This window comes from Dermacentor silvarum, chromosome 3 (assembly GCF_013339745.2).
Source record: "Dermacentor silvarum isolate Dsil-2018 chromosome 3, BIME_Dsil_1.4, whole genome shotgun sequence".
NCBI lineage: Eukaryota > Metazoa > Arthropoda > Arachnida > Ixodida > Ixodidae > Dermacentor > Dermacentor silvarum.
The window spans coordinates 34,290,756-34,362,844 of NC_051156.1; the positions used below are offsets into that span (position 1 = coordinate 34,290,756).

Consider the following 72,089-nt stretch of genomic DNA (forward strand, 5'->3'; position numbering starts at 1 on the left):
TTAGAATGTTTGCAGGCGCAAGCTGGAATACGCTAGCGCAAGACAGGCGTACTTGGAGCTGGCAGGGAGAGGCCTTCGTACTGCAGTGGACATAAAATATAGGCTGATTGTGATGATGATGACGTGGCGGCAGGTGCTTGCGGCGGCGGGCGCTCCCGTTTCATCAGTGCCACTTTGATTGCAAAGGAAATGGTTATGCACAAAAACAAAAAAACACGGACACAGAAGTAGACGGGGACGAGCGCCATTTCCTTTGCAAGTATGAACCAACTCGCCCAGCAGAAAGTTTTACTGAGCCACTTTGATTGTAAGCGGAGTCCGCCTGCACGTCACACCGAAGTTGGGAGAGTGAATGAGATAAGGAGCGTAGAAAGTGAAAGGCGAAAGCTGTCAGTGCCTCAACAAGGTATATTACCTTAGTCTGAGGGGTAGTTTTTTTGAGGACGCCTCCAGTGCACGAAGCATGTTTCTTCCTCCGCTGTGATGGCTGAAGCCGCAAAGTATAGCCTGAAACGCGTGGTTTGTGCTGAAATATCTGGACATCACGTTTCATCTGAGTCTGAGGAGACATCTAGGTTGCAAGAAGTGTTCATTCCAAAACAAGCGGCCGTTGAAGAGCTCGATGCAGTGCGATGCGATGATGTGCGGTGCGCAGAAGTTTGACCACTAAAACTTCCACATTTGAATAAAAGAAAACATGGAATCTCATATGCCAAGCGAAAGAAAGGGGAAATTGAGCATGGTCTCAAGAAGACACTTAGGTCCAGTTTATCAGCAGCATATGACACAGAAAGACAGCGTGTGACATTCGACAGAAAGCTGCAGCACCTGTTCAGACTTGCTGAACAACTTAAAGCAAGCCTTCGAAGCTTCCCATTCGTTCAGTGAGCGTTGTCGTCGTTTAACTTTGCTGCCAAAGTAGCGTGACACCGAAGAGATATAGCATGTTATTTCAGCAGCAACACGCTACATGATCCGTAAATCCAGAAAGTACAACAAAATTACGGTGTGTGGTCCGGCCCTGCATGACCTTTACACCAGAGAGATCTCGAAGTAGGATTGCACTATTGTACAGAAGATGAGTTTAATTGTAGCCAACCAAGCCCAAATAAGAAGGATGTGGTTCACGGATGCCAAGAAATATTTATCGCGAAACGTGTAATGGCACGCTCTATACGTGAAACTTGCCGCATGTTTATAGGGACACTAAAGAGAAATCGGAAGTTGAGCTTAAATACTAGATTATTCTTTCACGATCACAGTGATAACATTCTTACTACAAACAGATGTTTAATAAGCGAGAAAATTGCGAAAAACTGAAGGGTAGGTGCTGACGCCCCTTCGAATTTCCCGCACTACACGTTCATGACGTCGGAGATTACAAACGCAGGCCGGTGGCGACTGGTCGAGAGCGATTTATCGCTGCTAATAAAACGTACAATGAAATACACCTTAAACGTACATAAACAGCATTTGCCAACTTTTTAAACCGTTTCAAGCGAGGAAGTACAAGTTTAGCGCAAAATTAAATAAGAAAAAATAGCATGCCGCTACATCCGGTCGTGATAGTTTCGTAGTTTTGTTTTCGCTCCATGCATGATGCATCATTGCGCGTGCCTGTTCCGCTCTAGTGTTTGGTTGCGTGTTGTGTGGCTCGAAAAACGTTGACTTCGCGGGAAACAGCCAGAAAATGAATGCCTCGTATGTGTAGTACTGAGGTCTGTATAAATGGCCCAAGGCGCTTGCTCAGGGGCAGCGGCAGTATTGACCCTATTGTGTCCTTTCATGTGGTGCCTGCCGCGCGATGAGCCCCGGCTCCCCGGCGTTCGCAATGGCTCAGTGCTCTGCCGATGATAAAACCGCAAAAGAGCCAGAGAAACCGATGCAACTTGCATTTCTCGCCCTCGGATTATGTATATAATCCTGCCCTCGGAAAGTATCTTGGCGTGCCGCAGAGGTGTCCTTTCTCGCAGTTCCCTGTCCTTTCGTGCAGTTCCCTCAAAGCGGCCTTCATCAAACCACCTACCGGTGCCCCTGCAGCAGCAAACTGGCGGCTCGGTGAGTGCTGAATGTCATTAAATAAAGCCACGAAATAACCATACCGAGTACGTACGCAACTTTATACACTTGTTTTGTCGGGAACATTGTCGCCTGGCTCACCAGACGCCTGGTATTCCGTCGACGACAACGAAACTCTGCTTTCCGCCAGCGCGGCCGGCGGCTCACCGCCATTGCACGCCGAAACACCTACCGCTCGAGCACAGAGGATCATTTCGCGCTCCGTTTCACTGAATATCGCTGAAATGAAGTCCTGCTTCCCTGGCGAGCTCTTCGTTGCAAGGTTCAGCGGAAGCAACGGTATCCATCGCGGCGAACGCAAACTCAGCTGCCATGCAGCATTGATGCAGCCAGCGCCTCGGCCGTTTACGCAAGCGGTGACGTATCATGGCGCATTCTTATTCGCTGAGAGCAATGAAGGATGCTGGCGTCTTAACAAACTATAGTCGGATACAACTTTAGAAGACAGCGGCATTTGCCCCTCCAAGGCGGATGTACACGAGCCGGCACCAATAGGCGCGCACTTCAGGTGACGTCATGAGCCGGACGGCCGGTGTCCCCGCCGACGGAGAACATGCCTAACATGGCCGCCCTCGCTTCGAACTGGGCCGAGTCGCGTCAGCTCTGTGCGTCTCCCTTCGTCAGAGTGAATTCGAATTGTTTGTGGTGGTCTGTCATGCCGGAAATATTATTGTGAGCTTACGATGCACAATTTGTGCCGCGTGCGTTTGTTCTGAGCCGTGAGCCGGCGAAGAAAGATTGCAGCGAACATCGGTGGCGCTGTGCTGCGCTTCGTGTGGAAACAGGATCCCGCGGCGACATACCGCTGCAAAGAAACATCATACGTGTTTGTTCCGTGGTGTTTTCTTTTGCTCCTAAGTGAAGTTACGACGAGGAGAGTTCGCCAAAGTCTGGTGCCTACTGTGAGCGGCGGGTGTGTTTGTGTACTGTGCCCCTGCGTTTCTCGTCGGTGGTGAAGTGATTGAAAAACCATTATCAGGGTAAATGAGAAAAGCATGCGCGGATGAAACCAACCTGCGAGTTTCTCAACAGAAAAGATTTGTGAAAGCAACCTTCAACGCAAAGATTCGTTGCTGCCAGCTCAGCGTGCAAACGACCTATCGTTGGCAGCAGTGTGATAAGATAGCCGAGCGTCTAGCAGCGTCGTTCGAGTGTTGTGTAGCACCGTCGATTGATTGCTTTCCACCAATGCTAACAATCAGTGACTAACACGCGCAGCTTGAGCGAATGTCATTGGATCGTTAACGGTCAGGCGTTTGGAAGCAGTGTTTGTTTCCTTAATGTCAGCCTGAATGCTAATATAAAATTATGACTGATACACTGGTGCCGTTGCAAGGGAGCTTGGCATGAATTCGCGTCGCTGTGTGGCTTAGAATTGTTCGCTCACTGCACGCGCCAGCTGTAGAAAGCCTGCTGTGACACAATCGCGCATAAGCTGTGCTGTCAGCGCTCGACTTGCTTTCGCACAACACAGCTTTGCGCTTTGTCGTGATATGTCGCTACTACAAAATTCCTATGACAGTGAAGGCAGCAATATGTACCTTAAATATGTACCAATATGTACCAAAAAAGCCAATATGTACATTAAAAAAAAGTACGACAAAATAGGCGCAGGTGCTTGTGAACTGACTCCTAATCGTTCTACTCGCGTCTGCGTTAAATGTGTGTGCGTGTTTTCTTGTGCCTTTATGTATATTTGTTATTTTGCCCTTTTTTGTGTTTTAGATCTTAGTTTTCGTGCTCGCGTTTGTGTTCATGTGTGTGAATATATGAGTTCTTCCGTGCGTGAATGTATTTCTTCCTATTTCTATCCTTTTATCTTTGCTTTTGTTCTTGTAAGCATGGTGCAGCCACGACTTTCTTTACAATTCCATTAACTCGTCTCATTCAAAGCACCAAGTCCAGTGAATAGCAGGGCTGGCCTCTTCGATGTCATTAAAGCCATTCTCTCTTGTCTACCTTGCCTCCTCAGTCTGTCACCTTGCTTTGTTTTCTCCTACTATTCTGACCTTGCTTCTTGTGCTGTTGCCGCAACGTGATTAACCAACTTGCACCAAAGAAAGTTCTATCAGCTGTGACAACAGAAACATTGACAGATACAAAATGTTAAAAGCATCACGTGGCTAGCACAGTTATTTCGTCTCTTACCCCTGTTAATGTGTTTATGCATCAGTGCATACGGTAGCTTGCCAGAAGTGCACATGAAAAGGTGCCATATTGTGAAACAGCACCTTGCTATGTTGTTGCATTCAGTCTTAATAAACAGATGGTTTTGCTGCCCGTCACATGTGGTGGTACACATATACAGGGTGTTTCAGCGAAGACTTTCAAAAATTCTTAATGTTTACCTGTGGCAGATAGCCGAATTCTAGTTAATGAGCCGGTCTACTCGAAGCGGCAGACATTACTTGCACAAGAAATTGAAATGCATAATCGAATAATTAACAGAAATTCACTAATTAAGTTTTTAAGTAATTACCTGATTTACCATATTGTAATTTACAAATTGTAGCCGTGGAGTTCGCAAGACGGATCCACTTGGAACGAATTCTCGGGATGACACCAGTTTCGGGATATTAATTCCCGAACTTTGCAGAGAAATGCATTGGCGTTGCAGTTAATTTTGTGCTTCACTGCATAAAGCGACGTTTTGTTAAGAAACTAACTGGAACGCCAATGCATTTCTTCGCAAAGTTCCAGAATTAATATCTCGAAAGCGGTGTCATCCCGGGAATTCGTTCCAAGTGGATCCGCCTTGCGAACTCCACGGCTACAATTTGTAGATTGCAATATGGGGCATCAGGTAATTCGTTAAAAACTTAATTAGTGAATTTTTATTAATTAGTCAATTATATAACATTGTGCAGTGGGGTATCATTTCCTGTCTTGACGCTTTCATCATTACAAATGCAGTTTTCTAGTGAATGGAGTCCAGCAAAGCAGTGCTGTGAGAGCTTTTGCAACTTTCACCATTTATTACTTCCCCAATATCACTGTCTGAATCTGTCCGTCACTTTGCCTACGGCTTGTAATGAACAAAGTGACTCAATAAAACACGTTCAACTTTACTGAGCATTTTTCCGGTAGGTAAAGATGACAAAGAATGCTAGCAAAGTTAATGACGTTAATAATTGTGCTTGCATTCGCATTACTTGCTCGAGTCAGATTAATAAATTGAAAATTGGCTATGACAACACATCACTTTTCAGTGCAGACTGCTAACGGAGCCATAAAGCGTGCTCCGACTCTTGCTATTTCACTAGGGGACGCGTCAAACTCGACGGTGGCTGCCTGAATGAGCATTTTGGGCCTCACTAAGCTAATGATGTCTTATATTTGTTCTCTTATTCGCATTACTTGTGTGAGCCAGATAACAAAATAAACATTGCAACCACATCAATGTGCTTTGGCATTCAAGCTGCTGACAGTGGCTGTCAGTTTCGTGTTGTCTGCTGCTATTTCACCACCACTCACTATGACATGACTGATTTCCAGTGCAGACTGCTAAAAGAACCATAAAGCGTGCTCGTGACTTCTGCTATTTCACTATGGGCCCGTCAAACTCGAGGGTGGCTGCCTGAATGAGCATTTTGGGCCTCACTAAGCTAATGATGTCTTATATTTGTTCTCTTATTCGTATTACTTGTGTGAGCCAGATAAGAAAATAAACATTGCAACCACATGAATGTGCTTTGGCATTGAAGCTGCTGACAGTGGCTGTCAGTTTCGTGTTGTCTGCTGCTATTTCACCACCACTTACTATGACATGACTGATTTCCAGTGCAGACTGCTAACAGAACCATAAAGCGTGGTCTGACTACTGCTATTTCACTATGGGGCGCGTCAAACTCGACGGTGGCTGCCTGAATGAGCATTTTGGGCCTCACTTAGCTAATGATGTCTTATATTTGTTCTTTTATTCGCATTACTTGTGCGAGCCAGATAACAAAATAAACATTGCAACCACATGAATGTGCTTTGGCATTCAAGCTGCTGACAGTGGCTGCTGCCAGTTTCGTGTTGTCTGCTGCTATTTCACCACCACTCACTATGACATGACTGATTTCCAGTGCAGACTGCTAACAGAACCATAAAGCGTGATCTGACTACTGCTATTTCACTTTGGGGCGCGTCAAACTCGACGGTGGCTGCCCGAATGAGCATTTTGAGCCCGCCAACGATAATCAGGGTTAACAATAATGTTTCAAGTCAGATATGCCAGCATTTAAATGTGTTTCTATGCCACTTCTTAATTCGAGCACAATGTGTGCAGGACGTTGCTTATCAGAATGGAGCTTCTATTATGAGGAAAATGCCATAAATGGAACTGCTTATTTATTTGAGAGGTCACGGAGTGGATTGTTGGCTGTTGCGAACCCACCGGCAAAATTTTGATAGCCCTGCTGCTCTTTTGTTAATAAGAAGTCTTTATGCTTCGTCGAGTGGCTCAATGCCAGACAGCTCGCAATCGGAGTCGCTTTCTTCAGTGTCATCTTCACCCAGCTTGATGATGATGGGTTGAATGTGCTCACTCCCAGACGTGTAAAGTCTGAACTTTGCCTCCAAGTCCATCACATGCTGAATGCTCTTCCTCCAGTCTTCCGCCGTTACCTGCTTGATTTTCTCCCTCAAGATGATGTCAACCGTGGACAGCTTGAAGTCTCTGTTGTCTGCAGCGATGCCATTTTTGACCTTGGCCCACACAAGCTCAATGGGATTAAATTCGCAGTGGTACAGCGGGATCCTCAGCTCAATGCAACCGGCCCTTATAGCTGTGTTGTCTACGATGTAGCTCCGAAAGCGTGACTTTACAGATGCCACCAGCTTAAGCAGCTGCTTCTTTATAATCCTTTCACCGTAGGTGATGTTCTTGCTTGTGAGCCACTCCTGTATCTTTTCCTTCTTCCAGGTCGTCGTCGGCAATTTCTCTTCTCGCCGGCTATGGTAAGGTGCATTGTCTGAAACAATGATGCTACCAGCTGGCAACTTCTGCAGAACGTCATTGAACCAGCCCTCAAAGCGATTGCCATCCATTTCTTCGTGGTAGTCGCCTGTCTTTGGGCCTCTGAATACATCCAAGCAGCCGTCGACGAAACCATCCTCGCTGCCGATAGTGCGTCACGATCAGGCGCTGACCTTTCCCAGAAGGTTGTTTTAGACCCGTCGTCAGGCCATTTGCTCGAGCGAACAGGCGTCCGCGCTTCTGCACCACGGTGTCTCTCCACACGGCCGACCGAGTGTGTCCCGCCGTCACCCATGTCTCGTCCATGTAGAAGATCTTTCGGCCTTCCGCCCGGTAGCGCTCCACGTCACGGAGGTAGCGATTCCGCCAATTGGTGATGTCATCCCGGTCGATAAGCAGCGAGCTGCGGCTTCTCTTTTCGTGCTTGAAGCCGATCTCGGCAAGCAGGCGACGCACAGTACACCGCCTTAGTGATGGGGAAACTCGGTAGTTATCTTCTCGACCGTTGGTATCTCGTTGCGGCGAAAGAAATCGTGCACACATGACCTCAGCGCGCACAACGTGAAGCTGTCAAACTTCGCGCTGCGTCTTCTCTTCTCCGCATTGCGTGGGCGCTTTCGCGAGGGCGTCGTCAGTTTGCCGCCCGAAAAATGCGAACCTTTAACTTCCTCCCTCACCCTGAACACAGTCCTTTCGCTGACACCGAGCATATCGGCGACAAACTTGCTCGTGTCCTCCACGCCAAAACGTGTAGCAGTGGCAGATCATGTTGCGTGAATCGCTGTTCAGGATGTGGCCGCTCCTGTTCTTGCCGACGCTCCTTGGTGGTGTGGTCATCAAGGCGGCACAAGGCTCGTTCGGCAACAAAGGATCGCGTTCCGATCTCACCTCGCTGGGCTCCATGGCTGAAAACCATAGAATAAAGAACCAACTTTGCTGAAAACTGGCATGGAATGCTGCGCGCGATCGTGCGCGAACTCACGAGAACGCAGGTTCGCAACCTCGAAAAAAAAAGAAAAAAATATTAATTAAAAAATAAGCCCAACAGATTAAAAAATAAGGTTGCGCAAACACACAAAAATTATATATGAATCTTATGCTATTAAGCCAGCGACTACTACGCCCGGTGCCGTCGATCTTGCTCCGTAGCAGACGACGCACAGCGTTGTAGAAGGCACGGAGTTATTCTTCTCTCGCAATCCGGCAAGCGCGGTAGCATTTCCATCATGATAGTTTTACCAAACCACTCGTCAAGATACACAAATCTTATTTATGCCGACAAATACGCGTTTTAGAAGCAGTCACAATTTTTTGAGCGCGACTATTGCTTGAGTCATGGAGGAATTGGCTGCTGCGCTTCGGTCAACTGGGCGGGGCCTCCTCCTGTCTTCTAAAGTTGTACCCGACTATAGAGTGTACTAGATTGGGGGAGTGGGTCCAACGCAGGCTCCCCGCCGAGGCTTTTTTTATTGAAAAGTTGGTGGCGCCACCGTCGCTTTCTCCCGAATGAGCGGCCCGGCGTGCCGGCCGGACGCTTGTCGCGTTCGGAGACCCTACCGCAGCTGCGTGGAGCTTTTACAGGCGGATACTCGGTGGTGGCAACACTGAGATTATTCCCCACCGATCTATTGTAAATAAAATGAAAAAAGAACGGCGGAAAGAATGCAAACGACGCAACAACGACGATGGGTCGAGCAGACGACAGCTACTCAGCACGTGAGCTTGCGTCAGCCAATGAGCGCTGCAGAAACAGCCGCAACCAACGTTTATTGGCCGGAGCTTCAGAATAAGGCGATCGCAGCGCGCCGCAATTTCATCGTTTTTTTGCTTCACCCTCGGCGCTTGCCAAGAAGTCCGCTGGACCCACTCCCCATTTCTAGTACACTCTACAACGAACTCTCGTCCCATCGGCAAAACAACGAACGCTTGTTTTTTCCTAGCAAAACATCGGACGTTGGAGTAGTCACGTGGTTTCGTATCTGCCAGTTCCTTCTCCGAGTGTGAGTCACACGTTCGGCTTACGCGCTTGTCCTCTACGTCTGAGTTCGGGGAAGGCCGGATCTGCCCGACTCTGCTTCGGGGGATCGAGGCGACCAGTCGAGGCTACCATTAAAGTTTGCATCCTTTGGGGCTCCTCTCACAACGATAATCGTCATCTTTTTTGCCCGTATTTCCTTTCTTTAACTCTGGGAGCCCGCTACTTGCAGGTCAGGAACGGCGTGCGCGTTATCAGCGTGACATGGCATTCTCGACAGGAAAGTAGCAAGCGCAGAGCTTTCAAGAAAGCAAACGCCAGGAAAGCAGATGACGATTATTAAGGCGAAAGCTTTATATGGCTCTACGGTCGGGAATTTGACCGGAAAATTTAATGGCACCGAAATATAATGGCACAAAAATTGGGAGTCCAACCATTAACCTTTGGTGTTACTTAAGGCGAAGTTGATTAAAATGCCATTATGCGACATCTGCCACCAAGGAAGGTCATGGGTTCGATTGCCTTAATTGACTCTACGTTAATTACAATAGGGTTAATTAAGGCACTGGAACCCACGACCTTTGGTGATAATAAAAGCGAAGTTAAGGCACGTTTATTTAGGATATAGTTAATTAAGGGTCTCGAACACACCACCAAACATTACAACAAATTGTTAATTAAGAGCGTTCATTCAGGCTCTGCAAACCACGGCGTTCGGTGGGAGCTATAATTAATAGCGAAGGTCGTGGGTTCGAGTGCCTTAATTAATTCTATCTTAAGGTAGAGTGAATTATGGCACTTGAACCCTCGACCTCTGGTGGGAGTCAAACCCTTTGGTGTTACTTAAGGCGAAATTAATTAAGATGCCACCACGCCACATTCTGCAAACATGTGTTGCTACCACCTCTACCACCAACAAAGGTCATGGGCTCGAGTGCCCTAATTGATTCTACCTTAATTATGATAGAGTTAATCGAACCCACGACCTTTGGTGGGAATCGAAGCCATGACCTTCGCTATTAATAATTGCAACGTTAAGATGTAGTTCATTCAGGCACTCAAACCCACGACTTTGGTGATAATGCAAAGTTAATTCAGGCACAGTTGATCAATATAGAGTTAATTAAGGCACCCAATCCCAAGACCTTTGGTGGGAGTCGAACCCTTGACCTTTAGCGGTTGTCTAACCCAAAACCTTTGGTGTTACTTAAGTCGAAGTTAGGCGTAACGTTATGAGACAGGCAGAGAGCGGTGGGGATCAGAGAGCAAACGGGGATAACCGGAATTCTAATTGACATTAAGAGAAAGACATGGAGCTGGGCAGGCCATGTAATGCGTAGGGTAGATAACCGATGGAGTGTTAGAGAATGCGTTCAAGAGAAGGGAAGCGCACTCGAGGACGGTAGAAAACAAGGTGGGGTGAGGAAATTAGGAAATTTGCAGGTAGAAATTGGAATCGGCTAGCGCAAGACATGGGTAACTGGAGATCCCATAGAGGCCTTCCTTCTGCAGTGGACAAAAACTTCCTTGTCACATCACTTTGTGGCATGACGTCATCACTTGGTCATGTGCCCTTGTAACTTAAGGTTCTCAGTTGGTCACGGGCCTACGTGATCACTTGGTCATCTGCTCCAATTGGGTAAGTTGAATTTGGGAGTGGACCAGGTCGGTTTTAGACGTCGGTCAACTCTATTTTTGAATTGGGCAATGTGAAATTGTAAATTATAGGGATGGGCCACCCAAATTTTGGGGGGGCGCCAACTCAGTTTTGGGAGTGGGTCAGGTTGGGTTTGAACGTCATCGTCATCATCATCAGCCTACATTTATGTCCACTGCAGGACGAAGGCCTCTCCCTGCGATCTCCAATTACCCCTGTCTTGCGCTAGCTGATTGCAACTTGCGCCTGCGAATTTCCTAACTTCACTCCACCTAGTTTTCTGCCGTCCTCGACTGCACTTCCCTTTCTTGGTATCCATTCTGTAACCCTAATGGTGCACCGGTTATCCATCCTACGCATTACATGGCCTTCCCAGCTACACTTTTTCCGCTTAATGCCAACTAGAATATCGGCTATCTCCGTTTGTTCTTTGATCCACACCGCTCTCGTCATGTTTCTTAACGTTACGCCTAACATTTTTCGTTCAGTCGCTCTTTGTGCGGTCCTTAACTTGTTCTCGAGCTCATTTGTTATCCTCCAAGTTTCTGCCCCATAAGTTAGCACTGGTAGAATGCAATCATTGCACACTTTTCTGTTCAACGATAGTGGTAATCGCCGAGTGAGGATTTGGCAATGCCTGCCGTATGTACTCCAGCCCAACTTAATTCTTCTTTAAATTTCTTTCTCGTGGTCAGGGTCCCCTGTGAGTAATTGACCTAGATAAACGTACTCCTTTACAGATTCTAGAGGCTGACTGGCGATCCTTAATTCTTGTTCCCTTGCCAGGCTATTGAACACTATCTTTGTCGTCTGCATATTAATCTTCAACGCCACGCTTACACTTTCTCGGTTAAGGTCCTCAATCATTTGCTTTAATTAGTCCCCATTGTTGCTGAATAGGACAATTTCATCTGCAAACCGAAGGTTGCTGAGATATTGGCCGTTGATTCTCACTCCTAAGCCTTCCCAGTCTAAGAGCTTTAATACTTCTTCTAAGCATGCAGTGAATAGCATTGGAGAGATTCTGTCCATCGTAGAATATCCCTTCCTGAATCCAGCCTGTTCCCTTGGTTGGCTGAAGTAAAGTGGTGCCCTGATTCTATTGGAAATTATCTTGGTGAATATTTCATACAATACTGAAAGCAAGCTAATGGGTCTATAACTGAACAAGTAACTCAGCGCAATATAAAAGACAGAAACAAGAAAGGGACAAACAAGGACGTTTCTTGTTTGTCTTTTATATTGCGCTGAGTTACTTGTTCAGTTATGCAGAACCAACTAGCCCAACAATTAACTATTCTATAATGGGTCTATAATTCTTCAATTCTTTAACGTCTCCCTTCTTGTGGATTAGTATAGTGTTGGCGTTCTTCCAGCTCTCTTCTACACTTGAAGTCGTGAGCAATTTCGTATTGACCCGAAAGAAAGAAGCTATCAAATATGATTACAGCATTAGAGGCACTAGGTTTCAAAGAGTGAATGAACAAAAGTAATTAGGTTGCTTCAAACCGCAGATGGGATGCGCATATTTCTAATATTACTTCAATTGCTCGGCGGAAGCTGTTTTACCTTCGCAGATACCTCCGGCTGACCCCTCAATCTACCAAGCTTTTAGCCTATACTACCTATGTTAGACCAGTATTAGAATACGCTAACACAGTATGGTTTCCTTGTACAGTCACTAACATCAAAAAACTACAAAATGTACAGAGGAAGGCTGCAAGATTCATCTGCAGCAAACATAAGCGCACTGATTCTCCCACTAATATGTTAACCAGCTCTGGCCTCCAAACACTGGCGATTAGAGCAAAACAAGCGCGCCTAAAAAATTATTTTTCAGCTACTTCACAACTATTTTAAAATTGACACATCATTGTATATCCGTCCATCAGAATCCGGCGTAACCCGGCATAAACATTCACACGCACTGAAACAGTACTCTTGCCACAATGACACTTTCAAGCACTCTTTTTTTCCACTTTCTATCAGGGAATGGAATTATTTAGAACCCTCGGTTACTAATGCGAACTCATCATCGCACTTTGCCTCAAAAATAGGAAATATCATGTGTTAATGCAGCAGCGCTCTCAGCCCCACAGACATTTTGCCACCATTGCAAGCATATTAGTGGCCAAGTGCTCACTGCAGAGTGTGTTCAGGTTTGCTGTTATTTGTCAGTGTACCACTCCATTTCATGTATAATTTGTGTTATCTGTTGCTGTTGGTTACGTTGTGTTATTTTAGGATAAAAATGTGTGCTTTGTATATTATTTCTATTATAAGTGTGTATACGCTTTAGGCGGTACAGGTGTGTTGTCCATGAAACTTTATCTTGGTATTCAGTCCTAATTATCATTAAGGAAACTTATTTTGTATACCTTCTAATCTTATACTTTTGTAATGACTGTCCCTTCATTGGACTCCTGTTTCTCTTTTGTGGTGTGGTGCTGATGTATTATTGCACCTGCATGTACAATCTGTACGCCCACCTGCTATGCTCACGGAAAGAGACTGCCAGTATTGCAAATAAATAAATAAATAAATAAATAAATAAATAAATAAATAAATAAATAAATAAATAAATAAATAAATAAATAAATAAATAAATAAATAAAGGGGCGCAAGCTTTTCAAGCATATCTCCTCCATGTTTGATTAACAGGACCGTTATCCCATATTCTCTAGCAGCTTTTCTCCTGGTCATGTCTTTCAAGGCCCTTCTAACTTCATCGCTAGTTATAGAAGGAGCCTCTGTATCCGGTTCATCACTATTTCGAATGAAAGTAGCTTGGCTGTTTTGGGCACTGTACAGGTCAGTATGAAATTATTTCGCTGCTTTTACTATGTCATCGAAATTGCTTATGATATTACCATGCTTATCTTTCAGTGCATACATCTTGCCTTGGCCTATGTCAAGCTTTCTTCTTACTGATTTAATGCTGCGTCCATATTTTACGGCTTCCTCAATCTTTCCCACGTTATAATTTCGAATATCCCTTACTTTCTTCTTGTTGATCAGTTTTGACAGTTCAGCGAATTCTATCTGATCTCTTGAGTTGGACATTTTCATCTTCTGTCGTTTCTTTATTAGTTCCTTTGTGTCTTGGGAGAGCTTACCTACTGGTTGCCTTGGTGCCTTACCTTCCACTTCAATTGGTGCTTCTGAGATCAACTTAGTTATGGTTTCATTCATTACCTCTATGTTGTCTTTATCTTCCTTTTCTAAAGCTGCATATTTGTTTGCGAGCACCAGCTTGAATTGGTCTGCTTTTACCCTTACTGCCTCTATGTTGGCCTGTTTCCTCTTGACTAATTTCACTCTTTCAATCTTCAAATTGAGAGAAATCCTAGGTCTTACTAAACTATGGTCTCTGCACTTTACCTTACCGAACACTTCTACATCCTGCAATATGCTTGGATCGGCAGAGAGTATGAAATCTATTTCATTCCTTGTTGCACCATTAGGGCTTTTACAGGTCCACTTACTGTTGCTGTTCTTCCTGAAGAAGGTATTTATTATTCAGAGCCTATTCCTTTCCCTTTCCGCGAATTCTACCAACATCTCTCCCCTAGCGTTCCTATAGTCGATGCCGTAGTAGCCATTTGCTTGCTCACCATCCCGTTTTCCCCCCAAACTTTTGCATTGATGTCGCCCATGACTGCAGTATACTGAGTTTGCACCTTTCTCATCGCTAATTCAACACCTTCATAAAACCTTTGTTTCTTCATCATCGTGACTGCAGGTTGGGGCAGTCGCAATGATAATTCACTATGGGGCCGTCACGATGATGACACCTCCTATTCAGCTTTATTACGATGACTGCTACCCTCACTTATATGCTGTAGAATTCATCAATGTTGCCCGCTATGTCCTTATGTACTAGAAATCCTCCCCCGAATTCTCTCTTATCTGGAAGACCTCTGTAGCAAAGGACGTGGCCGTTAGTCGGCACTGTGTAAGCCTCACCAGTTCCTTTAACCTTACTAAGGCCAATAATATCCCAGGCAATGCCTGATAATTCTTCAAATAGTCCTGCTAAGCTAGCCTCACTCGAGAGGGCGCATGGCCAGGTTCAGTTTCCATGGGCGGCCTGTCCGGCCCGAGAGATTCTTAGCACCCTCTGCCGCGTAGCAGGTCTATCCGCCGCCTTGGTCAGGTGCTCCGCAGCCGCTGGGGACTGAGGGCCATGGGTTAATTGTAGGAGCCATGAGGGAGGTAGTGGCTGAATGCTGCACCAGGGAGGCCAATTCCTGTTTTGGTGAGGGGTGACTTTGTTGAAGCTTAGTGGGCCTTGCTAATTTGGTTGCACCTTAACTAGTATAGCCCCACTAGCTCTCGGCAATATATTTTTGCCGGTGTCAAGCTCCACTCAATGCCCTGAATATGTAGTGGACTTGAGGGGGGTTCGAACTTACGACCTTCAGACTAGAAGCCGGTTGTTCTACCTCTGTTCCCCACCACCACCGTGGGTCAACGTGGATCAACTCGAACGTGGGTAAACGTTTTGAACGTGGGTCAATTCAAATTTGGAATTGGGCAAAGTCAATTTTAGTTTTGGGCGAAGCTGGGTTTGAACGTGGGTCAATTCAAATTTGGAATTGGGCAAAGTCAATTTTGGTTTTGGGCCAAGCTGGTTTTGAACGTGGGTCAACATAACTTTCGAATTCTGCAAAGTCAATTTGTTGGTTGTGGGCGGTACCAATTTTTGGAGTGGGCCAAATCAATTTTGTGAGCGGGGCTGGTCGGTTTTGAATGTGGGTCAACTCAATTTTCGAATTCGTGAAAGTCAATATTCTCTTTTGTTTGGGGGGGGGGGGGGGGCAGGCGTCCGTGTGACGCCGTGGCTTTTCATCGTGGGATTTCGCAGTGCGAGCAGAAGCGGCAGGTCCAGCGCCGGGCACGTGGCGTCAACACTTGGTCACGTGGGTTTTCTTGCCAGATGCACGCACGCATACGGAAAGGCACGCATACACAAATTATGAAAGCGATGACTTAAGAAATGAGGAACACATTGCTACGTTTTACGAAGTAAAAATAAAAAAAATCTTTCAAGAGCACCACTGAAAAAAAAAACGAATCCAAATCGTGAGTTTTGTGTTTCTGCCATCTGGTGGGAGACTGCGGAAATAAGTCTGCGTGACGTTAAAAAAAACACCACCCCTTTCGGGAACGAGGGTGCACGTGCGTGAAGCTTGTCCAACTGTAGGGAGGGCTTGTTGTTTTTTTAGCGTTTCAGACACATTAGGGGGACGTGGTTGTTGGTGGATTCACCAGCCGAGCACGAGCCCGCTCCCGTTCCTTCAACGAAGCCTGCTCTTTTTATTTTTTTATTTATTTATCACAATACCCACAGCGCCCGTAGGCATTACAGCGGGGGGGAGAAGGAAACAAAGAACCAATCAATAAAGCAGGCAAAACAAAACATGTACCCGGAACACTTTCATACTCGCACATACACACAAAAACACTATCTTACTTCAGTGGGCGTATACAGTTTGAAAATACATCATTTGAAAAAATCGTTGCGACATCGGATGGTAGCTTGTTCCATTGTCTTATGGTTCTAGGAAAAAATGACATTTTAAACGCTTCAGTTTTGCACGCTATTTCTTTAACCTTATTTTCATGGTCCAGCCATTCAGAAACATAATCAGGCTTGAAAAAATATTTCCCGGGGTCTATACCTGTTCGAGAGTGGAATATGTTGTGAAAAAATTTCAATCTTAGATATTTCCTGCGTTGCTGCAACGATTCCCAACCGAGGCTTTCTTTTGCTCTTGAAACACTGAAATTCCTGGCATAATTTGAGCAAACAAAACGAACGGCTATGCTTTGAATTCTTTCTAAACTGTTTACGTCACGTGCCGACCACGGATCCCACACAGCACACGCATAATCCAGAACAGATCGGACATTTGATTTGTACAATGATACCTTTGTCTCCAGTGGCAACTTTTTTGCATTTCTGCGCAGGAAACCTAGAACGCGGCATGCTTTAGTTGTGATGTGGTCAATGTGACGGCTCCAAGAAAGAACAGGTTTGAAATAAACGCCAAGATGTTTGTGCTCCTGAACTGATAATATCGTGGTTGAATTTAAAGAGTAACAGAAGTCATGAGTTGTTCTTTTCCTCGAAAAACGCATATGAACGGTTTTTTTCAAGTTAATGAGCATGTGCCACTTGTTGTCCCACTCATTTATCTTATACACCCCGCAGGGGCGTATGCGTCAGCAGGCGTTTGGTGTGTTGCGACACCACGGACCCGAGCACACGAGGGTTGGCCCCTCTCGCGTCTAACCGTGCGCGGCTTAGCCGTGTCCGGGGAAAAGGGGATCCTGGGGGTTGAGCCAATTCCGGGTGTTTGGACCTTTACGGCACCCCGGCGGAGGCAACACACCCCTTTGGCCTCGGCTTCACGTAGACGGCACCCCCGGACTGACCCACCCGGGGGAAATCGGTGGTCGCCTTTTCCTATCCCCCTCTCCAACCTTTTGCTTTCCTGTCTCCTTTCTTTAACTATCCTATCATCTCTTCTCTTCTGTCACTTCCTAATTTTCATAGGCGGCTTGGGTTAACCTTGTGTATGTGCCCTCCCTTGGGTACAATATATTAGGTTATAGTGGCAATGTATGGTTGGCGCCTGCAGCCTTACGCGTTAAGCACTGCAGCGTCCCCTAGTTGGGCTCCGTGGTGGGTGGCCGCCATTGCCGCCGAAATAAAACAAACCGTTATGGGAACACCAGCATTTCCCCGCCTACTTGATCGTCACCCTCTAAAGAGGGGACGCACCGATGAACTTTGCCTATCTTTCAACCGACCAAAAGATAACTATTCAAAATACCATGTTGTACACAGTGAAAATGCTTCAAAACCGGCCAGATCCATTTCTCCATTCATAGTTGCGAAATCTTTGATGGAAGCTTTAGGCTCAGGTTACAAAGTCATCAAAATGGCTAGCGGAGACCTTCTTCTTGAGGTCCCTCAGAAACAACAGTACGAGAAACTCGGCAACCTTGTGACGTTCGGTAACATACCAATTTCTGTATCACCACACCGATCAATGAATAGCTCACGTGGAGTCGTATCAGAAGCAGACCTCCTAGAATTATCAGAAGCAGAACTCCTGGAAGGGTGGAAAGATCAAAATGTCACCAATGTAAAACGTATCATCATCAGACGGGACAACAAAGAAATCCCCACTAAACATCTTGTCCTCACATTTGGATCTAGCGTTCTGCCTGAAACCATCGAAACAGGATACATTAGGTTAACTGTTCGACCATATGTCCCTAACCCTAGACGGTGCTTCCAATGCCAAAGATTTGGCCATGGCTCCCAGAGCTGTCGTGGTCAAATAACTTGTGCCAGGTGTGGAGTACAGGGCCACTCCTCCGACAACTGTACTGGCACTCCTCACTGTGTGAACTGCAGTGGTGACCACGCATCCTACTCACGTTCCTGTCCAAACTGGAAAAAAGAAAAAGACATAATCACCCTAAAAGTAAAAGAAAATATTTCTTTCAAGGAAGCCCGTAAGAGGTGCTCACTTTTCCACAACGCATCTTATGCTGATGCGGCGCGTCGGGGGGCAGCGTCGCAGCGGCCACTGCCACCTGCCCAGCCCGCACACAGCGAGCTGCCGCTTGTGGCCCCTGCCCCCTGGGTGGAAGGAGCTAAGCCTACCCCACCCAAACAGCAAACAAGCCCGGTTACCCTAGGGTTACCGGCACCACAACAGTCCACGGCGGCATCCTGCGCTTCGCGTAGCGAACCGGCAGGACAGCCAGCAGCGCCCACGGTGGGTGCAGTCAAGGCTGCCTCACCCTCTCCGGCCCCTGCTGCCGCTGGCAACAGCCGGCGCAGCTCAGGCCCAAAGACAGCCCCATCAACCTCCGGGCTGGTGGGTGCAAAGGTCTCGTCCTTCGCGGCGAGACTTTCTCGCGAAATTTCTCGCTCGCAAGAGCGCGTGTCCGGCGCCCCACATGAGGCAATGGACACTACACCCGACCCGACGGCGCACCAAGCGCCTAAGGAGCGGCGAGGCTCCCTCGACAGCTTCAGAAAGGACAAATCCCGCGTTACAGGGCCCGGAAAGGGCTCTGTAATCTAAGGCAACACTTCCTTTTTTTAGTACACACAGCACCAATTTACTTTCAGTATGGAAACACAAATCATACAATGGAACGTCAGAGGCCTTCTGAGGAACCTCGATGATGTGCAAGAACTTCTCCACGAACACAATCCAAAAGTGCTGTGTGTACAGGAAACTCACCTAAAATCGGAACATACAAACTTTCTCCGACAGTATGTTACGTTTCGTAAAGACCGCGATGATGCTCTTGCATCTTCAGGCGGTGTTGCCGTTATAATTCACAAAAGCATAGCGTGTCAACGTTTAAAGCTACAAACGCCACTTGAAGCAGTGGCAGTTCGACTTGTTCTCCTAAACAAACTTGTCACGATTTGCTCGCTTTACATACCCCCACATTGCCATTTACACAAACATGAATTTCAGTCCTTTATAGACGAATTGCCAGAACCTTATCTTGCTCTTGGGGATCTCAATGCACACAGTGGTCTGTGGGGCGACTCTCGCATCGATGCGCGAGGCCGTCTAATTGAAGGCTTTTTTTCTCATCCGGTACGTGTCTGCTGAACAAAAAAGAACCTACATATTATTGTCTTGATAACAAAACTTTTTCTTCTATAGATCTCAGCATAGCTTCTCCATGCATATTTCCTGAACTTGAATGGGAAGTTATAAAAAACCCTTACGGGAGCGACCATTTCCGCATACTGCTGAGAACACCAAGACAATACGAATCTCCACCACACGCTCCCCGGTGGAAGGTCGATGCAGCGGACTGGGAGAAATTCCAAACACTTACCAGTACGCTCTCGTGGGCAGACATTTCATCACTCGGAATTGACGGTGCCGTCGAATATTTCACTAATTTCATAATTGATGCAGCTGTTAAATGTATTCCACAAACAAGTGGACTTTCTAGCAAACGCCGTGTCCCGTGGAGGAATGAACAATGCCGGAACGCACGTAGGCAGCAGAACAAAGCATGGAGGCAGCTTCGCGATTTTCCTACTACTGAAAACCTCGTCAATTTCAAGAAAACAAAATCCCAAGGTAGGAGAACGCGCAGACAAGCCAGAAGAGACAGCTGGCAAAAATTCTTATCAAGCATCAATTCGTACACGGATGAGGCCAAGGTTTGGAACAGGGTCAATAGAGTAAGAGGGCGACAAACAAATCCGCCTCCCCTGGTACACACGCAGGGAGACAGCCTGGAGGGCCAAGCGAACCCTCTGGGTGCACATTTTGAACATGTGTCCAGTTCATCACACTATTCTCCAGCATTTATAAAATACAAAACAGCAATAGAAAAACAAAAACTAGACCGAAAGAGCACCGGGAACGAGCAATATAACTTGCCTTTCTCTCTTGCAGAGCTGCATGCATCACTCACCTGTTGCAAACAATCTACCCCAGGTTCTGACCGCATACTATAAGAAATGTTGAAAAACCTGTCCAGTGAAACGAAGAAAACCCTTCTTTGTCTCTATAACTCTATATAGACCTCCGGCGAGATCCCCTCTGCCTGGAAAGAGGCCATAGTGATCCCTATCCTAAAGCAGGGCAAGGACCCATCGTCCGTATCCAGCTATCGGCTCATAGCTCTAACAAGCTGCCTCTGCAAAGCTTTCGAGAAAATGATAAACCGTCGTCTGATACATTTCCTAGAATCAAACAAGCTGCTTGACCCATACCAGAGTGGGTTTCGTGATGGCCGATCCACCACTGACCATCTGATACGCATAGAGGCTCAGATTCGTGAGGCTTTTGTCAACAAGCAATTCTTCCTGTGTTTTCCTCGATATGGAAAAAGCATACGACACCACGTGGCGGTTCGGAATACTGAGAGACCTCGCACACTTTGGAATACGTGGAAATATGCTGAATATCATTGAAAGTTACCTGTCCAACCGCAGATTCCGTGTCCGTGTGGGTAATGCCTTATCAGTACCATATGTGCAGGAAACTGGAGTACCACAGGGTGGTGTGCTCAGTTGCATCCTTTTTATCATAAAAATGAACTCTCTGCGTCTGTACATCCCACGCAACATATTTTATTCAGTATATGTCGATGATGTACAGATAGGTTTTTTTTATTTATTTATTTACTCTCATACCCACAGCGCCTTTATTTAGGCATTACAGTGGGGGGGGGGGGTTACATACAACAATGTAAACAGCTTATGGCATACAACAAACAGCACTATACTATACAATACAAAAAAGGCAAGGAAGGGCATCATACAGCTAAATAATAAAGCACTATGCAATGATAGCAAACATACATTAACTATATACTGTAAAATAATGAACAAAATTTCAAAGAGCATTTGCAAAAAGTTCATTATTAAGTATACCAACCACGGCAGCAGGCAGTCGATTCCATTCTAAAATGGTTTTGGGGAAAAAAAGTGCTTTTGAAAAGCTTAGTTCTACAACTGTATTCCCTAACCTTGAGCTCGTGAACTGTTCGTCTGGATATATAATGTGGCTGTAGAATATATTTATTGCGGTCTATTCCAATTTGGCCATAAAATATATTGTGAAAAAGTTTCAAGCGTAATGTCTGCCTTCTTTTTTCTAAAGTGTCCCATTTTAATGTTTGTTTTGCAGTAGTAACGCTAAAGCTTCTCTCATAGTTGCCCATTACATACCGTGCTGCTATATTCTGAACTCTCTCAAGTTTATCTCGATCGGTACGCGTAGGAGGGTCCCATACGGTGCATCCATATTCTAAAATTGGTCTAATATAGCTTTTGTACAGAAGATCACGAGCCTGCTGGGGAAAGAGTTTCGTATTACGCTGTAGAAATCCTAACACTTTGCATGCCTTTGCTGTAATTAAATCAACGTGCCTGTGCCAACATATGGACGGTGTGAGAAATACACCCAAGTACTTGTACTCGGAAACAGTCTGCAATGGGTAACCGGATAGATAATATACTGCTTCTGGCATACACTTTTTAGTAAAGCGCATGTGGACAGTTTTCTGTGTGTTTATTTGCATGTGTGACTCTCTGCACCAGTTTTGTATTTTAACTAAATCATTTTGCAAAATAACAGTATCGGCAATGCTTGTAATTTCTCTATATATTATCAGATCATCAGCAAACAATCTTACGGAAGAAACAATAGTGTTGGGAAGATCATTTATAAATATTAAGAAAAGTAATGGGCCCAATACCGAGCCCTGGGGGACGCCAGACGTTACGCGGGCCGCACTAGATTTCGCGCCATTTACCAATACATGCTGAAACCGCAAAGAAAGGTATTCCTGAATCCATGCAATTACTTGTTCATTGATATTAAACCAACGTAGTTTACATACAAGTAATGTGTGATCCACCAGGTCGAAAGCTTTTCTAAAATCTACAAACACCGAATCAACACAAGAACGAGCATCCAGTGCACCACAAACTTCATGAACGAATTCTGTTAATTGAGTTGTACAGGAAAGCCCTTGCCTGAAACCATGCTGTTTTGGATTTAGGAGGTTATGATTGGTAATGTGTGCCATTATGTGACTGCACAAGACGTGCTCTAATACCTTGCAGACAATACTTGTTAGAGATATCGGTCTGTAATTGTTGACTAGCTCGCGAGGCCCCGATTTATACACTGGCACAACGCACGCCATCTCCCATTCGTGTGGTAGGACCCCGGTGCTCAATGACTTCGAGTACAGTACCTTTAGAAAGGGTGGGATGAACGACGCACACAATTTGAGAAAAGCGCCCGTCAATCCATCCGGCCCCCCGGCTTTGCTGGAATCTAAACGTTCAAGAAGAGACCGTATTCCACCTTCATCAATAACTATATCATCCATGTTTTCAATAACCTCTTTAGCAGACGGATGCGGAATTGCGCTCGAGGCACTGTGCACGAAAATGGAAGCGAAAAACTTGTTGAAGCAGTTGGCTTTTTCTAAGCTATTTTCTATTTCCACTCCGTCATGCTGAAGTGATGGAATACATACTTTGTCTTTTCTATTACATTTGACAAGGTTCCAGAACAGCTTTTTCGTTGTTTGAAGCCGAGAAAGCAAAGCGTCAAAGAATTCTTTTTTTGCCTGGCGGATTTTTGTTTGCATGATATTGGTTATAGTCGCAAGTTGATCGCAAGTTCTGGAAATGGAGTTTCTTTTATATTTCCTGTATATCCTATTCCTTTTACTAGTATGGCGTCGTAGCTCACCATTAAACCATGGCTTAGATTTAGTACGCTGTTTCGTCTGCACCCACGACGGCACATATTTTTCTTGTATCTCAAGCATTCTTGTTTTAAAAAGGACCCATAACTCATGAACGCCGATTGTTTCAGAAAGTATTTCGAATTCCGGAAGGAATTCCTGTAATGCAAGTCCTATTTCATTCACGTTGGCTTGGCTGTAATTATACATCCTTCTGGCTGTCGAGCTTTGCGTCTTTTCATACGTCAGATTCATTTCACAAACCACAGCTTTATGGTCGCTAATACCTGGCACCACCAAAACTGTCCTAACACAATTTGGCTGATTAGTTAAAATTAGGTCTAAGACGTTATTTTGTCTCGTACCTTCTGTTACAACCTGGGTTAAGGAAAAACTGCTTAGTATCGTCAACAATTCCTTTGCCACTGTAGACGTAGCCCTAATATTTGAAGTTTGCTTATTCCAAGAAAGCTTTGGAATTTTAAAGTCCCCGCCAATGACAAGGTAATCTGTATTGACTGTCTCTATTGTCTTTGAAAAATCAGACAAGACAGTAAGAGAACTTGAAGGAGCCCTATAAAATGAACATACTGATAATGTTTTCCCGTTTGGTAATCGAATCTTACACCATATATCCTCGCAATTTCCGCTGCCGATATCGAGGGCGGAACAAGATAGCAAAGTGTCAACAAGTATAAAGACTCCACCGCCATGACGGTTTCTATCGTTCCTAAAGCATGTGTAGCCGTTTGGAAAGACTTCATTGCTTGTTATTTCATCATCTAGCCATGACTCCGTTCCAAGCACTACACTTGGTTTGGTCATGCGTAGTAGGTTGTCGAAATCATCTACTTTGTTCTTGATACTACGGCAGTTGACAACAAGCAAAGTTACATCTGCTACAGAGCTGCGCATGCGTCATGTCGTTTGCACAACTTGGCCACTACCTTCGTCATATACATATACTTGCCCGTTTAAAAACAGCTTATCATATTTTAGGTTCACGCGAGCACCATCAAGAGCATTCCTTTTGCCGAATTCCCAAAGAAACTTTCTTTTTCTGCGCACTGCCTCTGAAAAATCTTCAGATATACTAATATTGGATCCTTTTAGTTTCCTTGCGTTGGCTAGAATTGCCTGTTTATCTTTAAACATCGAAAACATTGCAATGAGCTGCCGAGGTTTATTGGCCTGGGACCGGCCAAGTCTGTGTGCCCTTTCAATCTGCACTGGCGTTAGTCCTAAACGTGACACGATTTCTTGTACTTTTTTCTCGGAGACAGCGGGCAGTTCACGACTTTCACTGTCAGGGACACCATAAAATATCAGGTTACATCGCCTGCTGCGGTTTTCCAAGTCGTCTATTTTACGGGATAAGTCCTTCACCGTGCTGTGAGTATCTTCAGTTTTCTTCCTACATTCAGTAACGGCTCCTCTTAGGTTTTCGAGCTGTGTTATTGCACTTTCCACAGAATCTATTCGCGACTTCAGCTCTTCTATAGCTATTTGACCTCGGTTCTGCGATGTTTCGATAGCCTGTAATTTGGCCTTTATTTCTTTTTGGCCATCCAAAATTAGATTCAGTGTTTCAGCAGTAGTTGGGCCAGGATTTAGCTCTACGTCACCGCACAGGAATAAAAGCAAAAAATAGAATGCATATCTTCGCAGTAAAAAGAAACGATGTGTGGCATGACAACGCACAGCGCGGTACTCTGAATGCAAACTTGAACCACGGGGCGTAACCGGCACCATGAATACGTGAAAGGTGAAAGTCTCATTCGAATGATCACCAACCTGCGTTAGCAGAAGAAAATGCGTGAGTGGCACAATCATGTTGGTGCCGGCCTCACGCCCCGTTGCTGCACTGATCCAGTCCGCCTTTTGTACATCGTAGACACGGCCTTCATCCACCCAAGGTTCGTTGACCAATAGATCCGATCCCGTATAGACTACGGTTCCATTATCTATCACTCTGTGACGCTGAGCGCCTTGAAGATGTTGGACCCTGTCCACCATCTGGGTATCCGCCTTTCTACGGGTGCGTTCAGAACAAGCCCCGTAGAAAGCCTCTACGCTGAATCAAATGAATGGTCGCTCCATCTGCAGAGAACGTACTTATCCTTTGCATATTTCCTAAAAGTGAACTCAAACAATACGCACCCTACCTACACAACCATAAATGATCTGTCCAGTGCCCAAACCTTTCAGAACCGCCCCTCCGTGAGAAGGCCTTACGCACTGCGAGTAAGAAGTCTTGCCGAAGAAATGAATGTGTCGCTCCACGAGCACAATGTCATGCCCCCTCCTGTACAGCTGCCGCCATGGCAGTGGCAGCTGATTCACTGTGATCTGTCCTTCATTGAGGTCACAAAGCATGCGCCGGTCGTAGATATCCGTATGCACTTCCTCGAATTGCAGCACAAGTACTCTTGTCCAGAATATTTTACTGACGCTTCAAAGTCGCTCGCTGGCGTGTCTTACGCGGCGGTCGGTCCATCCTTTTCGGCTGCGGGAGCTCTACACCCAAATACAACCATCTTTACAGCGGAGGCCTACGCCATCCTGGCGGCGGTTACACACATCAAACAGTTAGACATACCCAAGGCAGTCATTTATACTGACTCTTTGAGCGTATTGAAATGTGTAAAAACTCTAAGGCGCAGAAACCCCGTAATTGCAGCTCTTTATTCCACCATTTGCACCGCGTATGTATCGAAGCAGCAAATTGTGCTCTGCTGGGTGCCAGGGCATCGCGAGATCGAAGGGAATGAGTTGGCCGACAAGCTAGCCACATCCGTTCAAACAGACGCTGCCACTTCACCCATAGCTGTCCCTGTAATGGACCTAAAACCCTTTCTCAAGAAAAAGGTCAGGGCCTACTGGCAACGTCTGTGGGACAGAGAAACGAGCAACAAATTACACACTATCAAGCCTCATCTCGCTCATTGGCCACCAGAATCGAAGACACGCCGCACACAAGTTACACTTTGCAGACTCAGAATAGGACACACATACAGTACACACGCATACTTATTGTCCGGTGGCGATCCTGCTGTCTGTGATGAATGTGGCGAGCCACTCAGTGTACTTCACGTCCTCCTGCAATGCCCTGAACTGGAGCCTCAGAGGAAAATACATTTTTCATTATCATTACGGCAGAACCTACCATTACGTCCATGTATGTTTTTGGGCAATGAACCTATTTTTAAATACCAATCCGTTATCGCGTTTTTAAAGGATATACCTAACTTTCGTGTTATATATGCAGGTGACTTGTAGCACGGCCTCTCTGGAGAGGCCGCTGCTGCGGTATTTTTTTTTAAAGAAAGCACGTGCCTCCTGGTCTTTGTCTACAAAGGCTTCCGGTAGGCGTCGTGCTACTTTTATATTCTTAATACTCTAAGCACCATGACCATTTCTCATCCGTTCACTACCCATAAATCATTCCACACGTCACTGCCGTAATTCTATTCGATATATGTTTTACGCTTCTATACCGCGATTTGTTCTTAGGCCCCTTTACAGCCACATTGCATCCTGTCATCGGAACTCACTGATCATGGCAAACATACCATTAATTGTCTTGGCGCTCTTTGGCCACACTTGGCCCTTGCGCCACAAAACACCAAATATCATCATCATCATCATCTCATTTATCTTATACAGGTAATTTTGTAAGACATTGCAGTCATGGGTAGTATTAATAGTCCTGTACAAAACACAATCATCGGCAAATAGCCTCATTTGCGATTAAATTCCGGAGCAAATATCATTTATATAGATGAGAAACAAAAGCGGTCTTATGACTGATCCTTGGGGCACGTCAGAGGACACATCAACTTCACGGGATGTTTTTCCATTAAGCACAACTTTCTGTTTTCTTAAATTTAGGTATTCTTTTATCCAGTTAACAACCGTGCTGTTTATATTATACATTTCTAATTTTTCTATAAGTAAAGAGTGAGGGACAACATCGAACGCCTTCTTGAAATCTAGAAACAAACAGTCAACAGAAAAACCCTTATCCAAAGCTCCTGCTAAATCATGCGTTAACTCAAGCAACTGTGTTGTACAGGAAAATCCACTACGAAATCCATGCTGCTGAGGGCTAAGCAAAGAGTGCGCGTTCATGTGGCTCATAACATTACTGTAAAGTACGTGCTCAAGTACCTTACAAGCAACGCTAGTAAGCGAGATAGGCCGGTAATTCAAAACACTACTTCGCGGTCCACCTTTATGCACAGGGACGACATTGGCAAGTTTCCAGTCATCCGGTGAAGAGATTTCTAGTAAAGATTTAGTAAAAATTACGCACAGGTATTTGGACACTTCCCGTGGGCACAAAGAAAGCAGTGCCGGTGACAAAGCATCCGGCCCAGTTGCTTTAGACGAATTCAGTGTCTTCAGAACGGCCTCTATTCCTCGTTGGTCGATCATGATATCGTCCATGGGCTCACCGAACACTGGGGTGGATCGCGCCACAGTGTTGGCGCGATCCACCCCAGAACGAGATGAAGAACGAGATGAAGCACTCGGCTTTTTCAATGTCGTTATGGACGGTAGCACCGTCGCTATCAAGGGCCGGTATTGATAATACATCTTTATTGTTCATTTTAAAGAATTGCCATAGTTCTTTCGGTCTTTTCTGTATGCGCAGGTGGAACGTGCTGAAGTACTTATCTTTAGCTGTCTGCATAGCTGCCTTCATCTCTTCAGTTTTGTTTTTGAGTTTATCTTTAAGCTTCAACGAAGGGTTTTTCTTATAAGCAGCGTAAACATGCGCTCTCTGCCTGGCCTTACATTTCACGTGTCGCGAACACCACGGCTTACTTTTGCTGCGCCGCGCAGTCATAACCCATGATGGTACATATCTTTCACGCATCTCGAGCAACTTGTTCTTAAATACTTTCCATAGCTCTTCCATATTCATGAATTCAGCCTGTGTCTCAAACACATCGTAGTAGGAATCTAGAGCCAGGGTCATATCACTGACACGTGCTTTTTGATAGCTGTAGATACGCCGTGGACCACTGTTAGCAGCTCTCACATACTGCAAATTCATATCGCACAATACAGCTTGGTGGTCGCTTATGCTCAGCAGCACTGTTGTAGAACTCACCGCCTCTGGCGTGTTAGTGAAAAATAAATCTAAAACATTATTTGCCCTTGTCGGCTCTAGAACTAGTTGTGTTAACTCGAAGAGGCGACACATCTTCAACATTTCTTTACTTGACTGGCTGCAAGCGCTGGAACTGGGATCTGCCAGAGATCAATCGATTTCTGGAAGATTAAAATCACCGCCTGTAACTAGGTAATCAGTGCTCACTGTTTACATTGCCGCGGTAAGCTCACCTAGAATATTAACTTTACTTCCTGGTGGGCGATAGAACGAACATACCGATAATGACCTACCGTTCTTCAATCTAATCTCTACCCACAACATTTCACTTTGACTGCATTCAATATCAATTTCCCGGGAGCACATTGTCGCATCCACTAAAATAAAAACGCCTCCCCCGAAACGATTTCGGTCCTTACGGTAACAAACAAAGCCCCTGGGAAACACTTCATTATCCTCAACGTCAGCCTCGAGCCAGGATTCAGATCCAAGAACGACAGTTGGTCCAGACATATTAACAAGGCTAGAAAATTCATCACATTTATTACGTATGCTTCTGCAATTCACAATAAGAAAAGAAAGCACAGACCCATCCGCTTTCAGTTCCTGTCAGTCTGCTTGCACAACTTGGTCTAGGGATTCATCATAGACGTATTTCACCTTATTTATATAAAGAGTAGTGAACTTGAGGTTTACTTTGTCAGTCTTCACTCGATTAGCCTTAGCATAATCCCACAGTCGTTTCCGCTTTTTGCGCACGCTCTCGGAAAAGTCCTCTGAAATACTAATATCTGAGCCCTTCAATTTTCTTGCGCTTGATAACACTGCCTGCTTTTCCTTATACGAAAGGAACTTGACCATTATTGGCCGCTTCTTATTAGGATTATGCCTTCCAAGACGATGTGCTCTCTCTATTGATACTTTTTCACATTGAAGCTTCGACTGACAAATTTCTAAGATATGTTCCTCAGCCTTTTCGTACGTTTCGCGCTCATCATCTTTCACACCATAGAAAATTAAATTGCACCTCCTACTGTGGTTTTCAAGGTCATCAACGTTATCTACAAGCGCCTGTAGCTGAACTTGCTGCTCTTCGCAAATCTGTTTGCATCCCTTGACGACGATGTGCAATTCCTCAAGTTTAGTAAGCGTTGTTTCTAATTTAGTCATACGTTCGTTCAGGTCCGATATGGCAGAGTTACTTTCAGCTTGGTGTTTTTCAATAGAACCCAGTTTTTTCTTAATTTCCTTTTGTCCGTCTAAAAGCTGTTTAAGAACTGAATCGTCGGGGCCTGGGTTCATCTCGACGTCACCACATACAAGTAACAACAAGAAGTAAAATGCGAAACGGCGTAGCAATTTGAACCGATAGCGCCTACAAGATACAGGTCGAAAGTGGCAAGCATGAGCTCTTACACTCGCAAAGAGCACTGGGGGTGGTACCGGCAGAAGGAGAATAGAATAAGTGTCGCACGTTGCATACTGACTGACCTGCACAAAGAAGAGCCATCGCGTGAGCGGCGCAGCCATAGCCGTGCCGGTACCACGCCCCAGAGGCAGACTGAGGTTCCGCTGTATTAGTAGGCTGTCTAGGCGACAAGCGATGTCCCAAGGTTCGTTGACTGGTATCGGACAGAGTCCAAGAGTAGCGGTGGTGTCCGTTCCGTTGCAGATGTTGGTTCCATCGGCGGCTTCCCAAGAAGAACAAACGAGCGAAGATTCCTTGGCCGATGACGCAGGTTTCATAGATCCGCCTTGCAAACTTCTTGAAAAGCACGGGCATAAAACCGAAGTGAGTATCACCTGCACAAAGAAGAGCAATCGCGTGAGCGGCGCAGCCATAGCCGTGCCGGTACCCCGCCCCAGAACGAACCAAAGGCGGCGTTCGAACCAAAGCCGGCAGAACGAACCAAAGGCGGCGTTCACGGGCCCGCTCCCGTTGTCGTTCTTTGAGGTCTGCCTCCTATTCAGTGGAGCGGACCAAGCGCGGCCTACCCATAGCGCAGCTGGCCTATAACTGGCGAGAAGCGGCTTGCGCCGAGCGACCGAACCCTCCCCTTTCCCTTCTCCGGAGGGAGGGAGCGCTTGCGATTGGCTGGGAGAGTGGCGTGATCCTGCGCGTCACTTGTGGAAGCGCAGGGCTTCCATCGTGCCAGCTGCAGGTGAGGAGGGTTTCCGGCCGCTGGCTGCGGAGGTCTTGATTTTTGCGTATGACGACAGCCACACCGACGGCGCGAGTCAGGCAATACAAGGTTCGCTTGAAAAGGATGAGGGAGCGCGGTATTGAACCGCTGCCAGCATGACGCGGAACGATATGTGCGAGTGATTAAACCACTCGGCCACGGCTTCCAACGCGGCCTCGGTGATACAATCGGGTTTTTAAAGGTACCACGTGATTTGTACGCCTGTGTTTCAAAATCGCTTTTGAGAACAGTGTTACGCCATGTGTAGACAGTCGAGAAGGGCATCAATCGAAGGCTGAGTCTCCGGACTACATACGCTCAAGCGGAAAAGCTGCCGTTGTTTTATCAGAGCGACTGTTCTTGTATCAGAATTCGAGTACAAATTTCCGTCGTTTCCATAGGCTTCTATTGCTGAATCTTCAACCGCTATGCCAACAAAATTCTAGCTTTGCACAGCATAATCACTGCATTTGTCTTATGCGGATTGTCTTCTAGAACTTGTCTTTCACCTGCTTTTTAAAAAATCGACCTTCACTTATTCTCGAAAAACCCGCTCGTTCCATTGAAGACGCGCAAGCGTCGCGCCGCGGCCGCTTGTAGCGCTGGTGGGTACGTGTCCAGAAAAGCTGGATATGCGCTCGGCATCATGCCCGAGCTCGCTTAAAGACACTTCGGACGGCCTGGGCGTTCAGCCCGGACCCGTGCCTTTATCCTGACACCGCACAGTATTGTCGCGTGATAGTAGAGAGCTGCGGAAACGCATGCAGAGTGATGACTTATATTGTTGTTGCCGCACACTCGATTTTGCTTACTAGAAAGTTAATAAGATTTTAATAGGGTGCGCAGGACAGAAATTGCTCAAGTGTGGTATTGACCCTTTTCGCGGTGATCCCATGGGCGCTGCCATGTTTGATCATGTGGTGACGCGTCCATTGCTTGCCTGAACTGCCTCCGTTGCCTCCTTCTTTACAATGGAAGTGTATGATGACGGCGCGGCTTAGAAAACCTCTGTTTTAGGAAATATCGTAGATGGTGACTGGGTGAACGACACGAAGCTTTGATCACAGCTTCAGAGGACATGCAAAAGCGCTTTCGGAGATGATGAACCTGTGTACAAACGGCGGAAGCGACGTATATTGTGCTTGTTCTAAAAGCGGGCCTAACTATGTATTCCAAGCTATCCAAACATTCCGCTCATGAATTCAATCAGGTTTAGTGTGTTTCGCTCGTTGTACTTTATTTGGCAAATATTCTGAAGCAGCGGCTTGCCAGTTTCTGACTCATTGAAGTTCCTCGGTGCGGCCACTATCAGATTATTTTCTGCCTAATCTGTCGCGGGTGTGCTCAGTTCCGATAGATTTGTTCTTGCTGCACACAAGGATTGAAACGTAGCTGTTCTGCAGATTGCCATACCTTGTAGCAAATGCGTATTATCGCGAGTAACTCGCTTACTATTGTGGACCGTCACGAAACATTCAGCTTCGACCTTTCTTCCGCTCTCGATGTAGTACCGTCACTTATTGTGCGTACATAGTGCGCATATATTCAAGTGTGCGCCCATTCACTTATTCTTGATACGTCGGCGATAGAGTGGGCGTAAGTTTTCCTGCCATTTGGGATAGAGGTGTTTAGATAACGTGTGCGAAACCTACTATGACAGGAAGCAGCGCTACTCCCTTTGTCACTGTTTAACGAGTGGTACTCACTCTTGCCGACGTTCTGGGGCTGAAGCCCTTCCTTTGAAGGTTAGCGATACAATGCTGGCAGATGAACAAATTTATGTATCCTCGCGGAAAGCCGTACATCTCTAAATTCCGGTAACACGTTCGGACAGTTGCAGCAGCGGTCCGTGAACTTGGTCACACAGATTCAGTCCATTCCTTTACATGCCAGTCACTATTTTTGCAGCCAACTACTGCACACGTCTTCAATACACATGTTTCAATCTAGCACGATTGGAGTGCGTTAGCGAAAACTCAGTTGCATTTCCGACCTCTGATCGCACAGAAGCAAGGTAGAAGCGGTAATGGTTTCGTATTCGTGCGCGGTCGCTGAGGAGACGTATGGCGCGCCGCCGTAAGTGCCACCTCGTTTCTCGAAAACAACCACTCTGCGAAAAGGGTCAATAACGCATGGCACGTGGTGGTGTAACGTTTCTCTGTTCCCTCTTCTTTTCTAAAGAATATTTCTGTAAGCGCTTTCTGTATTGAAGTGAATTAATGCTAGTGCACATCCCATGTTCCGTTGATCATGTGTCCCTCTCGTTCTTGCGCTGCATGGTGCAATGTTACCATACAATTAATATTGCGGAGCTATCACGTCACTGCTTTGCTATATTGCCAATACTCCAATTATAAATAAAGGAAATTTCATCCATGGTTGTAATAATAGGATTAGCTACTTGTATTTTACACCTAAGCTGGCAGTGGAGGGATTTTCTTCACGTTTGTGCCCGTACATTCTTGCAGTTTGTTAATAAAATCGCGCGAGCGCCGAACGCACCCCATGTCAGCGGCCTTTAGCGGCGAGGCGCGGCGGCATATGCATGCGTTGGCACGCAAGGCAATTTCCAGTTCAAATCTATTATGCTGTTCTGTTGGCTTCAGCAATGCCCCTCGCCACAGCAAGGCTGCCGTGCGGTCAACGCTGGCGCGATGTTTTTAAAACATTGCAGGAATATACATTAGGGCCATGACATTCTTTTTAAATGCGAAGCTGTTTAAGCCAGCCGTAATTTGTGGTTCGTACCAAGAAAATATCAAATCAAATAAAATCAGTTTATTTCAACACCACGTGAGACAGTACAATAGACACAACAGTGATGCTGTGGGGTGAAAGCAAAAAGCCATCAAGGCTTGGCAAGGGCTTTCACACCATTTAACACATAGCAAACAGCAACAACAAATCATAAGTACTTATAATACAGCGGTAAACATGTATTAGAGTATTATCTCGCTTTTGTTCTGAAACGCACAAAAAAGTATGTTTGTAGAAAAAGAATGGTATCATTCATTTTTTGTGAAATCATCAGCAATCAAGAAAGAAATAAATGAAAGTTTCTTGTCGAGGCGGGATTCAAACCCGCGTACCCACGGTCCCAAAGCGAGCGTCGTAACCACTAGGCTTACAGCCCCGCTTGCAGAACATGCATTTATGCGAACCATATGATTGCGTTCGAGCGTCGTCGTCTTCGTCCACACCTGGCGCGTTCGTACGCGTTCGTGCCAATGCTCTGCGAGGTGAAGAAGAGGTTTTGCGCGCTATGCTCGGGAGAGATATAAAAAAATTAGAGCGAGAGATAGAGAGAGAGACGCATTCACAGAGCGGGTCTGCTGGAACGCGTTGTCGGTATGGCGCGAATGCGGTGGAGCGCAGTGTCGGCATTAGAACTCGGCGCCGCTGTTGCAAGCTGCGCTATGCCACGCGCAGTGACGGCCGTTAGTCCGAGAGAGAGAGAGAGAGAAAGAGGCACACATTCACGGAGCGGGTCTGCTGGAGCGTGTGGTCGGCATCGCAACGCGGTGGAACGCGGTGTCGGTGTTGTAAGCTGCGCTATGCAACGCGCAGTGGCGACCGTAAGTCCGATAAACGCGAAAAGAAATTATCATAATCATGAGTAATAAGGCAAAACGTTGGGCTATGACCGCCCAGCTTCGCTGTTTCAAGCGTTGCGCGGCCGAGTGCAAGGTTAAGCGTATTTTTAACAGCGGATCTGTTTAAGCCGGCCGTAATGTGTGCCGCCTACCACTGCGTTGCCTAGCAACGACCTCGCGGAGCGCCGTGTGCTTCCCCTCCTCTCCGAGTCGTGCACATGTTGCTTTGACATGGGACGTTAAGGAGACAGAAGGAGAGCATGCGCGCGCGTCGCGCGCTATGCTCGGAAGGGAGAAAGAGAAAATGAGAGCGAGAGAGAAAGAAACAAATTGTAGCAGCACCAACGAGGCAACGCGCAGAGGTGCTGCCGACGCCATCCGCGCTTCTCCCTTTCCCCGCATTAGCGCCGAAGGCTCGCGGTGTCCGTGACTGCAGCAGGCGCCTCCTGCAGCGGCTCGGCCAAGCTCCTACCAACTGCGTGCTACTGCGCATACGCCGTGACGTCATCCCGTCGTGCCGTCTGCTGCGCGCCGCCCCTACACTGCATAGCTTTCGCCGCACTGCCCCTACGTGTGCTCGGAGTGCAAGTGCTTCGCGAGGCGTTCCCTGATGCTACAGGACCACGAGGAAATGCTTATACATTTCGTATAACTTAGCATCACTTGGCATTACTTTGTATAACTTAGCATCACTTCGTATAGCCAGGACCAGCTAGGAACCGATCAGCTCCGCTGTGTCTTTAGCCTTGTGCCACTAGTGCAAGCTACCCCGATTTTTTTTCTGCCATTGTCTGGTGAACTTTCGGGCGTTTTGTGTGCGTCCCTTGAACGTTCACTGATAGGCGGTGAAAATGAACACTAAAATCTGCGTTATCCACGCATGTAGACGTTAGGAGCTTTCAGAGAAATTATCCAACAAAAGCCCGACTTTCGTGCACTTGTCAATTTGTTATAGTAGGATAAATGCTTTTCCTTCTTTGCTATTTGCTCTGTGGAAACTTAATGAAGTTAGCACATGATGGTGAATGTCGTCCATGATAAAGGCGTTGCATGCGTAACGAAAGGGAAATTTGTCTAATCTGAAGAGGGATATTGTGCAGCGGGCGAAGGCGGCAACCCGAAGGAGCTGAGTGCCACATTCTGCGGCAGCGAAGCGTATGCTCCCCCGGAGGTGCTGCAGGGTGTCCGGTACCGGCCGAAGAAAGCGGACGTCTGGTCGCTCGGCGTCATACTATTCGTCATGGTCACCGGACTCCTGCCATACGAGTCCGAGTGCGTGCCCCGCCAAGTGCGATTGCAAATGACGCGCACCCTGCGCTTCCCACAGGTACTAAACGGCTTTTACAGTTATTTCAACATCTATGTTTGCCCGGTGTCCGGCTAGAGCTTCTTAGAAAAACTACATAGATTCCTACATTGCCTTAAATGTATATATTTTTATATGCTCAGCCCGCTTGACACTTGCGCACCCGTAAAACCGCGGGTACCCAAACTACGTGATCCACACGACCGGAGATCACAGCCTCCGGCATCGGCCCTGTTTAGTGTTTATTGCGAATATATTGTTGTGGGCTTAACGGGAAATTTACATGATGAAGCTGTGCGCCCGAATGGAGAGGAAGACAAAGTGCGGAAAGTATCAATGGCTGTTGGAATCATTTTACTGTCTTTAACTTACTCATTGAAATTCATCTAATATCTGCCCTATGGACTCAGGCCAGTCCGCCTAAGTGCGTAGGAGCCAATGACTTTAAGGTGATCATCATCAAGTAGTGTCTATACCTGTGTGAAGTGCCTGCTATATTTTGTTCGCGAATGGTAGGATTCGAGAGGTGAGGGACCTGGAAAATATTTCTCGGCGTCTGATCGCAAGTGGGAAGTGAACACGCAATTCTTCGGACTTCCTCCTTCCACTGCTGTTGTGTGCGAGGTTGTCTGCGAGAAGTAAATCCGAGGTTTATGTTTCAGTTGATTTCAGTTTCATTTTTCATATTCGCCGCACGTATTCGTTTCACACTTATTGCTGAGAAAAGCGAAAATGCGACAGAGGAGGAAGGAACAAAGCAAACCCCGGGATCAAAGGGGCTTCTCTGCACGTCACTAGGTCGCTGTCCTTATTTTATTGTGCGCTTGTAAAACAACGGTTACATCATGTCTTTGTGTATACGAGTATATTGATAAATGTATATGAAAGCATGAATTTTCACACACCAGCAAAATCAACTTAAATATCTCGTCAAAATGTACATAAACAAGAAACAGGACGTGCATTTAGCAATATGTAAACAGAGTCGAACTCCAGCATTCAAGAGGACATCCCGAACTAAGGGATGTCCTCTATAGGCGAGCTATATATATAATGCCGACGCTGGTTTTTCGCTGCCATTGTGCGGGATAGTGTCAAGCATGGCACCATAGCGGATGCCTGCTCTGCCACGAGCTTTTGGGCATTGCGCTATTTATCCACCGTTTGTGCGCTGAAGATCAACCTTCCGAGTTACTGATGGATTCAAGCAGCATGGCTACGTGGGCAGCTCCAGCCATAAGGTACGTGATAAGTGCCCAAGATTGAATGTGGCGTTCATTGCACCGACATCACCTGAGCACCAGCGGCGGCTGCGTGATACCGCCTACTGTATTCAGTACCCGTGTCACATTGGCACTTTTGATCACTATCGGGCTCTATTTACAGCAATTTAGCTTTTATTGTCATGTGTATTTAATTAGATAAAATATACCTTAAAAGCCACCCTTTCATTGAATTTGTGTATAGATTCATAATCATATTAACTGCACCTCTGCTCCTGACATGTAAAAAAAATAAACATGTCATAGATTGGACCACTAAATATAGCCACACAGGCTAATGGTCCAAATACTTTTGTAACCATGTTTTTTTTTGTATTAAGTTGACTGACTGAATAAACTGAAACTGAAATTGAGTTCTATCCGGATTGAGGCTGCTACACGAGCACTTTCAAGAGTGCCTTTGCTAGTTCCGAATCAAGTCAATTACAATGAGTGCATCGTGGTAAATATTTTCAATGGCGATCACAGCACTACAATTTTTACTGCATTTCAGGCACATTCGTCAAACGCTTAAGATCCACATAGAGACCAATGGTGCGCAGTACGTCGCTCAAGTCGATTTAGGACCTCGCGAAAACGCCTTTACAGCTCCGCGAATGAACGGTGCCCCATTTGAACAAAGCTGCATTAAGAGCACGCCACGTAGATTCGATGGTAGATTATGCATAGGCCGCGCATATTTGTGCAGTACTGCCCGCAAAAGGCGAATCGAGCACAGGGTGAGAAATTATGTTTTTAGAAAATGTTCCAATCGCATGGGCACCTGCACAGCCAGAAATCATTGCACTTCGTCGTCGGCGTTTGCGCGAGGAATGCAGCGGACGCCCTTAGGCTACATCAGTTACGCCAGATTGCTTGGGTCGAAGCCGACAATGAAATAGCGTGCAACAGCGGCAACGACAGCATGAAGCGATCGCTTGGGCAAAAACGCCGCAGTAGAGAACGAAAGGCGAAGCATTTATTGCGATAACAGAATATTAGACATCCATATCAAGTAGAGTCAGTAATTTTATCAGGTGCACAAACTGCTGTAAAGATTCGCTTAATAACTAAATTAACAAGCACGCTGTCATGCGCGCACAGGGAAACCCGATCACATGTCAATCGATGACCGTTGTCAGAACGCTGGTGAGAGCAGCCGCGAGCGAATTCACCTTCGTGCTGCCTCTCTGTTCAATGCGAACTAGGCGCACGAGAACACACCGCACGAATACACCGCGGTTTATACAGAAATGAAATAGAGCCTAGTATAAAATAAAGCGACAGGTCCCTGCGCCAAGTTTTACAGCGTAAACTGTTATGGTCTCATTCGAATAGTCATCTCGATTGGAGATATTGTCCGCCGCCGCCACCAGTGTCCGTTGCAGCTATCTCCAGCAATGAGAAAAAGTAAAGTCGCTGTTTCGCCCGAAAGGCGAAGCATCGATTACGATAGCAAACTAGTAGGCAGCTGTACTAAGTAAGAATACTAGCATTATTGGTCATGTAAACGTGTAAACATTCGCTTATCAACTAAATTGACAAGCATGGTGTCAGCGCGCATAGACAAACATGAACACATCACATTAAATGACCGCAAATGACTGTGAAAACGCTGGCCTCAGGAAGCGCGGCAGCAGAAGCGAGCGAAGTGACCTTCGTCCTGTCTATTGCTTCAACGCAAACTGAGCGACGAGAACACTGCCCGCCACAAAGGTAGGAGCCGCCTGCAGGTTGCTAAGTACGCAGTTAGCGCCGGAGTTCCTAAACGCTGCTCCCCTCCCACTCCCGCGTTACCTCCCTCCCTGCTCGCACGAGATTGAGCTGCGATCGTCGGTTCTCCTTGCGCGCGGTCGCGAAATACGTAGTTGCTGCCGCACAACAACGCCCTCCCTCCCATCCCCGCACGGCCTTTCGTGCGACGCAAGACAGCGCGTTTCCTGTCAGATTTCCTCTCTTGCACGCGCCAAATTGAGCCGCGATCGTCGGCTCCCCTCAGGCGCTTTCACTCGCATATAGAGTATACGACGCACGGCGACGGTGTTATCGTCCTTGAACTTTATACGCAACATCATGGCAACGGCGACGCCAGCGGGGAATAATGCGCCTGGAGTGTCCAAAAACTGCTATCGCAATAAAACATGTATATTCTACCTGGTTGAATCGAGCAGGCTTGGTGTCTATTTGTCACCGCCCAGTTTCAAAAGGGATGCCAATAAATCATTATCATCGTCATCATTAGCACCATATCCTGCCACTTATCACGCGATGTAAGATGCGCGCCATGCAGCGCGGATACCTGCGCACTTTGCATTGCAGCAGCATAATAAACCAGGTGGCACGCTATGTAGCAGTTGAGTAGGCAGCGGTACAAAGTAGGTAGAGGAATCTAAAGGAAGAAAAAAAAAAGAAAAAGCTTGCACTAGTGGTGCAAGGCTGGAGTAAACAGCGGAGTTGGTGATCGACCTAGCTTCTTCCAGGTTTTACTATGCGTGGCTAAGTTTTGCCAGGAAATGCTTAGTGCTGCTAGGCACGGTATATCGAATCGGTTCGCCGCCGATGCGCACATTCTCGCTTGGCCGCGCGACGCGCTTCAAGATCAGCGGCTTCTTCTTTCGATGTCCGGATCTTCTTTGGTCGTCCCATATCAAGGCAACATGTATACGGCACGGAGAGGAGGCGAAGCACGCGCCGCTACCCGAGGTGGTTGGTAGGCAACGTGCGGTGACGTCATCGTTCAGTGACGTTTTTTATACACGCGTTACGGACTGGCGGTGGGTTTAAACAGCTCCGCTGTTAAAATAAGGATTTGTATACAGAATGCTAGAAAGAAAAATGTATGGTATACCTGATTAAATAATGCAGGCTGGGTAACTGTGGTATTTGGGACTATTCGGCACTTTCTCTAGTGCGCAGTGATGCGGAAGAATGACAGAGAGTCGTTTTGGAGCATTTATAAACTCAAAAAGAAACTTTAAAACATGTATATACAGATAGTTGATAATCTGCGTAACGGCAGTCAGTGTGTCCACACATGCACAGCACACGAGTATAAACGGGCTGTGACAGTCCCGTGTTTCGAGGCTCACGCTTCCGTCGTCCAAGGCACTGCGGATTCACCCGCGCTCGAGCCGACTGCGACGACGACACGTTCAGGCCCCGTCCAGCACAGTTCTCGGGCTCGGCACTCTCAGGAGCAGCAACGGCAGCAGCCAGGGAACGCCTTGTCCAGCACGACCTCGGTGCCCAGCTCGTACGCCGCTCGCAATCCACGTGCGGCGGTCGCATGTGAGGACCGCGTCTAGCACAGCAACATCTGTGCCACACGAACGCTGCTCGGCACAGCTCAGGTGCAGCAGCTCAGGGACCGGCGGCACTCGGGTCAGCCAGCGTCTCGAGCACTGGCAGCAAGAACCCTGGTTCCTCGCCTCGAACGCCCTCGTCCACGCTTGATTCCGCGATCCTCCGCACCTTGCCACGGACGTCTCGCCTGGCAGGACCTCTCGCCTCATCCACCCCAGGAGCTCGGAACTACTGCCCGCCTGGTTCGAACACTGCGAGCTCGCCTCGTGCCGCCGTGCTCGTGCACCCGTTCACTTCTTCTTCCCGGAGCTTGGGTGGCCGCTCCGATCCTCTACCGGCACCTCGCGGCACTTACATGTGACATTTTACCCCCCACTTTAGAAAGTTGTTTCATTTAAGCAACTTTTCGAAGCACGTGCATGGGTAAAGTTCGCAGTCCGTAAGGCACAAAGTGTTCACATGTAACAGTCTTTGCACACGCACATACGTAGTTCATAAGGTGGTCACAAACGCAATAAATGCAGTAGGCACACCTGACGCTGTAAGTTCACACTCTTTTACATTTTCGCTGCCCTTTATATATTCCACCGTGAAGTCGTACTCCATTAGTATCAGACTCCAACGGAGTAGCCGGCTGTTCGTGTGCTTGGCCGAGTTAATGATGGCGTCTGAAGTACAAACTGTGTCCTGAAGAGAGAGACGTGGAATTTCTGAACTGCCCACACGAGAGCAAGGCCCTCTCGCTCCAAGTACTTCTCGCTTTACGACTCAAGTTGTTGGCGGCTTTGAGGTCACGGTAGGTCTCGCGTTGTTCTAGTGAAGGGAACGGTAGTTCCGGTTCCTCTTGCGGTTGTTGTATCTGCAACGTGGCAGCCGCGCGTCCCGCTGTGTCCATCGAAGGTGGTGTCTCCTCATACTTCTTAAGGAGGTTGATGTAGAACAGACTGGTGTGGGTTCCAAGGTCGACAACATAGTCGATTTCACTATGTTTCGCTAATACAAGAATTGGGCCTTGCCACGTTAGAGTCAGCTTGTTGTTTTCCGAGGGTTGCAGTAATAAAACCTTGTCTCCGGCGCAGAACTGACGTGGCTTGGCTTTGCGATCGTAACATTTCTTCTGGGTCAGCTTGGCTTTCTGCAGCTCCTCGTGAGCAATTCTGCACGTTGCTTGTAAACGTTCGCGAAGTTCCATAACATAACGATATGTGGCCTTGGTTTCCTCAACAAGAGTTGCTCGCGTCCATAATTCCTTCAGTATGGTCATTGGTCCTCTAATGTATCGACCACACAGTTGATCGAAAGGAGAAAAGCCGAGACTCCACTGAGGCACTTCGCTATAAGCAAATAATAATGGCGCCAAGTATCTGTCCCAATTCTTTGGACTTTCCTGGAACATGCACCGTATCATTCGCTTTAACGTGCCATTAAAGTGCTCAACACGGTCATTTCCCACAGGGTGGTTTGGTATTGTAGGCAATTGCCGGAAGGACAATAGTCTGTTAAGTTCTCGCATTAAGCTTGAAATGAACGATCTACCTCGGTCACTCACGATTTTCCGTGGAATTCCCACCCGCGAGAACATTTCGACCAATGCTTCTGCTATCATCTCTGTTTCAATACTTGGCAATGCAACGCCGTCAAGACAGCTCGTTGCGCAGTCCACCATCGTTAGGATATAGCAATTTCCCTTTGCCGATGTCGGTGAGAGTGGCCCGATTATATCAATCGCCACACGTTGGAACGGCGTGTCAATCACCGGCATGTTCCCTAGGGGGACACGTCCGACTAGGGGCTTCGGAACAGTACGCTGGCAGATGTCACATGAGCGCACAAATCGTGTCACCTCAGCCTGAACGCCTGGCCAATAGAACTCTTCTAGTATCCTGTCAGTAGTGCGTTTAATACCTTGGTGGCCTGCAAAAACTCCTTCGTGCACCATCTTAAAGACGAACTGGCGCAGGCTTTGGGGAAGAACCAGTTGGTCCACTTCCTTCCTCGTCAGAGATCTGTAGCGTCGGTTAAGAATCCCCTTGGTCAACACAAATTCTAAGTTTGCTGATCGCTTTGTCGTTACCTTCCCGATCGACGGAAAACAACCCTCCAAGGTATGGTCTGCTCGCTGCAACTCTTCCAGAACTTGTGGGCTTACATCGAGTGCGTTCCATGCAGAAAATGGTAGCTTCGTTTCCATGGTTCCCCTTGTTGTCGCTGCACTAAGGGTCGCTCTATCTTGGGGCACGCTGTGGTGTCTAACAGGCTCCTCTGCTGGTGCCGACTCTTTATGCAGTCTTGAAACATCAGACGGGTCAAGTGACATGGTAGAACCAGTGGGGCAGAGCACCCCGTTGATGTTCCCAAGAACAACGTCATAGAGTGGCTTTTCCATGCAGAGTGCCAGCGTCGTTCCTCGGAAGAAAGGAGAGTCTACGTAGACCTTCGCTTCTGGAAGATGCTAAGACGAACCGTCCAGAAGGTAAACAGTACGCATGTTACCGGTGAAATTCTTTTCCGGCACCAGTGAACGCCTGACGACTACAGTATTGCATCCGGAAGCTCTCAACATCATCACCGGATGTCCATCGAGATATCCATTTGCCGTCGGCATCTCTTGCGTCATAAGACCAAGACAAATATATTTCCCATCTGTTCTTGCAGATGGCCTTGTTTTCTCTTCTGTATTAGTGGTTCTTGCAGATGGCCTTGTTTTCTCTTCTGTATTAGTGGTAGAAGCCTGGTATTCGTCATTCCGCGCAGCTGGCATCCGGTCGTAGTCTGCAACAGCACTTGACGCCTCCTTGTTGCGGCTCTTTATGTTTGGACAGTCATCCGCTTTATGGCCATGCTTCCTGCATTTCCAGCAAGACGAGGACTTCGGTCCTTTTGACCGCGTCCAACAATCTGCAGCACAGTTTCCTGCTTGCCACATAGAAAGCACCGAACATTTCCTTTTCCCGCCTCTGTTTCACAATTATTGCTCCGCAAGGCTGCTTTACTAGCTTCTATTGCTTATTTTCCTCTGGCTAGGTTTGACAGGCCTTGCGCTTCCAAATAATGGTCAGTGGCTTCGGCTAGCTTGTCAAGGTCACGGCATCCTCGCTCTTTCAGGAAGATGGCGAGCCTCTCATCGCAGCGTAACAAAAACTGTTCTGAGACAATCTTAATGCTTCATAAGTTTTCTCTGTTTTCGCCATCTGTTGCCAATGATCGAAGTACCCGAGCAGTCGACCAGCAAACTGCCGCCTTGTCTCGGAATTCTCTGGCTTAGCCTCGCGAAACTTTTGACGGCATCCTTCTTCGGTATACCGAAATCTTTGCAATAAAGTTTGTTTTAGCTTTTGGTAGTCTGTAGCATCCTCCGCAGACATGCGTCCGACCACGCTCAAAGCTTCGCCTGACAAACACAAGCTGAATGAGAGCTCCCACTTGTCGCTCGGCCATCCTTGGCTGGTGGCTATTCGCTCGAAGCGCTGTATGTACGCGTCGAGTTCATCGCGGCCCTCGTTGTAGGGAGGAATAAGTTTGTGGGGACTTCTAAGTGCTTCATCCCTGTTTTCCACGCGTTCTCTACCGGTTTCGACCGTACCTGCCGCGTGCTCTGCAAGACGACATCTAGTCTCCAGCAGAGTTCGTTCCGCCGTCAGTCGAGCGATCTCCTGTTCATGGCCTACTCGTGCTGCTTCCCTGTCCTCAGCTCGTTTATCTCACTCTCGGTTATGCTGCTCGTCAATCCACTCTCTTAGTTCGTTGCCTGACAAGCCACGCTCCTTTCCTATCGGAATAAACTTCTTGCAGTCCATTTCCGACCACTGCACACAAGCGAAGTGCGGCTCTTACGGATGGAAAGTGAGCTTAGTCCTGTCGCGGACGCCAGAAATTGTAGTGTTTGGGACTATTCGGCACTTTCGCTAGTGCGCAGTGATGCGGAAGAAAGACAGAGAGTCGTTTTGGAGCATTTATAAAATCAAAAAGAAACTTTAAAACATGTATATACAGATAGCTGATGATCTGCGTAACGGCAGTCAGTGTGTCCACACACGCACAGCACACGAGTATAAACGGGCTTTGACAGTCCCGTGTTTCGAGGCTCACTCTTCCGTCGTCCAAGGCACTGCGGATTCACCCGTGCTCGAGCCGACTGCGACGACGACACGTTCAGGCCCCGTCCAGCACGGTTCTCGGGCTCAGCACGCTCAGGAACAGCAACGGCAGCAGCCAGGGAACGCCTTGTCCAGCACGACCTCGGTGCCCAGCTCGTACGCCGCTCGCAATCCACGTGCGGCGGTCGCATGTGAGGACCGCGTCTAGCACAGCAACATCTGTGCCACACGAACGCTGCTCGGCACAGCTCAGGTGCAGCAGCTCAGGGACCGGCGGCACTCGGGTCAGCCAGCGTCTCGAGCACTGGCAGCAAGAACCCTGGTTCCTCGGACGCCCTCGTCCACGCTCGACTCTGCGATCCTCCGCACCTTGCCACGGACGTCTCGCTTGGCAGGACCTCTCGCCTCGTTCACCCCAGGAGCTCGGAACTGCTGCCCGCCTGGTTCGAACACTGCGAGCTCGCCTCGTGCCGCCGTGCTCGTGCACCCGTTCACTTCTTCCCGGAGCTTGGGCGGCCGCTCCGATCCTCCAGCGGCACCTCGCCGCACTTACATATGACAGTAACTGTTTGTCACCTCCCCGTTTCAAAGGGGATGCCATTAAATTATCATCATCATTATGATTAGCATCGCATCGTGCCACTTGTCACGTGATGTGAGATGCGCACCGCGTAGCGTCGATACGTGCAAACATTGCAAACAGTTGCGTTGTACTCCACCATGTGATCCGATATGTAGCAGTTGCATGTAGCACTTGCGATTTGCATGCTTGCATTTAACTGTGCCTGGTTAACTCAAGCAGGCTAGGTAATTATTAGGCAGCGTCCTGTTTCGAAGGGGATGACAATAAATCATCATCATCATCATCAACATCAAGGTAGCGCGCACTTGTCATATTGATGATGATGATTTAATGGCATCCCCTTCGAAACGGGGCGGTGACAAAGAGTCACGTAGCCTGCTTGATTTAATCATGTATACTATACATGTTCTTTATCTAGCATTTTTGTATACTTCTCATTAATTTTTCTCTTTTTTTCTCAAAATCTACCTTGTACTGCTACCTATGATTTTAGTCGTATCTTCCCTGCTTTTCCCACCAATACTCTAATCGTCTCTTGCTTATCTCTACGGCTGATTGGTTGATGTTTTCTTCCACTTTAAACCCAAACGCTTTCGGAAGTTGTACGCTACCTACGGTTCTCGCTGGGTGAATCCATTCGCATGCCATTAGGATGTGCTGAGTGGTCTCCAGATCTTTACTGCTGCACGCGTTCCTCATCTATTTCCGAATATTTGCTCCGGTATGTTTTGGTCCTTAGGCAACAGGCTCGAGCCTCAAATAGCAAGCCACTGCCCTTTGCGTTATCCTACAGATTTTCCCTTCTAATTTCTTTCTTCACATTCTTGTAAATCTCCATGGTCCTTTTCGTTTCCATTCATTGCATCCAATTACGGTCTCTGTTTCTCTAAGTTTCTTTCTGAGGACTCCTGGTTGTCTATTTACAGTTTCGATTATCCTGTACATGGTTGCCAACTTCCTTGACCTCTACCTCCATTTTGTGTCTATGCTTTTCATGTAGAGATACTTGTTCACTTTAGCCGCCCATTTATTTTCATCCATGTTCCTGAGCCTTTCTTCGAAACTAATTTTGCCCGGTGCTTCTCTGACTTCAAAAGAGGCCCAACCCATGTCACCCTGGGCTGCCTCATTTGTGGTATTGCCGTGGGCTCCCAAAGCCAACCGGCCTACTGATTTTTGGTTAACTTCCAACCCCGGCAAGATATCCGATTTTAAGCATAGAATGGCATTTGCAAATGTTAGCCCTGGCACCATTATTCCTTTGCAGATTCCGTGAACCACCTGATAGATACTTATAGCGGCCCCACAGTGCTCTGTGTTTGATTATTGCTGCATTCCGCTTCCCTCTTATTTTCAGATTATCTTGGTGGTTGCTTGAGTAATTCTTTCCTTCGTTTATGTGTACGCCGAGGTACTTATATTGCTTCACTATTAGTATTACTTGCTGTTGAATGGACACCACGTAATTACTCGTCTTTTCATTAAACATCATAATTCCTGATTTATCTGTGCTAAACTTAAGGCCTAGATTTGTCGCTGTATTGTCGCAGGTATTCGCAAGTATGTGCAAATCTTTTAAACAGCGGAGCTGTTTAAGCCGGCCGTAATGTGTGTCGCTTCCCAGTGCGTTGCCTAGCAACCACCTCGCGGAGCGTCGCGCGATATGCTTGGGAGAGAGAAAGAGAAAATCAGAGCGAGAGTGCGCGCGTCGCGCGCTATGCTCAAGAGAGAGAAAGAGAAAATGAGAGAGAGAGAGAGAAACAAATTGTATCAGGACCGACGAGGCAACGCGCAGAGGTGCTGCCGACGCCATCCGCGCTTCTCCGTTTCCCTGTATTAGCGCCGAACGCTCGCGGTGTCCGTGACTGCAGCAGGCGCCTCTGGCGGCGGCTCGGCCAAGCTCCCACCAGCTGGGCGCTATTGAGCATGCGCGTGACCTCATCCCGGCGTGTCGTCTGACTTATATTACCAAACAACATTGATATTTGTTATTCATCATCATCATCAGCCTATATTTATATCCACTGCAGGACGAAGGCCTCTCCTTGCGATCTCCAATTACCCCTGTGTTGCGCTAGCTGATTCCAACTTTCGCCTGCTAATTTCCTAACTTCATCAGCCCGCCTAGCTTTCTGCCGTCCTCGACTGCGCTTCTCTTCTCTTGGTATCCATTCTGTAACTCTAATGGTCCACCGGTTATCCATCCTACGCATTACATGTCCTGCCCAGCTCCATTTTTTCTTCTTAATGTCAACAACAATTTTGGCTATCCCCGTTTGCTTTCTTATCCACAGCGCTTTCTTCCTTTCTCTTAACGTTAGGCCTAACATGTTTCGTTCCATCGCTCTTTGTGCGGTCCTTAACTTGTTCTCGAGCTTCTTTGTTAACCTGGAAGTTTCTGCCTCATATGTTAGCACCGGTAGCATGCAATGTTTGAACACTTTTGTTTTCAACGACAGTGGTAGGCTCCCAGTCAGAATTTGGCAATACCTGCCGTATGCACTCCAACCCAATTTTATTCTCCTCTAAATTTCCCTCTCCTGATCAGGGTCCCCTGTGAGTAATTGACCTAGACAGACGTACTCCTTTGCAGACTCTAGAGGCTGGCTGGTGATCCTGAATTTTTGTTCCCTTGCCATGGCTATTGAACATTATCTTTATCTTCTGCATATTAATCTTCAACCCCACTCTTAGACTTTTTCGGTTAAGGTCCTGAATCATTTGTTGTAATTCGTCCCCATTGTTGCTGCATAAGTCAATGTCATCAGCCAACCGAAGGTTGCTGAGATATTCGCTGTTGATCCGCACTTAGGTCCTAAGCCTTTCCAGTCTAAGTGCTTGAATACTTCTTCTAAGCATGCAATGAATAGCATTGGAGAAATTGTGTCTCCTTGCCTCACCCCTTTCTTGATAGGTAACTTGTAGAGACCTGACGAAGAAGAACAATGAAACAGGGAAGGGAGCGCCAGGGTGAGAATAAAGAAGAGTGACGAATGTTGACGTGCATGATATTTGTTCTGTGCTATTATGTACAGTACCACTACATATTTTGGCGCAGCCGACAATAGAGACCGTGATGTGGGGGACATTCTTTTCTGAAGACTGTGGTGGCCGCTTGGTTTTCGAGAAATGCCAGGTCCAAGAAGAAAATTGGAGGACGCTTGAGCTTCGCCTTTAACGCGTTATCGGGACTCGTTCGCATCGCATCGTTCGCATACGGCCAGTAGGCTTCATTCACTGCAACGCTGAACATGGGAAAGCCAGCTCACAAAGACCAAGCTTACACCGATCCCCTTAAAATCGGCTTGACTTTTAAACTGAAATGCATTGCTGGAAAGACGTTTTTCCTGGGGCAATTTATGTGGTCTTATTTAAAATGTGAGGGCCCTAGTACCTTTTTTATTATTTTATTAATTGTTTGCTATTGCCCCGACGCGCGCATGTCTGGTAGAAATGCTGGAAAAAGGTTTGTGTTGGAGTGTCCTCGTAGCAGAATTAGGTTTTCTCGTACATTCAAATTACAATCCGACGCCGATTGGTAAAAAATCCGACGGCGAATCCGACGCCGAATGGTAAAGCTGTATTTTACCATTTTTCTGGCGGATTTCACTGTGAGAAATTTAATTCTTCTTCACCAATACCTTGCACCAAGGGGAGGGCGTGCGAAGTCGATGTGGTTGGATGATTTTCTCCGCCACCCGCGATCACACGCCGGTTGCCGACGCCGTATTTTCTGCGACATGGCGTCCTAAACGCTATCGCGTTAAATATGCCCCCGCCCTTCCAGAACATGTAACCAGAGGTGAGCTCGTCAGCATTGTCTTGGCTGAAGCCTCCATTTAATCCAAGGAACTTCTCGACAAAGGTGAGCAAAAGTCAATCTACCGGCACCCTTATTCGGTTAACTTCTGTTGACGCGGCTTCAGACATGCCGTAGCATTAAGCCATCTCCATTTGACGTGCGGTCGGCTATTTTACAGTCATTGGAGATACAGCAGCAGCAATTGTCACAGCAAAACAAGCTCATGGAGACGTTAATGGCAGCAGTGGACTTTCGTTTAAGTCGTCGTTTCGAAATTGTACGGCCAGAGATATCATCATCATCAGCGTTTAATAACCCTTAAAGGCCCCTTTCGGGGTATTACATAAGGGGGGGGGGGAGAGGCAAAAACAGAAATACAGAGCAGTCATGATATCAAAAATTGTATGAACGCTAAATATAGAAAAAAAGAAAAATAATTATACATATACAGATATATATACACACACACGTATATATATATATATATATATATATAAAGCAATACTAGTAAGACGTGGCGTGGCATAGGTGTAAGCAAGGTGATTAGGTTTTATAATGTGCTGTCAGTAACTGCTTGAATTTTCAGCTATCACGCTCAATAACTATTCATTGTGGCAGTTCGTTCCAGTGCTCTATTGTGATGCGCAGGAAATATTTATGAAATGCGATGGTAGTTCCATGAAGACGTTGTACACTTAAGCTGTTGAAAAGCCGACGAGAAGTGCGGTGAGGAGGAAGAAGTGTATTACGCAACTGGGGAATATAGTAGTAGAGTTTGTGAAAAAGACACAGTTGTGCAATTTTGCGGCGAGTTGACATGGACTGGAGATTAAGAGAAGATTTAATGCTACTGATGCTTGTGTTCCAATCATATTGTGAAGCTATAAATCGCGCAGCCCGATTCTGTACAGATTCTAACGCGTTAATCAAGTAAGTCTGATGAGGGCTCCAAATTGTTGACACATATTCGAGTTTAGTGCGGATGAATGTTTCGTAGGCAAGTTTTCGAATAGAAGCGGGTGACGTTGATAGGGACCTTTTGATTAAGCCGAGCGATCTAGAACAATCAGCCGCTAGTTGTAAGATGTGGTCAGACCAGGTGAGTTTGTTTGATATTGTGACGCCTAGGTAGCGGTATGTATCTGTGGGTGAGAGGACCGATGAATTGAGGGAATAGGGGTACATGTTGTTGTTCCGCCGCCGAGAAATTGACATGAAATTGCATTTTGAAGTGTTAAGTACCATAAGCCAGCGTGAGCACCAGTTAGTTATTTTGTTGAGGTGATTTTGCAGCGACAAATGATCAGTTTTCGAGGTTATGCGCCGGTACAGGACGCAGTCATCTGCAAACAAACGCACTGAGGATGCTATGTCGTTAGGGAGGTCGTTAATAAAAATGATAAACAAAAGGGGACCAAGGACCGAACCTTGAGGAACGCCAGACCTCACGGTCTTGCTAGCCGAGCTACGGTTGTCAATGACTGTGTACTGGGACCTGTTAGTAAGAAAACAATGGATCCATGATAATATTAAAGGATCAAGACTGAGGCAAGAAAGCTTGGTCAATAGTCGACGATGGGATACACGATCGAATGCTTTGGAAAAGTCGAGGTAGATAACGTCTGTTTGGAAAACGGAATCCAGATTGAGGTGAATGTCTGTGGTGAACTCGAAAAGCTGTGTTTCCCATGAAAGACCACGCCGGAAACCATGCTGATTAGGAAAAAAGAACGAGTGGTTATCCAGGTGGGAGGCTACGTGGGAGTATATAACATGCTCTAAGAGTTTGCAAGCTATGCATGTCAGAGAGGTGGGGCGATAATTCGATGGATCTGAACGGCTGCCAGATTTGTTAATGGGAATGGCATGGCTGATCTTCCAGTCTTCGGGAATCGAGCTGGTGGAAATCGATTGATCAAAAATAAATTGTAATATGGCACTGGAAATTGATTTAGTTCCTTTTAGGAGTTTATCTTATCAGGGCCAGGGGTACTTGAAGTCTTCAGGTTATCGATAAGTTTGGCTATACCTTCTGCTGTCATTGTTATGGGTGGCATCTGCGTGAAGTTGAGAGGTAAGGGTGGTATTACTTGGTTAGGTTCCTGAGTAAAAATTGAACAAAAATATAAATTCATGGCATCGCTGCGTTGATGAACAGGAACTTGGGAGCCATCTGGGTTGAGTAGGGCGATGTGTTGTGAGGGAGCAGATTTGTTTGTTAGTATATTCCAGAACTTTCGGGGGTTATGGCGAAGGATATTCAACAGATCCTGGTGATAAAATTTACGCTTTGTTTGTTTTAAAAGAGAGGTGTACTCGCGCCGAGCCTAGAAGTCGTTGTCCCACTTTTGTGAAGAGTTCACTTTCTTGGTTTCGCGGAACACACGTTTCTTTTTCGTTGAAAGCTTACGTAATGTGTTTGAAAACCAAGGTTTATCGGAATTTCCCCGAATGCGCACGAGAGGCACGTATTTTTCCATCAGCGATATGACCTGTTGTTTGTACGATAGCCAGTTCTGTTCGACGGTTCTTGATTTGGCTATCCTAGTGAAGTGCTGAAGAAACGCAGCGAGTTCCACGTTAATTTGATTGAAGTTAGCTCGGTTGTAGACCCGGATATATTTCGTTAAAGGCAGAGAGTTCGGTACCATATTTGAAAGCGAGAATAACAGTATTTTATGGTCACTTATTCCATCCATTATTTGCATTTGAGTAATTAACTTAGGATCGGAAGTTAGTACTAGGTCCAAAACGTTGTTTCCGCGAGTTGGCATGGTGACAACTTGAGTGAAGTTGAACAGTAGAGTTAGATCACGAAATTGATTAGACAAACGTGAGCTAGCAGCAAGAATGTTCCAGTCAATATCAGGAAAGTTAAAATCGCCGCATAATACAAAATTTGCACGGGGAAAACGGGAGTGGAAGTTGGATAGGATGGAATTAAGTTCATTAGTGAAGGAAACGTCGCAGTTGGGTCACGGTAGCAGCAAACTAGAATAATCGTGCATGATGCGAGGGATATCTTTAGGCAAAGAATTTCAAGGCTAGAAGTTATAGCAAGGGGAGAGGAGAGTAGGCCATGTTTCGTGAATACCAGAATTCCGCCTCCTCGCCGACCCACCCTGTCAAGCCTGAGAACGCAGTAAGGGCTATTGCTGCATAGAAGCTCCTGGTCTTCTACACCGGGGCTTAGCCATGACTCCGTAATTATGGCGATGTCAGTATTCTTGTCAGTGATAATGTCTTCCAGTGCTTCTTTTTTGGGCATGTAGCTGCGGGCGTTAGTGAGCATGACGGATAGATTATGGAAGGTAGTGGTATTATTCGGACGCTCCCAAACCTTCACTCGGTGAAGGTTTGGGAGCGCGTGTTGCTAGCTATTGTGACGTTTCAACTGCTGTGTCAGTTTCAGCGTTGTAAATGAAATGCTTGCTGCCGATTATGAGCTTGTCGAAACGAATTTTAAATTGTTATTTGGTATGCTGGGCATAGGAAAAAAGTTTTTGCCGAGCAACGCGCACGCGCGCGGAGTAATCTTCCCGGAGAGAAAAGCCCGTGCCTTTCAACTTCGCAGCTGCCGAAAGGATGGCGATGTTGTTCTTAAACTGCGCGAACTTAACAATGATAGGACGATTCTTTGTAGAGAGAAAATGGCCCAACCTGTGTGCGCGTTGAATGTCCGAGGGAGCAATAGAACTATTAGGCTTTTGGGACACGAAAGAAATTACATGCGTCTCGGACTGCGCCCAAGTTTCATTGTTGGAATCTGAAATACCAAAAAATAAGATTGTTTCGACGCAGCCGGTTTTCTGAATCGTCGCATTTAGTTGCGAGAATCTTCACTTCTAAAGAAAGCTTTGCAAGCTGGGTACTAGCAGCGGTAGCGGTAGCAGAAGGTGAGTCGGTTGATTGCATATTTTCGACAGTTTTTTCCAAGATGTCGACCCGGCATGAAAGTCTGTTAACCAGGATTTCTTTGTTTGATTGGGTAGACCGTATCAAAGCAAGTTCAGTTAGTACAGTGGTTTGAGTCAGTTCTAAGCGGGAAAGCGCTTGAGCTATGGATTCAAGGGAATGTGATGTGGCATTGGTTTCAAGGCCGGGGTTTAACTCAACATCGCCCGCCAGTAAGAGCAGAGCAGAACCAGTGTGAAAAGTTTGATACAGAGAGCATAAGCCGCACTGCAATCGTCGACGACAGTCAAAGAAATCAGGGGGGCACGACACCGCGAATAAAAAAGGGTCACTCGTACGGGTACAAGCGGCATTGTCGAGGTAACTAACCTGTAGTAGTAAAGGCAAGTTCATGACCATGTTTTTCGCGGTGGCGTGCCCCAATTGAGAGCCGGACATCGGGGGTTTAAATGGTTTGGCAGTGTAGTGTTTGGGACTGTTCGGCACTTTCACTAGTGCGCAGTGATGCGGAAGAAAGACAGAGAGTCGTTTTGGAGCATTTATAAAATCAAAAAGAATCTTTAAAATATGTATATACAGAGAGTTGATAATCTGCGTAATGGAAGTCAGTGTGTCCACGCACACACACACGAGTATAAACGGCCCCGCAGGGGCGTCTGCGTCAGCAGGCGTTTGGTGTGTTGCGACACCACGGACCCGAGCACATGGGGGTTGGAGCCTCCCGCGTCTAACCGTGCGCGGCTTAGCCGTGCCCGGGGAAAAGGGGATCCTGGAGGTTGAGCCGAAACCGGGAGTTTGGACCTTTACGGCCCCCCGGCGGAGGCAACACACCTCTTTGGCCTCGGCTTCACGTAGACGGCACCCCCGGACTGACCCACCCGTGGGAAATCGGTAGTTGCCTTTTCCTGTCTCTCTCTCTCTCGAACCTTCGCCTTTCTGTCTCTCTTTGCATCTCTCCTGTCTTCTTTTCACTTCCTTTTACTTCCAATTTTCCAGGCAGCAAGGGTTAACCTGGTGTAATTTATCCAACCTTGGGTCTATTATATTAGGTTATAGTGGCTATGTACAGCTGGCGTCTGCGTCTCCTTCGGGTCTCGTAGCGTCCCCTTGTTGGGCTCGGTGGTGGGTGGCTGGCATAGCTGCCGAAATCAGTGTTACCTTTATGGCTTTTTCGTCATTTCCCCCACTCCTTGATCGCCCTCATAAACGAGGGCGCACCGAAGAAGTTTTCAAGTTTTTTGGCCACCAAGTAGATAACTTTCCACGATTTCACGTGATACACTCAGAGAAAACTGAAAAGTCAGCAAGAATCATCTCACCTTTCCTGGTTGCGAAATCACTGATTGAAACTTTTGGCCCAGGTTACAAAGTCTCCAAGTTGGCAAGCGGGGATCTCCTTCTTGAACTCCGCGATAAAATGCAATATGAAAAGCTACCTAAACTTGTGTCTTTCGGGGCCATTCCTGTGAGTGTCACCCCCTACCGTTCTATGAACACCATTCGTGGTGTCATCTCCGATGATGATCTAATGGAGCTTACTGAGACTTAACTTTTGGAGGGATGGAGTGACCAGAATGTCATCAATGTGAAAAGAATTAAGATGAGACGTGATGGTAAAGAGATTCAAACAAAGCATCTAATACTAACATTCGGCTCAAGTGTGCTTCCCGAGATTATCGAGACAGGCTATGTAAAGATTCGAGTCAGGCCCTATATCCCGAATCCCCTCCGCTGCTTCAAATGCCAGAGGTTTGGGCGCAGTTCTCAGAACTGCCGAGGCAGAATAACCTGTGCCAAATGTGCTGATGAACATTCGTCTGAATCTTGTGAGAACGCGCCACACTGTGTAAACTGTGATGGGGAGCACGCCGCGTACTCGCGGTCCTGTCCATCTTGGAAGAAGGAGAAGGAGATCGTAACGATCAAAGTCAAAGAGAACATATCATTCAGAGAAGCACGAAGGCGGGTTTCCTACCTGCCGAAGAATAGCTTTGCCGAAGTGGCGCGTCAGGGGGCAGCGCCACAACGGCCTCTGGCGGCTGCCCGGCCCGCACACAGTGAGCCGGCGGTGACGCCATCCGCCCCCTCGGCGGCTGCAGCTAGCGCTGCGCCGCCATCCCAGAAAAAGGGGCCATCGCCCTCCGGGCTGGTGGCCTCAAGGGTCTCGTCTCTTGAGACGAGGCCTCCACGTCCAACACAGCGCTTGCAAGAGCGCGTGTCCAGCGCCCTGCAAGAGGCGATGGACACAACAACCAGCCAGACGGCGCCATCAGCGCCTAGTGAGCGGCGAGATTCTCGCGATCGCTCTAGAAAAGAAAAATCCCGCATCACAGGGCCCGACAAAGGCTCTGTGAACTGATTTGCATTCCCTGAACACACAGCACAAACTCCTATTTCATTATGAACACGCAAATATTACAATGGAACGTTAGGGGTCTCCTTTGTAACCTTGATGATGTTAAAGAGCTCCTTCTTAAATATAGTCCGAGGGTGCTGTGTGTCCAGGAGACGCACCTCAAAGCAGACAACACAAACTTTTTAAGGCACTATGCCATTTTTCGGAAGGACCGCGACGACGCTACCGCCTCGTCGGGTGGTGTCGCTATAATAGTAGATAAAGGTGTTGCCTATCGGCAATTGAACCTCCGAACTTCCCTTGAGGCAGTTGCTGTCCGAGCAATACTGTTCGGTAAGCTAGTCACAATTAGTTCTATTTACGTCCCTCCTTGTTATCAACTTTCCAAGACACAGTTTCAAAGCTTCATTGATGAACTTCCTCCGCCATACATAGTTGTCGGTGATATGAACGCTCATAGCCCCTTATGGGGCGACTCTCGTTTAGATGCGCGAGGACGCCTTATAGAAAATTTTCTGTTTTCTTCAGGTGCATCTATACTTAACAAGAAAGAGCCAACTTATTACAGCGTTACACATAACACATACTCAGCCATTGATTTAAGTATAGTATCGAGTACTCTAATTCCGTATCTGGAGTGGTCTGTTCTCAGGAACCCCTTTGGGAGCGACCATTTCCCAGTTATGCTAAACTTAACAAAACAAGATACATGCTCGCCACATTTTCCTCGATGGAACATGGACTCGGCCAACTGGGAAATGTTCCGAGAGCTTACGTATTTAGGCGGAGATGAAATTGCTGTTTTTAATGTAGAAGACACTGTTGCATACCTAACAGGTTTCATTATTAGCGCTGCAGCTAAATGTATTAAGCAAACTAGCGGATTAGGTAATAAGCGTCGCATCCCATGGTGGAACGACGAATGTCGGAAAGCGCGCAAAAATCAAAACAAAGCTTGGAGATTGCTTCGCAATTCTCCAACTGCTGAAAACCTCATTAATTTCAAACAGACCAAATCACAAGGTAGGAGAACACGTCGACGTGCAAAGAGGGAAAGTTGGGATAGGTACATCGCCAGTATAAATTCGTACACCGATGAAAGAAAAGTCTGGAATCGGGTAAATAAACTAACAGGTCGGGAGTCGCATCCCCTACCCTTAGTAAGTACACAAGGTGATAGCCTGGAAGATCAGGCGGAATGTCTAGGCGAACATTTTGAGTATGTGTCAAGTGCATGGCACTATACCGAAACATTCCTGAGAATCAAAGAACGCGAAGAGCGGCGACCCCTAAATCGCAAAGGCTCATCGAGTGAGGCCTACAATTCCCCATTTACTTTAGCTGAGCTTAAAGCATCTCTCGCTTGTTGCAACAACTCAGCGCCAGGTGGGGATCGTATCATGTACGAAATGATTAGGTACTTACACCCCGAAACACTGAAAACACTCTTGTCTCTTTTTAATGCCATGTGGGCGGCTGGCTGTATTCCGTCTTCATGGAAAGAAGCCATAGTCATCCCCATACTTAAACAAGGCAAAGACCCGTCCTTGGCCAGCAGCTACAGGCCAATAGCTCTAACAAGCTGCCTGTGCAAGTTGTACGAAAAAATGATAAATCGGTGCCTAATATGCTTCCTAGAAAATAACAAAATTCTGGACACCTTCCAGTGTGGTTTTCGAGACGGTATGTCCACAACAGACCACCTTGTCCGCATTGAGGCATATATTAGAGATGCTTTCATACATAAGCAGTTCTGTCTGTCTGTATTTCTAGACCTAGAGAAAGCTTACGACACCACATGGCGCTTTGGAATTCTCCGAGATCTTTCGGCGATGGGTGTTCGTGGCAATATGCTTAACACAATCGAAAGTTACCTCACTAACCGCACATTTCGCGTAAGGGTGGGCAGAGCTTTGTCTAGGCCATTCACACAAGAAACTGGTGTGCCGCAGGGCGGTGTGCTTAGCTGCACACTATTTATTGTAAAAATGAATTCCCTGCGTACAGTCATCCCACGCACAATGTTTTATTCGGTCTATGTCGACGATGTGCAGATAGCCTTTAAGTCATGTAATATTGCCATCTGCGAACGACAGGTACAGCTGGGAATGAACAGATTGTCCAAATGGGCGGAGGAGAACGGTTTTAAAGTTAACTCTCAGAAAAGCACTTGCATACTCTTTACAAACAAGAGAGGCGTAACGCCTGTCCCAAGTATACAAATCCAAGGAGATGCGCTCTCTGTGAGCAGCGAGCATAAGTTTCTAGGAATCATTTTAGATTCCAAGCTTACATTTATTCCTCATATTAAGTATCTGAGGGCAAAATGCCTGAAGACAATGAACGTTCTAAAACTTCTGTCTCGCACAACATGGGGCAGTGATCGAAAGTGTTTGCTTAACTTGTATAGCAGTCTTGTCCTCTCACGGCTTGATTACGGGTCTATAATTTATAATTCTGCAACGCCAACTGCATTAAAAATACTAGACCCCGTTCACCATCTGGGTATCCGCATCGCGACCGGTGCTTTCCAAACAAGTCCGATCCAAAGCCTCTATGTAGAGTCTAACCAGTGGTCACTCCATCTGCAGCGTTCATATAGCAGTTTCACATATTTTCTGAAAGTACAAGCAAACAATGAACATCCTTCTTATTCAACCATAAATGACGTTACCGCTGCCACACTCTTCCATAATCGACCTGCAGCGAGAAAGCCATTCTCCTTGCGTGTGAGGAACCTCAGTGAGGAAATGGGTGTTCCGCTGCTTGATCATCGTCCTATGGCTCCAGTGAAACTGTTACCGCCGTGGCAGTGGCAACTCATAGATTGCGATACATCGTTTGTAGAGGTAACTAAACACGCGCCAGAGGCACACATTAAAATGCATTTCTTAGAGCTTCAATACAAGTACTCGTGTACAGAGCTTTACACTGACGCTTCCAAGTCACATGCCAGGGTGTCTTATGCAGCCGTTGACCCATCCTTCTCGGAATCCGGTGTACTCCACCCGGAAACGAGTATTTTTACGGCTGAGGCCCATGCACTGTTGTCGGCTGTGAAGCATATAAGGAAATCAAAACTTCAAAAGGCAGTTATATTTACGGACTCCCTAAGCGTCGTAAAAGCATTGATGTCACTCGGTAAACAAAAAAATCCTGTACTTACTGAGCTCTATTCCGTTCTCTGTGAAGCGTATTTATGTAACCAGCATGTCATTATATGCTGGGTGCCTGGCCATAGAAGCATTGAGGGTAATGTGCTAGCTGACCGAATGGCTACGTCAATAACATCACACGCTATTAACCCTACAGCTGCTGTCCCTGTAACAGATCTGAAACCTTTCCTGCGAAAGAAACTGCGAAGCCACTGGCAACGCTTGTGGGATGCTGAAACAAGTAATAAGCTTCACTTGATTAAACCACAGTTAGGTTTCTGGCCCCCCGTAACGAAAACACGGCGAACTGACGTCCTATTCAGTCGGTTGAGAATAGGACACACGTACGGAACCCACAGTTTTTTGTTGACAGGTGATGAACCACCAACCTGTGGTAGATGTGGTGAGAGGCTGACCGTCCTCCATGTCCTCCTGGAGTGCCGGGAAGCCGAAACAGAGAGAAGGAAACATTTTCCTCTTGCATACCGATACCATATCCCTATCCATCCCAATATGTTTCTTGGCAAAGAACCGATTTTTAATACCAAAGAAGTCCTAGGTTTCTTGAATGACGTGGTACTACATGTAATTAGCCCTAGATATTCGTAGCACATCCTCCCGCCAGAGGATGCTGTTGCGATAATGTTTAGTATAGCACATGCCTCCAGGCCTTTATGTTCAAGGGTTCTGTTGAGGCAATAGTGCTTCATGCCAATTTTCGCATCGGACATATTTTGGAAATAGTAATATTTATTTGCAATGCATATTCAATGTTCATAGCACACGCCATTAGTCATTCCCATAATCTTATTACCTGTAGATTTTATGCACTTTACAGCGACAATTTTAGGCCCCTTTACAGCCACGTCATATCCACCACTCGTAATCCATCGGATCAATTTAAACTCGTTAACACTGTCCCGGCGCTCTTTGGCCATTATTGGCCCTTGCGCCGTTAAACCCCATAAATCAATCAATCAACGAGTATAAACGGGCTGAGACAGTCCCGTGTTTCGAGGCTCACACACGAGTATAAACGGGCTGAGACAGTCCCGTGTTTCGAGGCTCACGCTTCTGTTGTCACGGCACTGCGGGTTCACCCGTGCTCGAGCCGACTGCGACGGCGACACGTTCAGGCCCCGTCCAGCACGGTTCTCGGGCTCGGCACGCTCAGGAGCAGCAATGGCAGCAGCCAGAGAACGCCTTGTCCAGCAGAACGGCCTGGGTGTCCGGCTCGTGCGCGCCTCTCGCGACCGACGTGCTACAGTCGCACGTCCAGCACGGCCTCGGTGCCCAGCTCGTACGCCGCTCGCAATCCACGTGCGGTGGTCGCACGTGAGGACCGCGTCTAGCACAGCAACATCTGTGCCAGACGAACGCTGCTCGGCACAGCTCAGGTGCGGCAGCTCAGGTACCGACGGCCCTCGGGTCAGCCAGCGTCTCGAGAACTGGCAGCAGGAGCCCTGGTTCCTCGGACGCCCTCGTCCACGCTCGGCTCCGCGATCCTCCGCACCTTGCCATGGACCTCTCGCCTCCTTCACCCCAGGAGCACGGAACTGCTGCCCGCCTGGTTCGAACACTGCGAGATCGCCTCGTGCCGCCGTGCTCGTGCACCCGTTCACTTCTTCCCGGAGTTGGATGGCCGCTCCGATCCTTTAGCGGCACCTCGCGGCAAATGTTTTTTTCGATCAAAACCCATAAACCAGAATGGCTGAAACGGTATTATAGTGTGGAATTGGAACTTGGCAAAAGTCCGTGGGCTTTTTTCTTCAACGTAAGTTGAAATTGCTAGCAATTAATGACCCCTTTCTGACCAAGAACTCAGAAGAAGTGATAAGTTTCCTGAAGACACATGCAGGTAGTAATTTGAACGCTTTCTCTATAGATGTAAAAGATTTATATTATTCACTGCCACATGATGAGTTGTTAATATGTGTTCAAGAGGCTATTGATGCTTACGATGAGCTCAAGTTTGTAAACACCATCTCCATATATACACATGGTTTTCTTGAACTACTGTACATCTGCGCTCGACATTCTCCAAATGGGATGGAAATGTTTATCTCCAAAAACAAGGAATTTGCATTGGTTCCTGTATTGCGCCAATTTTAAGCGACCTTTATCTTGCTCGTGTAAACAGGACAATGGATGCCAGATTAGATAACTCAAATGTAAAGAAGGTATATATGTATGTTGACGACTGCCTTGTACTTCTCGATGCAAGTTCAAGCGGGAGGGTTTTTCCTGAGGTTACGCAAGCGCTAGATCTTTTTAATAAGTGTTTGCACCCGCTCACTATCACGCATGAAATGCCTCAAAATGGTAGTTTACGATTCCTCGACATAATAATATTTTTTGAGGGAGACCAAGTGTGCTGGGCATATGAACCAAGGGCGAACAAGCCGCTACTACTATTTTCGTCAGAGGCATCGCAAAGTCAACCCTAATAAATGCGCTTCACCGCTCATGCCCTCATAAGTGTTTTTCCAGTTCACTTGCGCAAGAGGAACGCCTCAAACAGGCTGGTTTTCCGCAGTATATTATCACAGTGGTGGCCGAAAACCTCCTAAAGACCGTGAAGCGCGGGCAAAATGATGAGCAGTTCGCTTCACCGGAAATCGTTCGAAGAAAGAAGAAACGCTCAATAATACCGTACATCCACGATATCTCTCACAGGCTGAAAAAGATTGGCAACAACGCAAATGTAAGCGTCATCTTTTCAGCGCCAAACAAGCTGTCCAACTTGTGCAAGGCCAGCTATTGTGGTTCTGGAAAACCCAGTTGCCAGACAAAGCACAAGGAAAGCCATGTTCAGTGTGAGAACAATATCGTCTACGAACTTCCCTTGTCGTGTGGCAAAAAATAAACCGGCCAACCAGAAAGCTGTATAAATGATAGGCTGCGTGAACACGCAAATAACGTGCGAACAGGAGGAGTGGGTCATCTTGCTTTCCACTGTAGAAAGCATGGGTGCAGTCTCATTTATAAGCAGTGCACTGCGATAGGAAGAAGTCCAACGCAAACAACACGTGAGATCATTGAAGCGGCGAAGATCGCTAGATTGGGGAACGCTTGTGTTAGCGCGCCTTCAATTGATCTTTCGAAAAAAGAATTACATTTTTTAAACAAGGTACAGAGGGTGGCGTGATGAAGATAGCATCCTAGCCTGTCGCTACAAGAAAAAATATTTTAAAATCTTTTTTTTTCATCTTCGATCTCATCTTTTCTATTACACATGTCACGTTGCCGTCATGTGTTCAAAAATCAGTACTTATGCGCTTGCGTGCGCTGCTATCTGTTGACTATATATGTGTGAAGTGCTTCGTAGAATAAAAGATTGTTGGAAGTTAGCGCTGTGTCCGCATCGTCCATCTGTGCCTCGTCCCTTTTCATGCGCTATTAAGTATAAGCCTTTTCCAGGTGTCCAACCGAGCATGCGCACTTCAGCAAGGAGTGGTGGCAGAGCGCAGTTGAACCCGTTCACAGCCGGTGCAAGGGTCAGGTAGTCGTTCTCGTCCGTGAGAGGCACCGTAAGCGCCTCAGCACAGCCCAAGCAGACCGACGGTGGGGCAAGGATCCACAGCAGGGTGAACTGTAGTAGAAAAGGCAAGTTCATGAACATGCTCTTCGCGGTGGCGTGCCCCGACTGAGATCCGGGCATCGGAGGTTTAAATGGTTTGGCAAATTGGTCCATGCTGGTGGCGGCGCCCGGTGTCCAATCGAGCATGTGCACTTCAGTAAGGAGTGGTGGCAGAGCGCAGTTTAACCCGTTCACAGCCGGTGCAAGGGTCAGGTAGTCGTTCTCGTCCGTGAGAGGCACCGTAAGCGCCTCAGCACAGCCCGAGCAGACCGACGGTGGGGCAAGGATCCACAGCAGGGTGAACTGTAGTAGAAAAGGCAAGTTCATGACCATGTTCTTCGCAGTGGCGTGCCCCAACGGACAGCCGGGAATCAGGGTTTTAAATGGTTTGGCAGATTGGTCCGTGCTGGTGGCGGCGCCAGGTGTCCAACCGAACATGCGCACTTCAGCAAGGAGTGGTGGCAGAGCGCAGTTGAACCCGTTGAGAGCCGGTGCAAGGGTCAGGTAGTCGTTCGCGTCCGTGAGAGGCACCGTAAGCGCCTCAGCACAGCCCAAGCAGACCGACGGTGGGGCAAGGATCCACAGCAGGGTGAACTGTAGTAGAAAAGGCAAGTTCAAGACCATGTTCTTTGCGGTGGCGTGCCCCGACTGAGATCCGGGCATCGGAGGTTTAAATGGTTTGGCAGATTGCTCCGTGCTGGTGGCGGCGCCAAGTGTCCAACCAAGCATGTGCACTTCAGCAAGGAGTGGTGGCAGAGCGCAGTTGAACCCGTTCACAGCCGGTGCAAGGGTCACGTAGTCGTTCTCGTCCGTGAGAGGCATAGTAAGCGCCTCAGCATAGCCCAAGCAGACCGACGGTGGGGCAAGGATCCACAGCAGGGTGAACTGTAGTAGAAAAGGCAAGTTCAAGACCATGTTCTTCGCGGTGGCGTGCCCCGACTGAGATCCGGGCATCGGAGGTTTAAATGGTTTGGCAGATTGGTCCCTGCTGGTGGCGGCGCCAGGTATCCAACCGAGCATGTGCACTTCAGCAAGGAGTGGTGGCAGAGCGCAGTTGAACCCGTTGACAGCCGGTGGAAGGGTCAGGTAGTCGTTCTCGTCCGTGAGAGGCATAGTAAGCGCCTCAGCATAGCCCAAGCAGACCGACGGTGGGGCAAGGATCCAGAGCAGGGTGAACTGTAGTAGAAAAGGCAAGCTCATGACCATGTTCTTCGCGGTGGCGTGCCCCGACTGAGATCCGGGCTTCGGAGGTTTAAATGGTTTGGCAAATTGGTCCGTGCTGGTGGCGGCGCCCGGTGTCCAATCGAGCATGTGCACTTCAGCAAGGAGTGGTGGCAGCGCGCAGTTGAACCCGTGCACAGCCGGTGCAAGGGTCAGGTAGTCGTTCTCGTCCGTGAGAGGCACCGTAAGCGCCTCAGCACAGCCCGAGCAGACCGACGGTGGGGCAAGGATCCACAGCAGGGTGAACTGTAGTAGAAAAGGCAAGTTCATGACCATGTTCTTCGCAGTGGCGTGCCCCAGCGGACAGCCGGGAATCAGGGTTTTAAATGGTTTGGCAGATTGGTCCGTGCTGGTGGCGGCGCCAGGTGTCCAACCGAACATGCGCACTTCAGCAAGGAGTGGTGGCAGAGCGCAGTTGAACCCGTTGACAGCCGGTGGAAGGGTCAGGTAGTCGTTCTCGTCCGTGAGAGGCATAGTAAGCGCCTCAGCATAGCCCAAGCAGACCGACGGTGGGGCAAGGATCCAGAGCAGGGTGAACTGTAGTAGAAAAGGCAAGCTCATGACCATGTTCTTCGCGGTGGCGTGCCCCGACTGAGATCCGGGCTTCGGAGGTTTAAATGGTTTGGCAAATTGGTCCGTGCTGGTGGCGGCGCCCGGTGTCCAATCGAGCATGTGCACTTCAGCAAGGAGTGGTGGCAGAGCGCAGTTGAACCCGTTCACAGCCGGTGCAAGGGTCAGGTAGTCGTTCTCGTCCGTGAGAGGCACCGTGAGCGCCTCAGCACAGCCCGAGCAGACCGACGGTGGGGCAAGGATCCACAGCAGGGTGAACTGTAGTAGAAAAGGCAAGTTCATGACCATGTTCTTCGCAGTGGCGTGCCCCAACGGACAGCCGGGAATCAGGGTTTTAAATGGTTTGGCAGATTGGTCCGTGCTGGTGGCGGCGCCAGGTGTCCAACCGAACATGCGCACTTCAGCAAGGAGTGGTGGCAGAGCGCAGTTGAACCCGTTGAGAGCCGGTGCAAGGGTCAGGTAGTCGTTCGCGTCCGTGAGAGGCACCGTAAGCGCCTCAGCACAGCCCAAGCAGACCGACGGTGGGGCAAGGATCCACAGCAGGGTGAGCTGTAGTAGAAAAGGCAAGTTCATGACCATGTTCTTCGCGGTGGCGTGCCCCAACGGACAGCCGGGAATCGGGGTTTTAAATGGTTTGGCAGATTAGTCCGTGCTGGTGGCGGCGCCAGGTGTCCAACCGAGCATGCGCACTTCAGCAAGGAGTGGTGGCGGAGCGCAGTTGAACACATTGAGAGCCGGTACAAGGGTCAGGTAGTCGTTCTCGTCCGTGAGAGGCACCGTAAGCGCCTCAGCACAGCCCAAGCACACCGACGGTGGGGCAAGGATCCACAGCAGGGTGAACTGTAGTAGAAAAGGCAAGTTCATGACCATGTTCTTCGCGGTGGCGTGCCCCGACTGAGATCCGGGCATCGAAGGTTTAAATGGTTTGGCAGATTGGTCCGTGCTGGTGGCGGCGCCAGGTGTCCAACCGAGCATGTGCACTTCAGCAAGGAGTGGTGGCAGAGCGCAGTTGAACCCGTTCACAGCCGATGCAAGGGTCAGGTAGTCGTTCTTGTCCGTGAGAGGCACCGTAAGCGCCTCAGCACAGCCCAAGCAGACCGACGGTGGGGCAAGGATCCACAGCAGGGTGAACTGTAGTAGAAAAGGCAAGTTCATGAACATGCTCTTCGCGGTGGCATGCCCCGACTGAGATCCGGGCATCGGAGGTTTAAATGGTTTGGCAAATTGGTCCGTGCTGGTGGTGGCGCCCGGTGTCCAATCGAGCATGTGCACTTCAGCAAGGAGTGGTGGCAGAGCTCAGTTTAACCCGTTCACAGCCGGTGCAAGGTTCAGGTAGTCGTTCTCGTCCGTGAGAGGCACCGTAAGCGCCTCAGCACAGCCCAAGCAGACCGACGGTGGGGCAAGGATCCACAGCAGAGTGAACTGTAGTAGAAAAGGCAAGTTCAAGACCATGTTCTTCGCGGTGGCGTGCCCCGACTGAGATCCGGGCATCGGAGGTTTAAATGGTTTGGCAGATTGGTCCGTGCTGGTGGCGGCGCCAGGTATCCAACCGAGCATGTGTACTTCAGCAAGGATTGGTGGCAGAGCGCTGTTGAACCCGTTCACAGCCGGTGCAAGGGTCAGGTAGTCGTTCTCGTCCGTGAGAGGCATAGTAAGCGCCTCAGCATAGCCCAAGCAGACCGACGGTGGGGCAAGGATCCACAGCAGGGTGAACTGTAGTAGAAAAGGCAAGTTCATGACCATGTTCTTCGCAGTGGCGTGCCCCAACGGACAGCCGGGAATCAGGGTTTTAAATGGTTTGGCAGATTGGTCCGTGCTGGTGGCGGCACCAGGTGTCCAACCGAACATGCGCACTTCAGCAAGGAGTGGTGGCAGAGCGCAGTTGAACCCGTTGAGAGCCGGTGCAAGGGTCAGGTAGTCGTTCTCGTCCGTGAGAGGCACCGTAAGCGCCTCAGCACAGCCCGAGCAGACCGACGGTGGGGCAAGGATCCACAGCAGGGTGAACTGTAGTAGAAAAGGCAAGTTCATGACCATGTTCTTCGCAGTGGCGTGCCCCAACGGACAGCCGGGAATCAGGGTTTTAAATGGTTTGGCAGATTGGTCCGTGCTGGTGGCAGCGCCAGGTGTCCAACCGAACATGCGCACTTCAGCAAGGAGTGGTGGCAGAGCGCAGTTGAACCCGTTGAGAGCCGGTGCAAGGGTCAGGTAGTCGTTCGCGTCCGTGAGAGGCACCTTAAGCGCCTCAGCACAGCCCAAGCAGACCGACGGTGGGGCAAGGATCCACAGCAGGGTGAACTGTAGTAGAAAAGGCAAGTTCAAGACCATGTTCTTCGCGGTGGCGTGCCCCGACTGAGATCCGGGCATCGGAGGTTTAAATGGTTTGGCAGATTGCTCCGTGCTGGTGGCGGCGCCAAGTGTCCAACCAAGCATGTGCACTTCAGCAAGGAGTGGTGGCAGAGCGCAGTTGAACCCGTTCACAGCCGGTGCAAGGGTCACGTAGTCGTTCTCGTCCGTGAGAGGCATAGTAAGCGCCTCAGCATAGCCCAAGCAGACCGACGATGGGGCAAGGATCCACAGCAGGGTGAACTGTAGTAGAAAAGGCAAGTTCAAGACCATGTTCTTCGCGGTGGCGTGCCCCGACTGAGATCCGGGCATCGGAGGTTTAAATGGTTTGGCAGATTGGTCCCTGCTGGTGGCGGCGCCAGGTATCCAACCGAGCATGTGCACTTCAGCAAGGAGTGGTGGCAGAGCGCAGTTGAACCCGTTGACAGCCGGTGGAAGGGTCAGGTAGTCGTTCTCGTCCAGTGAGAGGCATAGTAAGCGCCTCAGCATAGCCCAAGCAGACCGACGGTGGGGCAAGGATCCAGAGCAGGGTGAACTGTAGTAGAAAAGGCAAGCTCATGACCATGTTCTTCGCGGTGGCGTGCCCCGACTGAGATCCGGGCTTCGGAGGTTTAAATGGTTTGGCAAATTGGTCCGTGCTGGTGGCGGCGCCCGGTGTCCAATCGAGCATGTGCACTTCAGCAAGGAGTGGTGGCAGCGCGCAGTTGAACCCGTGCACAGCCGGTGCAAGGGTCAGGTAGTCGTTCTCGTCCGTGAGAGGCACCGTAAGCGCCTCAGCACAGCCCGAGCAGACCGACGGTGGGGCAAGGATCCACAGCAGGGTGAACTGTAGTAGAAAAGGCAAGTTCATGACCATGTTCTTCGCAGTGGCGTGCCCCAGCGGACAGCCGGGAATCAGGGTTTTAAATTGTTTGGCAGATTGGTCCGTGCTGGTGGCGGCGCCAGGTGTCCAACCGAACATGCGCACTTCAGCAAGGAGTGGTGGCAGAGCGCAGTTGAACCCGTTGAGAGCCGGTGCAAGGGTCAGGTAGTCGTTCGCGTCCGTGAGAGGCACCGTAAGCGCCTCAGCACAGCCCAAGCAGACCGACGGTGGGGCAAGGATCCACAGCAGGGTGAACTGTAGTAGAAAAGGCAAGTTCAAGACCATGTTCTTCGCGGTGGCGTGCCCCGACTGAGATCCGGGCATCGGAGGTTTAAATGGTTTGGCAGATTGGTCCGTGCTGGTGGCGGCGCCAGGTGTCCAACCAAGCATGTGCACTTCAGCAAGGAGTGGTGGCAGAGCGCAGTTGAACCCGTTCACAGCCGGTGCAAGGGTCACGTAGTCGTTCTCGTCCCTGAGAGGCATAGTAAGCGCCTCAGCATAGCCCAAGCAGACCGACGGTGGGGCAAGGATCCACAGCAGGGTGAACTGTAGTAGAAAAGGCAAGTTCAAGACCATGTTCTTCGCGGTGGCGTGCCCCGACTGAGATCCGGGCATCGGAGGTTTAAATGGTTTGGCAGATTGGTCCCTGCTGGTGGCGGCGCCAGGTATCCAACCGAGCATGTGCACTTCAGCAAGGAGTGGTGGCAGAGCGCAGTTGAACCCGTTGACAGCCGGTGGAAGGGTCAGGTAGTCGTTCTCGTCCGTGAGAGGCATAGTAAGCGCCTCAGCATAGCCCAAGCAGACCGACGGTGGGGCAAGGATCCAGAGCAGGGTGAACTGTAGTAGAAAAGGCAAGCTCATGACCATGTTCTTCGCTGTGGCGTGCCCCGACTGAGATCCGGGCTTCAGAGGTTTAAATGGTTTGGCAAATTGGTCCGTGCTGGTGGCGGCGCCCGGTGTCCAATCGAGCATGTGCACTTCAGCAAGGAGTGGTGGCAGAGCGCAGTTGAACCCGTTCACAGCCGGTGCAAGGGTCAGGTAGTCGTTCTCGTCCGTGAGAGGCACCGTGAGCGCCTCAGCACAGCCCGAGCAGACCGACGGTGGGGCAAGGATCCACAGCAGGGTGAACTGTAGTAGAAAAGGCAAGTTCATGACCATGTTCTTCGCAGTGGCGTGCCCCAACGGACAGCCGGGAATCAGGGTTTTAAATGGTTTGGCAGATTGGTCCGTGCTGGTGGCGGCGCCAGGTGTCCAACCGAACATGCGCACTTCAGCAAGGAGTGGTGGCAGAGCGCAGTTGAACCCGTTGAGAGCCGGTGCAAGGGTCAGGTAGTCGTTCTCGTCCGTGAGAGGCACCGTAAGCGCCTCAGCATAGCCCAAGCAGACCGACGGTGGGGCAAGGATCCACAGCAGGGTGAACTGTAGTAGAAAAGGCAAGTTCAAGACGATGTTCTTCGCGGTGGCGTGCCCCGACTGAGATCCGGGCTTCGGAGGTTTAAATGGTTTGGCAAATTGGTCCGTGCTGGTGGCGGCGCCCGGTGTCCAATCGAGCATGTGCACTTCAGCAAGGAGTGGTGGCAGAGCGCAGTTGAACCCGTTCACAGCCGGTGCAAGGGTCAGGTAGTCGTTCTCGTCCGTGAGAGGCACCGTGAGCGCCTCAGCACAGCCCGAGCAGACCGACGGTGGGGCAAGGATCCACAGCAGGGTGAACTGTAGTAGAAAAGGCAAGTTCATGACCATGTTCTTCGCGGTGGCGTGCCCCAACGGACAGCCGGGAATCGGGGTTTTAAATGGTTTGGCAGAGTGGTCCGTGCTGGTGGCGGCGCCAGGTGTCCAACCGAGCATGTGCACTTCAGCAAGGAGTTGTGGCAGAGCGCAGTTGAACCAGTTGAGAGCCGCTGCAAGGGTCAGGTAGTCGTTCTCGTCCGTGAGAGGCACCGTAAGCGCCTCAGCACAGCCCAAGCAAACCGACGGTGGGGCAAGGATCCACAGCAGGGTGAGCTGTAGTAGAAAAGGCAAGTTCATGACCATGTTCTTCGCGGTGGCGTGCCCCAACGGACAGCCGGGAATCGGGGTTTTAAATGGTTTGGCAGATTAGTCCGTGCTGGTGGCGGCGCCAGGTGTCCAACCGAGCATGCGCACTTCAGCAAGGAGTGGTGGCAGTGCGCAGTTGAACCCGTTCACAGCCGGTGCAAGGGTCAGGTAGTCGTTCTCGTCCGTGAGAGGCACCGTAAGCGCCTCAGCACAGCCCAAGCAGACCGACGGTGGGGCAAGGATCCACAGCAGGGTGAACTGTAGTAGAAAAGGCAAGTTCATGAACATGCTCTTCGCGGTGGCGTGCCCCGACTGAGATCCGGGCATCGGAGGTTTAAATGGTTTGGCAAATTGGTCCGTGCTGGTGGCGGCGCCCGGTGTCCAATCGAGCATGTGCACTTCAGTAAGGAGTGGTGGCAGAGCGCAGTTTAACCCGTTCACAGCCGGTGCAAGGGTCAGGTAGTCGTTCTCGTCCGTGAGAGGCACCGTAAGCGCCTCAGCACATTCCAAGCAGACCGACGGTGGGGCAAGGATCCACAGCAGAGTGAACTGTAGTAGAAAAGGCAAGTTCAAGACCATGTTCTTCGCGGTGGCGTGCCCCGACTGAGATCCGGGCATCGGAGGTTTAAATGGTTTGGCAGATTGGTCCGTGCTGGTGGCGGCGCCAGGTATCCAACCGAGCATGTGCACTTCAGCAAGGATTGGTGGCAGAACGCTGTTGAACCCGTTCACAGCCGGTGCAAGGGTCAGGTAGTCGTTCTCGTCCGTGAGAGGCACCGTAAGCGCCTCAGCACAGCCCGAGCAGACCGACGGTGGGGCAAGGATCCACAGCAGGGTGAACTGTAGTAGAAAAGGCAAGTTCAAGACCATGTTCTTAGCGGTGGCGTGCCCCGACTGAGATCCGTGCATCGGAGGTTTAAATGGTTTGGCAGATTGGTCCGTGCTGGTGGCGGCGCCAGGTGTCCAACCGAGCATGTGCACTTCAGCAAGAAGTGGTGGCAGAGCGCAGTTGAACCCGTTCACAGCCGGTGCAAGGGTCAGGTAGTCGTTCTCGTCCGTGAGAGGCACCGTAAGCGCCTCAGCACAGCCCAAGCAGACCGACGGTGGGGCAAGGATCCACAGCAGGGTGATCTGTAGTAGAAAAGGCAAGTTGTAGACCATGTTCTTTGCGGTGGCGTGCCCCGACTGAGATCCGGGCATCGGAGGTTCAAATGGTTTGGCAGATTGGTCCGTGCTGGTGGCGGCGCCAGGTGTCCAACCAAGCATGTGCACTTCAGCAAGGAGTGGTGGCAGAGCGCAGTTGAACCCGTTCACAGCCGGTGCAAGGGTCACGTAGTCGTTCTCGTCCGTGAGAGGCATAGTAAGCGCCTCATCATAGCCCAAGCAGACCGACGGTGGGGCAAGGATCCACAGCAGTGTGAACTGTAGTAGAAAAGGCAAGTTCAAGACGATGTTCTTCGCGGTGGCGTGCCCCGACTGAGATCCGGGCTTCGGAGGTTTAAATGGTTTGGCAAATTGGTCCGTGCTGGTGGAGGCGCCCGGTGTCCAATCGAGCATGTGCACTTCAGCAAGGAGTGGTGGCAGAGCGCAGTTGAACCCGTTCACAGCCGGTGCAAGGGTCAGGTAGTCGTTCTCGTCCGTGAGAGGCACCGTGAGCGCCTCAGCACAGCCCGAGCAGACCGACCGGGGCAAGGATCCACAGCAGGGTGAACTGTAGTAGAAAAGGCAAGTTCATGACCATGTTCTTCGCAGTGGCGTGCCCCAACGGACAGCCGGGGATCAGGGTTTTAAATGGTTTTGCAGATTGGTCCGTGCTGGTGGCGGCGCCAGGTGTCCAACCGAGCATGTGCACTTCAGCAAGGAGTTGTGGCAGAGCGCAGTTGAACCAGTTGAGAGCCGCTGCAAGGGTCAGGTAGTCGTTCTCGTCCGTGAGAGGCACCGTAAGCGCCTCAGCACAGCCCAAGCAAACCGACGGTGGGGCAAGGATCCACAGCAGGGTGAGCTGTAGTAGAAAAGGCAAGTTCATGACCATGTTCTTCGCGGTGGCGTGCCCCAACGGACAGCCGGGAATCGGGGTTTTAAATGGTTTGGCAGATTAGTCCGTGCTGGTGGCGGCCCCAGGTGTCCAACCGAGCATGCGCACTTCAGCAAGGAGTGGTGGCAGAGCGCAGTTGAACCCGTTCACAGCCGTTCACCGGTCAGGTAGTCGTTCTCGTCCGTGAGAGGCACCGTAAGCGCCTCAGCACAGCCCAAGCAGACCGACGGTGGGGCAAGGATCCACAGCAGGGTGAACTGTAGTAGAAAAGGCAAGTTCATGAACATGCTCTTCGCGGTGGCGTGCCCCGACTGAGATCCGGGCATCGGAGGTTTAAATGGTTTGGCAAATTGGTCCGTGCTGGTGGCGGCGCCCGGTGTCCAATCGAGCATGTGCACTTCAGCAAGGAGTGGTGGCAGAGCGCAGTTTAACCTGTAGCGCCTCAGCATGCGGCGCCCGTCAAGGAAGACGAAGTTGGCATTGGAACGCGCGGTAGTTGCAGAGCGAGAATAAAAATATCAGTTCGAAAACTCAACGCTGTCAGGGCTGGATCTTTCTCGTGTTAGCTCCGACAGTTAATGGTGACCCGATAATGAACGCGCAACCCCAACCATCCCGCATGGATCCCGCCGGCTCTTCCACCCAGCCTACCGGTCCTGACGCCCAAGAAGACGCCAGACCTAACAGTGCTGCGGTGGCTGCGATCCAACACGTGAACCTGCCACCATTTTGGCCAAACAACCCCTGCACATGGTTACTGCAGGTCGAGGCGTACTTCCGTCTACAGCAAATCACCAGCCAACAGACCAGGTACTGGCATCTGGTGTCCTCCTTACCTCCGGACGTAGCCGAAGACTTCACAGATATTTTAGCTTCGCCGCACCCGAGCCATCCCTACGACACGTTGAAGGAAGCTATCATTTCCCGCAAGTCCGAGTCTGAACACAGCAGACTCCAACAGCTCATCACGGCCACAGAGCTCGGTGACCGTCGCCCATCCCAGCTCCTGCGACACATGCGCCAGCTCATTGGCGGGACCTCCGCCTCTCAAGAGGAAAAGCTTTTGCGTGAGTTGTTCCTTCAGCGCTTACCGCAGAGCATGGTCCCGGTCCTCGTCGCTGCAGGAGATGTCCCAGTAGACACGCTCGCTGAAATGGCTGATCGAGTGGCAGACTACTCGCGGGCACATAGCCTCAACGCCATGACCACGTCGCCACCGGCCACCGCTGCAGACCCCGCGCTCGCGAGCATCGACAACCGTTTGGACGCCATTGTCAGACGTCTCGATGACTGCGTACCTGCGCATCGCCGATCGGCATCCAGGTTCCAGTTCCACAGTCGCTTCTCGACGTCTCCACGCTCTCCGGGACTTCAGACAACCGACGCGCCACGGGACGACTAGTCCTCGACCATGTGCTGGTACCACCGCCGATTTGGGGCCTCTGCACGCAAGTGCACTCGCCCGTGCTCCTGGTCGGGAAATGCGACGACCGGCCACTGACGGCGGCGAGTGGTCCTGGTAGAACGTCATGCCGCCTTTTCTATGTTTCCGATAAGATCACTGGCGCTTGCTTCCTCGTCGACACAGGAGCCCAGGTTAGCGTCATACCGGCCTCCTGTGCAGATCGCCGTCGCAACGAACAGACCTGCCCCCTCCAAGCGATCAACAACTCCGCCATTCCCACATATGGCCAACATATGGCCAACGCTCTCTTACACTTGACTTTGGACTACGCCGTACGTTCCGCTGGATTTTCATCCTCGCTGACGTCTCGCAAGCTGTTCTTGGAGCTGACTTCCTCAGTTTTTTCAACCTTGCT

At 48.6% G+C, this 72,089-nt stretch overlaps 1 long non-coding RNA gene across 1 annotated transcript; it reads right to left on the reverse strand.

Annotated features, from left to right (window-relative positions):
* Positions 1-39,856: 39,856 nt before the first annotated feature.
* LOC125943752 (uncharacterized) lies at positions 39,857-59,214 on the reverse strand. Its single transcript, XR_007465874.1, has 3 exons — positions 59,182-59,214; positions 44,212-44,242; positions 39,857-39,913 (listed from the first exon to the last, which is right to left on the reverse strand). It is a non-coding gene; the product is annotated as an uncharacterized LOC125943752 (long non-coding RNA).
* Positions 59,215-72,089: the final 12,875 nt, after the last annotated feature.